The 72,089-nt window shown below is 32.4% G+C and overlaps 6 protein-coding genes and 1 pseudogene across 7 annotated transcripts in view; 1 reads left to right on the forward strand and 6 right to left on the reverse strand.

Annotated features, from left to right (window-relative positions):
- Window positions 1-2,607: 2,607 nt before the first annotated feature.
- LOC123913727 (beta-glucosidase 24-like) lies at window positions 2,608-11,624 on the reverse strand. 2 transcript variants are annotated; one of them, XM_045964564.1, is made up of 13 exons: window positions 11,380-11,624; window positions 7,270-7,325; window positions 7,094-7,163; window positions 6,922-6,980; window positions 5,664-5,739; window positions 5,406-5,571; window positions 5,054-5,309; window positions 4,832-4,947; window positions 4,705-4,727; window positions 4,364-4,395; window positions 4,171-4,273; window positions 3,254-3,362; window positions 2,608-3,161 (listed from the first exon to the last, which is right to left on the reverse strand). In XM_045964564.1, the coding sequence occupies exons 1-13, from the start codon at window positions 11,495-11,497 to the stop codon at window positions 2,939-2,941; spliced, it is 1,407 nt and encodes a 468-aa protein (XP_045820520.1). In that variant the 5' UTR covers window positions 11,498-11,624; the 3' UTR covers window positions 2,608-2,938. The 2 variants fall into 2 exon arrangements, with proteins under 2 accessions (XP_045820520.1, XP_045820519.1); XM_045964563.1 differs by having other exon boundaries at window positions 4,510-4,727.
- Window positions 11,625-14,379: 2,755 nt separating this feature from the next.
- Window positions 14,380-14,874, reverse strand: LOC123914739 (uncharacterized mitochondrial protein AtMg00810-like). Its single transcript, XM_045965917.1, has one exon. The coding sequence runs from the start codon at window positions 14,872-14,874 to the stop codon at window positions 14,380-14,382; it is 495 nt and encodes a 164-aa protein (XP_045821873.1).
- Window positions 14,875-19,915: 5,041 nt separating this feature from the next.
- LOC123913730 lies at window positions 19,916-25,862 on the reverse strand (annotated as a pseudogene).
- A 5,595-nt stretch (window positions 25,863-31,457) lies between these two features.
- On the reverse strand, window positions 31,458-34,637 carry LOC123913728 (beta-glucosidase 24-like). The gene is made up of 12 exons (XM_045964565.1): window positions 34,259-34,637; window positions 34,032-34,101; window positions 33,851-33,909; window positions 33,659-33,734; window positions 33,379-33,544; window positions 33,027-33,282; window positions 32,806-32,921; window positions 32,489-32,706; window positions 32,355-32,386; window positions 32,162-32,264; window positions 31,938-32,046; window positions 31,458-31,843 (listed from the first exon to the last, which is right to left on the reverse strand). Exons 1-12 carry the CDS (start codon window positions 34,433-34,435, stop codon window positions 31,627-31,629), a joined length of 1,599 nt encoding a protein of 532 aa, XP_045820521.1. The 5' UTR covers window positions 34,436-34,637; the 3' UTR covers window positions 31,458-31,626.
- Window positions 34,638-47,616: 12,979 nt separating this feature from the next.
- Window positions 47,617-50,540, reverse strand: LOC123916799 (beta-glucosidase 12-like). The gene is made up of 9 exons (XM_045968341.1): window positions 50,113-50,540; window positions 49,789-49,954; window positions 49,435-49,690; window positions 49,118-49,233; window positions 48,767-48,984; window positions 48,641-48,672; window positions 48,440-48,542; window positions 48,164-48,272; window positions 47,617-48,063 (listed from the first exon to the last, which is right to left on the reverse strand). Exons 1-9 carry the CDS (start codon window positions 50,489-50,491, stop codon window positions 47,868-47,870), a joined length of 1,575 nt encoding a protein of 524 aa, XP_045824297.1. The 5' UTR covers window positions 50,492-50,540; the 3' UTR covers window positions 47,617-47,867.
- Window positions 50,541-69,187: 18,647 nt separating this feature from the next.
- LOC123914740 (uncharacterized mitochondrial protein AtMg00810-like) lies at window positions 69,188-70,453 on the forward strand. Its single transcript, XM_045965918.1, has one exon. The coding sequence runs from the start codon at window positions 69,188-69,190 to the stop codon at window positions 70,451-70,453; it is 1,266 nt and encodes a 421-aa protein (XP_045821874.1).
- Window positions 70,454-71,357: 904 nt separating this feature from the next.
- LOC123917868 (beta-glucosidase 12-like) overlaps window positions 71,358-72,089 on the reverse strand; it is a 2,710-nt gene continuing 1,978 nt past the window's right edge. The window contains exons 8-9 of the mRNA XM_045969745.1: window positions 71,846-71,954; window positions 71,358-71,748 (exon numbers count right to left, since the gene is read on the reverse strand). Of these exons, the coding sequence (XP_045825701.1) occupies window positions 71,553-71,748; window positions 71,846-71,954 (305 nt within the window). The 3' untranslated portion in view covers window positions 71,358-71,552. The remainder of the gene's footprint in view (window positions 71,749-71,845; window positions 71,955-72,089) is intronic.

Consider the following 72,089-nt stretch of genomic DNA (forward strand, 5'->3'; position numbering starts at 1 on the left):
AAGTTCCATTTTTCAGTAGTGCCTCAAATTCTGCATTGATGGCTTTTCTCCAATGTTCATGCTTCATGGCTTCCTTGATAGTGGAAGGCTCAACATTTTCCACTAAAGGATATTTTGTGACTTGAAAAAGTCTCTTTGGTTTGAAAATGTTGTTTTGAGACCGAGTTACTGGTCTTATTTGTATTGCGGGAGCTGCAATTTGGTTAGTAGGCACAAGTAGGTTTGGGGTAGATTGTGGAGTAGTTAGAGCATTACCTGATGATGGTGCTGAAGCCGCAGGACCCTCTTCATCGATCACCGGCTGAGAAGTGGGAGGGTGTGTCATAGGTAATTGTTGAGTTGATGAATGGATTGGAATAACAGTATGCATGGGTTCATTTGTTATAATGTCTTGAGTTGGTGGTGGTGAGGGTATAGTGGTAAGGCTGGTATATGGGAAAATGTTGTCAAAGAATTTTACATGGCGTGATGTGTATATTTTGTGTGTGATGGGGTCAAGACAATGATATGCATATTGGGTGTCAGCATAGCCAATAAATATGCATGGTTGAGATCGAGGTTGTAGTTTGTTTGAGGTGTAGGGTCGTAGCCATGGGAAACATAGGCAGCCGAAGGAGTGAAGGTGAAAGAGGTTAGGTTTGGTGTGATGGAGGATCTGGATAGGAGATTTCATGTTAAGTAACGATGTTGGAAGTCGATTTATTAGGTACACAGCAGTCCGAAAAGCAAAGCTCCAAAAAGATGGAGGTAGTTTTGCGGTATGAAGAAGGGCTTTTCCCGTTTCTACTATATGTCTATGGCGTCTCTCAGCTGTAGCATTTAATTCGGGGGTGTGAGCCGGGGTGGTGTAATGAGAGATTCCATGAGTGGTAAGAAATTGTTTTAGCTTAATGAATTCACCTCCATTATCGGAGTAGAGAGTGATTATGGGCAAGTTAAAGAATTTTTCACAAGACTTTTAAATTTAGGAAAAATGCTAGAAACATCTGATTTAAATTTCAAGGGATAAAACCAAACATATTTTGTAAAGTGATCAACAATAATTAAGTAATAAGAATAACCATCTATTGATTTATTGGGGGATGGTCCCCATACATCTGTATACAATAGTTCAAGTGGTTGTTTACTACAAAGACTCGATGTAGAGAATGGTAGCTTATGACTCTTGACTATGTTACATGAAATGCACGGGTGTTGATCCTTTTGTTTTATTTGCTGAATGAAGGGAAATTGTCTCAAAATGCGAGCAGACGGATGACCGAGGATGTGATGCCATGGAGTAGTTTTGGAGGTAGTGAGGTGGGCTGCGGGAGTGGTTGATGGTTGATGGAGGAAGTAGAGGCCTTCTTTATGGTGACCTTTGATTAGAGGGGCCCTTGTCTTCAGATCCTTCACCAAAAAATGATCAGAAAAAAATTCCACAGAAATTTGATTAGTTTGACACAGGGATGAAACTGAAAGCAGATTTTTTGAAATTTTTGGGACATGTAAAACATGAGATAATTTAAGTGGTTGAGAAGAAGTTTTAAGAGAAGTATTACCAGTGTGCATGATTGGAAGTCCAGAGCCATCTCCAACTAAAAGTTCATCTGAACCATGATATTGATTGTTGAAATGAAGATTATCCAAGGCATTGGTGATATGGTGTGTTGCACCAGAATCCATGATCCAATCTTGTGGAGGCTGACGGGAAGTGGCTCGAGCATGATGTGCCATAGGATTATTTCGGCGTCTCGGGTATCCACGCAGTTTGTAGCAGATCTTAGCAGTGTGTCCCGGCTTGTCACAGTACTGGCAGACATCATGATGGGATGAAGTGAGTGAGGTTGGTCGAAGTGTTTTGTGGTTTGAAGGACCACGATTTTTGTTGTGTGGTTTTCCTTTGAATGCTGTATTTGCTGTTGCAATGGGTGGAAGTGAAGTGTTTTCATTCATGATTTCATCTCTCTTGAGATAATTTTCAAAGTCAGAGAGAAGATCATGAAGATCTTCAAAACTGATAGGGTTTTCGCGAGTGCGAAGAGCAGCGGTTATCTCTCGATATTCAGGACCGAGCCTATTCAGTGTGTGAATGACAAGATCTACATCATCCAGAGGTGTGTTGATGAGTGCCAACTCATCTGCAACAGCCTTGATACCTTGAAGGTATACAGGAATCGTACTGGTTCCTTTGTTAAAGCGGGAAAGTCGCTCCTTGAGGTGCATGATTCGAGCACGTGTTTTGCTAGCAAACATTTTCTTGAGTGTTTCGCAGGCTTGCTGTGAAGTTTTCACAGTGCCAAGAGCAGTAATAATGCTGGGATCAACAGAAGTGATGATAGCATGCAAGATTAATTGATCTTGCCTTCTCCAATAACTGAAGTTTGAATCAGTTGCAGCAGGACATGGTTTTGTGCCATCTATGAATCCACTGAGATCATATCCAATGAATAGAGCATTCATTTGAACATGCCATGCAGGGTAGTTGGTGTTTGTGAGTTTGAGGGAGTGTTGGGTGTTTAGGACAATCACAGTGTTGGTACCTACCACGAATGTGTTGCCATTGTTGGTGTTTGAAGGTGCAGTGGAAGACATGGTGGAAGGAAGAAAAAAAAAAGGCTATGGATCTTAAAAATTGTCGTGAGACTAATGGCTCTTGTTACCATATAAAAGAGAGGAAATTATATATATTGTCTTATTATCATTACATTACAATTGTGTTGTTTATATACAACCTGAGCACTAATGATACTACTAATGATACATACATAAAGAAATTGCTAGAAATAAGAGATTGCTATTGATTTTTAATAGACAACTCATGCTGACAGTAAGCTAATAATTATATACAATGATGTGCCATAATCACAATTATTCTCCTAATTAAACCATAGTTGACTTATCCTTAATAATTTCAACACTTGTGTTTATAATTCATCAAGTTTCCACTCAAATTTCCTTACACATTACACACTTGTTTCAACACCTTTTTCCTTAGAAGCATAAGTTTAGTTTCTTTTTTGAGAAAATTCTTGAACCACAATGCAGACAACTTCCGGTATCTTTTTAAGTCATTCTTAAAATCCACAAAGGTCATGCCAAATCTTACACTATAACCCGATGACCATTCAAAATTGTCAAACAAAGACCACACATAATAACCCTTTACATTTGCACCTTCCCTGTGACATATAGAGAAATAATTTAGAAAACTATTAAAATATTTTATGAAAAATAGAAAAATATTTTTGAAATAGAAAGTATTATTACTTACCTAATGGCAGATCGAAGATAAAAAAGATGACGATAATGGTAATCAATTCGAAAAGAATCTATGAGTGATTCCTCGACCGATAATATAGGATCCTCATATTCATTTATACCTACATGTTATTATGTAGAATAAATATTGTCATGCACAATTGGTTCGACAAATAAATAACCATATTATAATGCAGTGTATATATATATATATATATATATATATATATATATATATATATATATATATATATATATATATATATATATATATATATATATGAGGAAGGATCAAATTACACCGGTGTAACATTTGATTAATATTACACCGCTTAATAACGCTTTAACGAATACAAATTTTACAAAATCCACCGTTGGATTGAAAACTTATATCGTATAGATCATCCATGTTAAATTTTACAAAAATCTAAAATCGTTTGATATGTTATTGAGACCGATGAAGATTAATGGTTTATGCGTTTTGAATACCGTTAATCCTGATCTATCTCAAAAACATATCAAACGATTTTAGATTTTTATACAATTCAACCTAGATGATCTATACAATATGAGCTTTCAATCCAACGGTGGATTTTGTAAAATTTGTATTCGTTGAAGCGTTATTGAACGGTGTAACATTACTCAAATGTTACACCGGTGTAATTTGATCCCTCCCCATATATATATATATATATCAATCTTGATCGGTCTCAATAACATATCAAACGATTTTAGATTTTTGTAAAATTGAACATGGATGATCTATATGATATAAACTTTCAATCCAACGGTGAATTTTGTAAAATTTGTATTCGTTGAAGCGTTATTGAGCGGTGTAACATTACTCAAATGTTACACCGGTATAATTTGATCCCTCCTATATATATATTCATTCAAGGAAACTAAAAGGATATAGAGATGTATTATTACCATTTTCAGTGATGTAAATAGAAGGATTATTGTATTTTTTCTTGGTATATAATAAAATGTCACGAATTCCTCTTGGACAAACGTACAACCAATCTGAAGCAATCTGCACAATTTTTTAAGGTTGTAAGTTTTATATCTTACAAATGAACCAAACTTACAAAGTTATTATAAGTTTAGGTGATTATACCCATACCTTAATACCAATGGGTTTCCCGTTGCGCTCGACTACAATTAATCACGAATTAAAGACAATTTATTGTCAAAAATTATGGAATTTAAAATATTTCAATAAATTTAAAGTAATTAACTATAGAGTTGAAAAATGAATTGGAGCCTTACATGATTCAATGACCAAATAATCTGTTAAGTAGCTAGGTCTAACATTGTTTAACAAAGGTGCATCAGATGCATATGTTGAAGTGTAATAGTTTAGACCAATAAAATCAAATGAACCAATGAGTAGTCTAGCTTGTTTTACATTGAATTTAGGCAACCTAGAGCCAACAAGAGATCTCATGCTTTTAGGATAATCACCTGATGTTAGTGGATCCATAAACCTGTAATAATAAATCAATTTTAACTTCAAATTTTGGTCCACGAATTTAGCAATAGTTTACAACATAAATGAAAATACTACAATGAGTTAGAAATGAGCTCTTACCATCCATACATGAAATCAATTGCTCTTTCTGCTGCTTTTTGGTCAGATTTAGAATCTGAGAGTGGAAGATACCAATTAGCTACCATCGTTATGCCTATTACACCATTTTGAGATTCCTGCACACAAATTATTTTAGTTTGTTAATAAAATTTAATTGAAGTAATATAACAATTTTGAGACACGATTTTTGTTAAAAGGTTATAAATAAAATAAATAACACACCTGATACTTTTTCTTGTATACATCAACGGCTGCAGCATGTGCAAGAAGTTGGTTGTGTGTAACAATATAAGGTTCTGTTGCAGAATCACCACCAGTACAATTTAGATTTAACCAACTAGAGCAACGACCTGGTGCCATTCTCCCGTTTGCATAGCCATGTTGGCTGTAGCTCCATGGTTCATTTAATGTAACCCAATATTTGACTCTATCACCAAATTCTTTGAAACAAAGTTCTGCATAGTCTTCGAAATCTTTGCTGAAAAATAGATACAAATATGTAACAAATTAAAATCATATTTCAATATATATAATATTTCTTATAGGGATAATTAGATATGTTTTGAATACTCACACTATGAGAGGGCTTAAGAAACCACCATACTTCTCTTCCAAAGTTTGAGGGAGATCCCAATGGAAAAGAGTCAATAATGGTTGTATACCATTTGTTAGTAGCTCATTGATAAGGTTGTTGTAATAGTTGATTCCTTCTTGATTTACACCACCACTAACCTTTCCATCTATTTGGAAGAATTGATTTTTATAATATTTGAATTAAGTGAAACATTAACATTAAAATGAGTAAAAATATTCATTGATCAAGTTGACTTACTTGGTAATATTCTAGACCATGAAATGGAGAATCTATATGAATCCAAGTTCATATCTTTCATAATACGAACATCTTCCTATAAAATACATCAATAAATATATATATTATTATATTATTTTCTTTAGTTAAGAAGTCTGATGACTAAAGTACTTTTTAAGATGAATAAGTGGGTTTATCAGGATTCAAACTCTGGTCTATGCATATTACATGCAATATTTTTACTAATTTTTTTTCTGTTTTTTTATAAATAAAAGCACTAAAAAAATTACTATAAGATGATTATAGTAATTTTAACTAACTCAGTTTTGACGGCTATCCCGATATTCTACCTATCCTTCCTAAAGATGCCAACTGGTGTATGGAGAACCTTGGTAGCAATACAAAGACACTTTCTTTGGGAGGGACCTCGGCCAAAAACAAAATATGTTGGGTAAAATGGAAGGATGTGTGTAGACCAAAGAATAATGGAGGATTTGGAGTAAAAGACTTGAGAATTATGAATATATCCTTATTGACAAAATGGAGGTGGGATGGGCCTGTTTGGAGGTGGAATTTCAAATGGAGGCGGAATCTCTTTGTATGGGAAGATGATTTAGTCGGCAATTTGGAAACTTTGTTGAATCAAGTTCATCTATCATGCATCAATGCAAGATGAGTGGAAATGTCACCATTCGACCGGAGGAATGTTCAAGGTTAATTCAATTTATGGATTTCTATCCAACTCTATCTCCCTCCACCGGTAGAAATGAATGTTGAAAAGCTCTCACTCTTGGAACAACGTTGGAAAAGCCACACACCTTCAAAAGTGATAGTTTTTTCTTGGCAACTTCTATTTGGCAGTTTACCAACAAGAGGAAATCTCTTCAAATGAGGACTTTTATCCGAGACCCAACAACCGAATTGTATGTGGTGTCCACCGATTACGGAATTGGAGGATCACTTATTCGGAACATGCCCCTTTGCTTGTGGATTGTGATATAAAATATTCAAGTGGTTCGGTTTTAGCTCCTCGGTACACCCAGATCCTTTTGTGTCAATTAATGGAAAGGTTTTGCTCGGCGGCGGGGCGTGGAAAAGGTTTAAAGGGGTTGCTAACGGTGTGGCGTGCAATGGTGTAGAGTATTTGGAGAGCAAGAAACATTAATCCAATGGAGTACATTTTTAGATAGTCTCGACTGGGTTTCTAAGTTCATTATTCATCCAATAAATACTATTCTTTTGTTGTTCAAAAAAAAAAAAAAAACTTAAGGAGACTTACCTTGTATTTGTGATATGTATCAATGGCTATATCTCCATTGCTTCCATCCTTGATCTTTTCTGCAAGAAAATCCAAGTTGTAAAATTGTAAATTATATACTCTCACAAAAAATATAAAAATTGTGCTTCTTTTCTATGTAGAGAGAAAATTAGAAAATATAGTTCATATATACCAGGATAACTATGAGCAAATGTGTCCCATATACTTGGTGTTCTACCACCTTCTGCTGCTGCACCTTCAAACTAATCAACCATACAATACATACATAACTAGTGTTAGAAATATAATCAATTAAATAAAAATAATATATGTATGATATTTTAGAAGATTATTTATTTAATTAATTACCTGGTAGGATGAGGAACCTGCTCCAAAGATAAAGCCTTGTGGGAAACTATACCTATTTAAGGTGACAACTTGGTTACCCATTCTTATGAATTGGGTAGAGTAGCCCATCTGAGTTGGCAGCATCAAAACCATCCATTTATTTTTGATCATTTATCTTATAAAAAATTTATAATTTACAATACTAGTAACTCAAAATAGTTTAATTGCAAAAATACCCACCAAATTTTAACATGTTAAAATTTTCATTCCATCTTCTTCTTCATGTTTGCAGCAATCAACTTCTTCATTTTTTTCAACTAAACTAAACAATTCTTTCTTTCTTTTTTCCATAAATCCTGGTGATTTTCGTTTTTCTTGTTTATCAAAATTTCGAATCTTGATACGCGATAAACTGAAGTGAAAAATTATAGGGGTTTTGTAGAGCATGATTTTACGAATCTAATGACACAAATTTCGTGTTTTTTGGACAATCATGGAGGGAGAAATCTAAAAAAAACCTTTTCTTTCATGGGTTTCAAAGCTTTATGAATTTTCTGTAAATCTCACTTGTTTATGCTTAATACTTGATTATTTTGTGTTAATCTCGTTAGAAATGGTATTTCGATCGAAACCCACAAAAAATCATACGAAAGGGTGCTGAAAAACGGAATATAAATGTGTTGGAGCGCAACCCGCTTTTGACCCGTTTCTGGTTCGCGGGTCGACCCGCCAGAGGTTGAAGATGAACTGTTCATGCGCGAAAGAAGCCTACTTGCGGGTCAGAGAGAGTGCGAGAGAGTGTGATCGCTACGAACGTCCGTTGTTTATGCCGCTTTTTGCATTGCGCTCCATTTAAAAAGTTTTATTTTAGTAGTAATTTTTTAAAATTTTTTCTTGCGTTAATTTTTTTTATTAAAATGCAATACTTTATATTAGTTATTAAGTATTTTTAAAACTTTGTAAAAAAAAAGTATTTTTAAAACTAAATTTTTATGGACAAAAATATGTTACAAATATAAAACTCCGTCCGGCAACTATTATAAACAAGAAATCATTTTTTTGTGTTGATTAAATAAGTAAAATATCTTATCTAATATATAGATAAGATATATTAATTATTCAATTAATCGAAAATGTAAAGTTTTGTTTTTAATAGTGACTAAAGGGAATATAATATATATCATCAAATTCTCCCACGTAAAATTGTATATTCCATTCTTGTAAAAACAATTTATCTTTTTTTTGTATTTTCACAAATTTTATTGGTACTGCCTAAAAACAATTTTGTTGCAAGTTAAAATAAGTAAAAAAAAAAAAAATTAATACTAACAACTAATTATTAACTTTGACCGTTTCATAAAAAAAAAAAACTTTCATAATAAAGTTAAATTTATTTCACCATTAATTTTTTTATATTAAAAGCTATATTTACTCAAATTTTTTTTTTAAGCAGACACTAAAACTTGTTTGCTAAGTTTTCTTGTAAGGCTTTTTTAATTTTTTTATTGAAAGTCCAAATGAAAAGAAATACAATAAATAAATTAAATATTATACAAATAGAATAAAAAATCTTTAAAATCTATATTAATTTTTTTTAAAAGAATGTCTATATTAAAATTAAAATCACCAATTACCCAAGAGCACTTAGGTGAAATTGTGCGGATCTCTTATAGTTTAACCAAGGTCCTGAGTTCGATCCCTAACATATATATGCAATAGTGTTAAAAATCTTATAAATATATTTATTGGACTGGGCGAGTTTCGTTTGCCTAATGGGCCTGACAACATAGACCCTAGCTCTATATACCTACTATATTAAACCAGGCCCGGTTTTGAGGGTGGGCAATCAGGCCCACAGCGTAGGGCCTCAATTTTTTTGGGGCCTCAATTTTTTTTAGGCCCACAACACATATAATTGGTTAAGTATTTGTCTAGAAATAATTTTACATGAAACACTCCTTGGCATAGTGGCGCTCGCATAGGCTTAAAGTACCAACATATTGGGGTTGCGAGTTCAATCCTTGCATGTGTCATGTTTTAATTTTGGAAAACTAAATTTTGTTATTTCTTTAAATAAAAGATTTACTCGTTTTTAATAATTATCGGTTCATTTTTATTTATCAGTTCAATTTCAACACTGTGTAATGACTTTTTCTTTATGTTAGTTACACAGATAAATGACTATTTTTGATGTTGTTGATACTATTTACAATTTAAATAAATAATGTTCTTGTTAATTTTTTACTTTATTAAGGGTCCATTTTTATTATTTGTCCTGGACCTCCAAAATCTCGAAACCGGCCCTGTATTAAACCCTGGCTCAACATTTTTGTTGACTAAACATTCACATAAACTAGAACATCGACCCGTGCGGTGCACGGGTCTGATTAGCTGTAAGATATATAATGATTAAATAAGATATGATAATTCCAATAATGTAAGGTGTATGAAAAAAGTTGAGTAACATTACACGATAGTTCGACAATAATTTTGGATAAATATCATAAAAAGAAAATTATGTTATATTACGGAAGACTTCCTTATAGACCACATTCGAAGTCTTAGTCGTATCTTCACTGTCGTCATCGATGATCAATATTTTTAATCTTTTTCTAGAAGTAACTCTTGAAATTGCAACATATAACTGACCATGTGAAAACACTGGCGACGGAAGATATATTCCAACATGCTTTAAAGATTGTCCTGACTCTTATTAATAGTCATCGCAAAAGAAATCAATATAGGAAATTGTCTTCGTTGAAATTTAAAAGGAATTCTCACATCAGATGGTGTGAGAGAAAATCTAGGTATGAAAACCTGATCACCAATATTACTTCCTGAAATAATTTTTCCTTCAATAGCACGTTTTCCCAATCTCGTAATAATAATTCTTGTTCTATTGCATAATCCTAATTTTTTATTCAAATTCCTTAATAGCATAACTGGAACTCCGAACTCCAACTTTTAAGTCTCAACTTGTGATTTGGAAGTCCCGACGTATAAATCGTGTTCAAAAATTCGGGAGTATGAACATCATCCACTGTTTGACCGTCTACATTTTGTGTGAGTGAAGTATCATAACTCAAATATGTTTTTTCTTCACCAGGAATTAAATTCAACATATAATCATTTATTGTGTCGACTATTGAATTTTTAGGAGTTAGTATAAACACAAAAAAAATGATTTCTTGTTTATAATAGTTGCCGGACGGAGTTTTATATTTGTAACATATTTTTGTCCATAAAAATTTAGTTTTAAAAATACTTAATAACTAATATAAAGTATTGCATTTTAATAAAAAAATTAACGCAAGAAAAAATTTTAAAAAATTACTACTAAAATAAAACTTTTTAAATGGAGCGCAATGCAAAAAACGGCATAAAAAACGGACGTTCGTAGCGATCACACTCTCTCGCACTCTCTCTGACCCGCAAGTAGGCTTCTTTCGCGCATGAACAGTTCATCTTCAACCTCTGGCGGGTCGACCCGCAAACCAGAAACGGGTCAAAAGCGGGTTGCGCTCCAACACATTTATATTCCGTTTTTCAGCACCCTTTCGTATGATTTTTTGTGGGTTTCGATCGAAATACCATTTCTAACGAGATTAACACAAAATAATCAAGTATTAAGCATAAACAAGTGAGATTTACAGAAAATTCATAAAGCTTTGAAACCCATGAAAGAAAAGGTTTTTTTTAGATTTCTCCCTCCATGATTGTCCAAAAAACACGAAATTTGTGTCATTAGATTCGTAAAATCATGCTCTACAAAACCGCTATAATTTTTCACTTCAGTTTATCGCGTATCAAGATTCGAAATTTTGATAAACAAGAAAAACGAAAATCACCAGGATTTATGGAAAAAAGAAAGAAAGAATTGTTTAGTTTAGTTGAAAAAAATGAAGAAGTTGATTGCTGCAAACATGAAGAAGAAGATGGAATGAAAATTTTAACATGTTAAAATTTGGTGGGTATTTTTGCAATTAAACTATTTTGAGTTACTAGTATTGTAAATTATAAATTTTTTATAAGATAAATGATCAAAAATAAATGGATGGTTTTGATGCTGCCAACTCAGATGGGCTACTCTACCTAATTCATAAGAATGGGTAAATAAGAATTTGCCCCTATTTAATGAAGCAATGTCAAGAATGGGTTCAACTTCAACACTTTCTTTGCAATTCACAATATTTGATTCGCTAAGAAAAATAACAAAAGAAATTATGAAGAGATTGTAATTGAATGTCATTTTTTGAATTTGTTAATCTAATATGAATGAGTGGCAAAAACAACAGTATTTTTTTTTTGATAAACCAAAATCAATAGTATGTGATTATGTATGTTAATATAATTTGCTCTGTTTGAGTGAATTGATAATTAAGAATTTAATGTTTTGGTTGCAAATGGAGACATGTCAGGCCTTCTTATATATAGGAAACAAGTTTGAAGTTTTAACACCCTCTATTTTAATTAATTATAATCTATACATTAATTTAATTATTTTAAGTGGTCAGTTGAGCTTGGCTATTATAGAAATGTTAGTCTAAGGGAAATTAAGTAATCTATTATATAATATAACCTATTAATATTTAATATTTTTTTAAACTTTATGCAAAATTTTAAAATGACTAAAAATTTAAAATAACAGAAGTAGTTATTAAAAATTGAGTATAGTCAACTACTTCTAAAATTATAACCATTATTCCAAAAATTTAAATAGAAAAGTTTATTTTTTTAATATTCAACTACTTCTAAAATTATAACTATTATTCCAAAAGCATCAGCATCTTCCTTAAAAAAATTAAAAGTGGGTATAGTCAACTCTCAACCTAAAATAACTCACTTTAAAAATTAGGGTCTTGTTAACATGTGCCCTTAGGGCACATGTTAAGATATACCAAAATAAAAATTCATCATTTAATGATACAAGAAATTTAATGTTTCAAAAGTCAAAATGCACAAATTAGCATTTAATAATTTCTATTTTTGCTTCCTTAACATGTTCCTTAAGGGCACAAGTTAACGTTCTCCTAAAAATTAAAACCCATATTCTTTCCTACGCTTCCTAGAATCACGTGGCCATACTACTCTCAACTACTTTTAATTAATTTTTTTTAAAGAAAATGATTTTCCTAGAGTAATCATGAACTAGAAATACTTACTTAGACACAACCTCAAATTAGAGGTGTTAAACATACATACATAAACAAAATAAAATTAAAGAAAAAATGATTAAAATTATATTAATTGATGTGACTATTTTATTTTTCTTTAAATTTTTTTTATTGATGTGTGTGTGCCTAAGTTTTGTAGTATATCAAAGTGGGTAAAAATGTCTCATCATGAAGATTATTTCATGACATGTAACATTATTTGTCGTAACCACTATGAATGATGGGTGTTTATCTATTTTTATTTTTTTGTTACATTTTTGTCATTAGTGATACATTCAAGTAGAGGTGTTCACAGTCTGGATTGGTTCATTTTGAGTATAAAAATTATTCAAATCGCGAGATAAAAATGTATGAGATTCAGTTTAATTCAAACAATATAGTTTTGGATTGCGTGAAATTATATGTACCTACTGTTTTATTTAGACTAGGTAATAGATTGATTGAGTTAAGTTAAATATCGTGGCTTGGTTTGATTTTCTGAAATGAAAACCGAAACGAAACCACGCGATTTAGAAGTACGATTCAAATTAAATACAATTTTTTATAGTTTTTTACATTAATTAGTTTGATTTATAATTTTAATTTTAGATTAGTTCAGATATAAACACCTGTCATTCACAAGATATTTCCTCCCAAGAATAATGCTAGCAACACACTCTTTAACAAACACACTCCAACACATTCTCTTTTATTGGTTGAAATTCACATGGGTCCCATAAAAAAATGTGAACCCATATAACTTTCATGGGACCCATATAAATTTTAACCAATAGAAAAGAGTGTGTTATAGTGTGTTTGTTAAAGAGTGTGTTGCTAGCACTTCCTCCCAATACATATCACTGTCCTTTTTAAAATCATTCCAATCCTCATCAGATTAAATAATCACCCCATGATTTGACTATCCTCTCAACTATAAATATATAAATACCAACCAATTGAGCTCATGCCTGTAACACGTAAAAACATTTCACTTTCATAAACATTCTAATTCACAAAAGTTATTCTGCTTGTTCCATAATACAATTATGAATCTGTAGGAATAACTCAATCAAATTGTATTGTATGTGTAAAATTATAAAAACAAGTAGCAGTGTTAGATTTCCTTTCCGTTTACTTTTCAACACATGCTAATTTTATTTTTTTTATTTTTCTTTTAACGACAAACAATTATATAGATAAATAAAAATAGTACAAGAGATACTCTACCCACCATCGTTTTAACGTTTTAACTGGGAATGGTTGTAGACTTGTAGTAGATACATATAACAAGTCTGTACCTCCACATAGATTGCTTAATTAGTATTTAATTAATTGAAGAAATTGTAAAGAATCTCCTCTGTTCCATCGTAAACTTATGTATGTAGGTGGGTGAGGTGTGTTTATGTTGGGTCTTTCGGTAGTTCTTCACAAAATTTAATATAACTACTTTGACTTTGGTATCATAGGCAAATAATGTTAGGCCTAAGCAAGAAGCATCAAACACACACTGCACACTTTGCATAGACTCAAGACAAGCTTATGAGCATAAACTCTGTTTCGAGCAGAAGTGCTTCAAAATAGAGGAGTAAACTTCGAATGAGGAAGAAGAAGAATACTTGAGATTGCTAATGAAGGGAAAAGAAAATTTTATTCTCTCACAAAATGATACAATTGATCATTATTTATACAAACTAAAAGCACACTTGCTTTGGAAGCAAGTAACAAAACTTCCTAACTAACTAACTAACTTGATTGTAACTAACTCACTTAGTTAGTTGTAACCAACTTTATTCAATCTAACAAACTAAACTTCTAACTAACTAAGTATCAAAACAGTTGAGAATTATATCACATTCTAACACTCCCCCTTAATTCGAAACTGTGTGACACTAAGTTGCTTCCTCAAGTATTTAAATTTGTCAAGTTTCACAACTTTTGTAAAACCATCTGCTACCTGCACTTCAGTCGACTCCATTCATTACTTTCTCCCTAATGAAATGAAACCTGGTCTCCATTCATAATCCAAAGGACCTTTAAGATACCAAAAGATCCTCTTTGCAGCTGCCAACTGAGATTTTCTAGGATCATGCATAAATTTGCTAATCACACTCACTGAATAGCAAACTTCTGGCATGTTGTTGCACACATACCTCAACGTGTCAACTATCTGTCGAAACATTATTGAGTCAACCTTCTCTTCATTGTTGTACTCATCAAATTTTGTATTTGTCTCTGATGGATTCGAAATTGGATTGCAGCCATTCATTTCGAATTTATCTAGTAACTCACCAATGTACTTCTGTTGATTCACTACTATACCATCCTTCACTATTACAAATTCCATTCCTAGGAAATATGATAACTTTCCTAGATCAATCATTTCAAACTCTGATTTTAGCTTATATAGCTCTTTGATTTCACTGGCTTTGCTTCCAGTTATGAGCAAGTCATCAACATATAGGCAAATTATCATTGTATTTTTGTCATCAGAGTTCAGTTTCACTTTGAACTCCCACTTCACATATATTTTCTTTTTTTTGTTGTTATTATTTTTTACTATGATATTAATACGAAGTTTCCACCGTCGTTAACGATGATTAATCTCTGTCGAGGAATATGTGAAGCACACGAGGCCCAAATTCTCTCATTTCAACCGATTTTTCTCTATTAACATGAGACAAGAATCGAACCCCTGATCATATGCTTAAAGTGACTAGCTAAAACTCTTACTACTTGGATTAATTCATCGGAATTTTTTTTTCTACCCCAACAATTATACCTTTACCCCTACAAATAATTATTTTTTCCAATTTTACCCTTTTTATTATTTGACTTCACCCCTACAAATTTTTTCTAAAACATACTAATTTTTGGATAGTCAAATTTTAAAACCTGAATACTTAAAATGAATTTTGGAACATGACGTAAAAACACAGTTGCTCAATTTTGGAACATGAATAATCATCTATCAAAATAATCAACCATATAATTGTGCAGAGGTTTAGTTGAATTTTAGATTCAGATCCAACAACTTTCAAATATTCAGGTACTTTTACCACGTCGATCATAGAGCGTTAACCAACACACTTTTAACATACCAGCACACTTTAATTAATATACCAGCACACTTTTAACATAACAACACATTTTAATTAACATACCAACACACTTTTAATATACCAACACACTTTAATATAAGGGTAGAATGAAAATATTTTAAAATATGTTAGGATAAAAAGATAAATGTAAGGATAGGAAAAAAAATTCAATTCATCGTTGCTCACGTCAAATAAAGGGGCCCGGTCAAATAAAGGGGCCGGCCAAGCCCGGCCCGTTAACTTCATAGCTCGGCCCGCTTAAAGTGGCTAAAACTCTTCCTACTTGCACCAATTCATCAATTGCTCACTCGTTAGTTATGTTTATTCATATCTTTATCTTTAATAATATTTCAGTATCATCAAACCTATTCACATATTGATTCAAAACAAAAAGAACCTATTTACATTATCACATATTATTTCAGTACCATCAAACCAAAAATATCACTTTTTTCTTTTCTTCCTGTTTCTATCACTGTCATTGACCTTGTGTCTAGTGGCGACTCCATGATTGTTAGGGTGTCTGGGCAAAATTTTGGAGGGAATTTTACCAATCCAAATTTCAAATATAGAAATATTTAAATCCTGTTTTTCAATATTTAATTTTGGAAGGAATTTTTAAACAAGAAACAACAAGCAAGAGTATAGTCATATTTCCAATATAATTAAGGCTCAACTAAATAAGAGGCTACAATGAAAACTGAATCCACATCGACGTATATAATTATATTAAACTACTTATTTATACAATCAAAACAACTTATTTATATAATCACTTAACAATCAAAACAGCTTAACAAATTTTAAAATTCAAAACAACATCAAGTCATCAAACAAAGATTCTAGATTGAGAATGTTTTAAGTTGTTAAAAATTAGAATTAATTGCATATTTGGTCTCTTATATTTATTTTAGGTTTCAATTTGGTCCCTTATCTTTTAAAAGTTTCAAGTTGGCCCTTTTCCTCAAATTTTAGTTTAAATCGTCGATTTTTCTAATGAATTTGCGTACGTAGACCACTTAGGAGAGTACTATGTGAATGTTTTAGAAAAATTAACTCAAAATTTAACAAAAAGTTAGAAAAAATTAACTCAAAATTTAACGAATACGACCAACTTATGTTGAGATCAATAACATAAGGAATCAACTTGAAACTTTTAAAAGATAAGGAACCAAATTAAAATCTAAAATAAACATAAGAGACTAAATATGTCTCGTACGATACCTTTACGAAATGCATTTCTTTCTTTTATTTTATTTTTTCCTGTTTCTTATTATTAAAAAAAAAAAAAGGCAGCCCAGGCATGTGCCAAGCATGCCCGGCGGCATAATCGGCTATGCTTGTGTCATTTTGCGCCAATTAATATTTAATTACTTCAACTTTTTCTTTATTTCCATCAATTGTTTTTGGGTGGTGCCAAAAATAATTGTTTTTTATTCTTCTTTTCTTTATTTCCATCAGTTTAGGTGACTTGTAGCAGTCCCTTACTATATTCTATTATAAATAAATTCTATGTATGTGACTTCAAGATACAAATAAATAAGTTTATTTACCTTTTATATTTTTATTTTCTTATCATTATCATGATCCTCTATTTGCCTCAAGATACAAATAAAAAAATATTAAAATTATTCAAGTGAAAAAAGTTGAATCAGTTTTTGAAATATTGATAGGCACTAAAAATATATTTAATTCTTAATAATAAAATCATAGTTTTATAAAACTATTTTACCAAATATATTTAATTCTTTTGTTGTCACAATTTGAATGTGGGATCCACTGAAATTAAACTCACATAATTGTAAGATTTCAGGTTCGAATCCGGATCACGACGTCCAACCTAATAATTTCGGTATTTTAACTAGGATTTCCTTATTGCGCAGAGTCGGAGTCTGTTCAGATTTTCAAAATTGCCCCTAAAACTAACTACTGTCTCCCGAGAGTTAAAATCTATGGAGTGATACCGGGAGATAGAAATCGGTAAGCAGAAAAACGAAATTCATAATTTTAACCTACTAGAAGATATAAAGCAATGGGAAAGCACGTATAAACATAAAATACCTCTTTTTCTTTCTTTTTTAGACTCCAAGGCACGATAAAAATTCTTGAGACATGGTAATTTCCTATTAAAATCACTTCAGCAGATTACAGTAGGCAATATAAAATGTTGTCACTGTCATGCCTTCAATAGTTAACATCTTCTCTCATCGAGTATGGAGTTTTGAATAAATTCTAGTAACAAATTAAGCTAAGTAGAAGAAAAGAAAAACACTTCCATTCTCCAAACATTACTCGTGGGCTCATCCTTTGATCTTAAATAATATGTGAATGTCTACAAGGGGATAGAAGTAGGAGATATTCTTCTGCTATTCTACCTATTTCTCGCGCGTTCTACGTGTTTCATTTATACCCTTCCGCTACTTAAGTAGTAGATGTTATAAAAATGAGAAATTTTTGAAAAATGTCGTCCGCTACTTAAGTAGCAGATGTTATACAAAATCAAAGCTGGAAATGAGTAATTTTGTAAACTTGTTGTGGCAAGTGTGAGTGGTTAAGTCCCACATTGCTTAGAAAAGTGGAGGTTGAACACTTTATAAGTGAGATGACCCATAAACCTAACACCTTAAGGTTTTGGGTAAGAGTGTGGTGTTCAACTCACTTGTAGAGTTGTTCTTAAGCCCAATGTGGATGATCCCCGGCTGCCCCCTCGTGATGACCTAACAGTGGTATCAGAGCCGATGGTTCGACGAAGGGTTGAACTGGCTCCTTGTATCGAAAGTCTTCCTGACAATGGTGGTCAGGCGGCGAGTCCCGTGGAGCAGTGTGGCTTACGGCGGTACAAGTGTAGGATGAAGAAAGCTTCCGCTTGAGGGGGAGCATATCCAAGAGTGTGGTGTTCAACTCACTTGTAGAGTTGTTCTTAAGCCCAATGTGGATGATCCACGGCTGCCCCCTCGTGATGACTGAACAGTGGTATCAGAGCCGATGGTTCGACGAAGGGTTGAACTGGCTCCTTGTATCGAAAGTCTTCCTGACAAAGGTGGTCAGGCGGCGAGTCCCGTGGAGCAGTGTGGCTTACGGCGGTACAAGTGTAGGATGAAGAATGCGTCCGCTTGAGGGGGAGCATATCCAAGAGTGGATGGACTCACACTTGAGGGGGAGATTGTTGTGGCAAGTGTGAGTGGTTAAGTCCCACATTGCTTAGAAAAGTGGAGGTTGAACACTTTATAAGTGAGATGACCCATAAACCTACCTTAAGGTTTTGGGTAAGAGTGTGGTGTTCAACTCACTTGTAGAGTTGTTCTTAAGCCCAATGTGGATGATCCCCGGCTGCCCCCTCGTGATGACCCAACAGCGGTTGCGGTTGCAGTTGTTGCGAATGCGGTCATTGCGGTTGCTGCACGCGCAATGCGGTTGTTGCGGCGTGAAATTATTTTGAAATTTCACAAGCTATATAAACTGAAACTACTATGTAACTACACTATTTATCCACCATTGCATAGTCTTAGTTTATTCTATAAACAATAATTTGAATGTATTTAAAATACACGGTTGAGAGATTGTTAAAAGTAAGATTTTTCATTAATTTGACACAAATTAGGATTTGAAGTTCATAAATTTTACTTTTTGGTGTGAAAATTTGAAGGAACATCTCCGAAAACATCTGATGCGGTTTTGATGCGGTTACGATGCGGCCGTACACGTGAATTAAGATCACACCGCAATTGCGGTGCGATGCGGTTGCGGTGGCTACCGCATCAGCAATACTGCGGCCGCAATTGCGGATGCGGACCGCAATTTAAAACCTTGGATATAGGTGTAAACTACCAACAATGAATTGGTCCAAGTAGTAAGGGTTTTGGTCCCCTTAAGAATGTGGTTGGGAGTTCGATTTCTGGCACATGCGTATGGAGAAAATTCGGTTGTGAGGAGAGAACCCACCTTCTATGCCCCAGAGGTTTCCCGACGAAAATTAGTCATTACTAACAACAGTGGAGACTTTGTACCTATCATAGTAACAAAAAAAATATTGGTGTAAATTTGTTTATACTTACCATTTAATAGAACAAGATCACTGAGGCTCGAAAGATAGAGTACAACCTTTCAACCGCAATTAGAAATTAAATAAAGGGCATAGATGATTGATATATCACCCTATCAGACTCACTACATAACCCAATACCTAATTTAAAGGACCCCGATTTATAGTCATTTGGACCTGAACTTGTCTGTTTCATACAACTTCATTGAATATCATAATACTGTTATGAGCTTGTCGGTTTCAAGGACCCCAATTTATAGTCATTTGGACCTGAACTTTTTAAATTACTCACATTCCCATACAACCTATTTAACTTTTGCAAACAACATCAGTAATCAATAATATTTTCAAAGGTAAGCATTTTTCATTGTATATTTGTAAAAACTAATATTCAGTAAAAAATAGGATCAATAATATTCACAAATAAAATCAATACATCTATGCATCCATTTTCAATTCCTTTTTGGTCAAATAGGACCTCAATGGAACAAATAAATAAATAAAATAATGTTTACAAATATATATATAATTGTTTAATTAATGAAGAATCTCATAACCTTTATATTAGAAACATGAGTTTAGATTCTTTTCTGAGAAAATTCTTGAACCACAATGCAGACAACTTTTGATATCTTTTCAAGCTATTCTTGTAATCCACAAAGGTCATGCCAAACCTTATGCTATAACCTGATGACCATTCAAAACTGTCGAACAAAGACCATACATAATAACCCTTGACATTTGCACCTTCCCAGTGATATTAATTAAATGGAAATAAGTTAGAAAACTGTTAAAATATATAATGAAAAATAGAAATTTTTTTTGGGAATATAAAGTATTACTGATGTAATAGCATATTGAAGATAAAATAAATGATGATAATGATAATCAATTCGAAAAGTATCGATCAATGATTCCTTGACTGATAATGTAGAATCCTCGTATTCATTTATACCTACAAGTGAAATATGCAGAGTAAAACTTGTCATTCACAATTGGTTCAACAAAGTATATAAAATCACTTTTTTTTTTGAATGGCAAATATAATATATTTATAAATATAATAACGAGAAAAATACAAGAGAAAGTTCAGAAAATGAAGAGGTACCAGAAGTACACTCCACCCAAACCTAACCTTCTCAAAGGAAAACCAACGAAAAAAAGATACAAAAGAAGTTTATAAAATCACATATAATGTATTAAAGTATTATGCTAGCTGCATTCAAGGAAACAAAAATGATATAGAGAAACATGTTATTACCATTTTCGGTGATGTAAATAGAAGGATTATTGTACTTTTCTTTGGTGTATAACAACAGGTCACAAATTCCTTTTGGATAAACGTACAACCAGTCAGAAGCAATCTGCATTATATTATCGAAGGATGTTAGATTTACATTTTTTGAAATAAATTAAACTTACTATAAGGTGTTATTAGTTTAGGTGATTTTAGTATTTTACACATACCTTAATACCAATGGGTTTCCCGTTGCGCTCGAATGTAATTAATCACAAATAGAAAAGGAAATTCATTGTCAACAATAAGTGAATTTAAAGTAGGGTAAATGATCATTTACCCCCGTGCAAAATAAGCAAATTTTCGTTTACCCCCCTGTGCATATTTTTTTTCTGTTTACCCCCCTGCAAAAAATAAATTCTCTCATTTTGCCCCCTGGCTGTACAGCAGGACATGTGACTGTGCAAATCTGCTGACGTGGCTTGTACACATGGAAAAAATCATTTATATTTTTTTAAAAAATTCCACGTCAGATATTTTTTTTTATAAAAAATAATTTTTTTTTCCTACAAAATAAAAAAACCAATTTTCTTATTTTCTTTTCCCAAAATTAAAAAAAAATTCCTACAAATAATTTTTTTTCCTACAAAATTTTAAAAATTATATTTGTTTTCCTACAAACGAATTTAAAATAAAAAAATTCCTCCCAAAATAAAAAAACGAACTTTCTTATTTTACTCCCAAAATAAATATTTACTCCGAAATAAAGTTTATTTCCAAATTAAATATTTTAAAGATTTATTTTCAAATCTCTTTAAATTAAAAAAAACATAATCTTTAATTTTTAAAAACAAAACTTTATATTTTTTTTGTTAATCTCTTTGAATTAAAAAAAAAATAGAAGAAGAAGTTTTATTTGTGTTTTCCTCTTCTACCAAAATTATATGTGATATTAAATTATGCAGCAAAAAGAATTAAGCAAAATTATGCTTCAATTCTTATGTGATATTAAATTGTGCAGCAACCTTAGCTTGTACTATATCTGCAGCACTAAATTACGCAGACAAAAATAAAGATTCTATTTTTTTTAATTAAAAGATATTTGAAAATAAATCGTTAAATTCTTTATTTTGGGGACAAAATAAGAAAATTTAATTTTTTATTTATGCAAAAAAAGTTATTTTTGTACGAAATCTTTTATTTTTTTTTTATTTTGTAGGAAAAAAATTATTTGTAGGAAATTTTATTTTAAATTTTGGGAAAAAAAATTCATTTTTTTTTTGTAGGATTTTTTTAAAAAAAAAAAATTATGTGACATGGAATTTAAAAAATAAATATAAATGATTTTTTCCACGTGTACAAGCCACGTCAGCAGATTTGCACAGTCACATGTCCTGCTGTACACCTAGGGGGCAAAATGAGGGAATCTATTTTTTGCAGGGGGTAAACAGAAAAAAAATCTGCATAGGGGGGTAAACGAAAAATTGCTTATTTTGCAGGGGGATAAATGATCATTTACCCTTTAAAGTATTTCAACAAATTATAAGTTGTAAAATGGATTCCTTACATGCTGGACTGAACAAAGAATCTGTTAAGTAGCTAGGTCTACTAGTATTGCTTGACAAAGGTACATCAAAGGCATATATTGAAGAGTAATAGTTTAGACCAATGAAATCAAATGAACCAATGAGTTGTCTTGTCTAGCTTGCTTTGCATTGAATTTAGGCAACCTAGAGCCAACAAGAGATCTCAGGCTTTTGGGATAATCTTCTGATGTTAGTGGATCCATAAACCTGAAATAAATTAATTTTAACTTCAACTTATGGTCTATAAATTTAGCAACAAATTTTGAAGATAAGTGAAAATAGAGAGAAATTAGGTCTTACCATCCATACATGAAATCAATTGCTCTTTGTGCTGCTTTTTGGTCGGATTTGGAATCTGAGAGTGGAAGATACCAATTAGCTACCATTGTTATGCCTATTACACCATTTTCAGATTCCTGCAAACCAATTATTTTAGTATGTTAATAAAATTCAATTTAAGTAATATGAAAATTTTGAGACATGATTTTCATCGTGAGTTTATAAAAAAATATAACAAACCTGATATTTTTTCTTGTATACATCAACGGCCGCAACATGTGCAAGAAGTTGGTTGTGTGTAACAATATAAGGTTCTGTTGCAGAATCACCACCAGTACAATTTAGATTCAACCAACTAGAGCAACGAACTGGTGCCATTCTCCCATTTGCATATCCATTTTGGCTGTATCCCCATGGTTCATTCAATGTAACCCAATATTTGACTCTATCACCAAATTCTTTGAAACAAAGTTCTGCATAGTCTTGAAAATCTTTTCTAAAAATTTAAAACAAATATGTAATAAATTAAAATTATATATATAGTATTTCTTATTAAGATAATTAGACATGTTTTGGATACTCACACTATCAGAGGGCTTAAGAAACCACCATACTCATCTTCCAAAGTTTGAGGGAGATCCCAATGAAAAAGAGTTAATAATGGTTGTATACCATTAGCTAGTACGTAGCTCATCGATGAGGTTGTTGTAACTTGTAATAGTTGATTCCTTCTTGATATATGCCACCAATAAGTTTTCCATCTGTTTGGAAGAATTAATTGTTATAAAGAGATATTGATAAATATTAAAATTAAGTAAAACATCTATTAATATATTTTTTTTATAAATGGCCAATTAAATAAAAATTAGTTACAATCGTTTGTTCATCAACTTGACTTACTTGGCAATATTCTAGACCATGAAATGGAGAATCTGTATGAATCCAAGTTCATATCTTTAATAATCTGAACATCTTCCTATAAAACACATGAACAAAAATATATTATAGACTTTATTAAACTAAAACTCAAAATAAAAAAGAATCACTAAAAATATTACTCACATGATTAGTTGTTGGATATAAATTTGGTATTTATCAATTAAATATAATTGGTGGGTCAAGTATTTATTTGGAGGTGATATTGTCAAAATGAAACTTTCAAAGTTGGCGTCGAAAGCCAACTAGGTCGAAGCTAAAGAGCGCTTCGAGAGATACGGATAACGCTTCAGTTTTGGTTTTGCCAAAAGCTATCGAAAGCGCGAAATCGAACCGATGGAGAGTTGGGCCAAGCCCAAAGAAGGAACAACGAGCGGCCCAAGAGGCATTGGCGCGCGCTGAAGGAATGAAAGATGAAAGTGGAGAACGTGGTCGACGTGGCAGATGGAGGAGCGTCCAGATGATCAAGAAACAGTTACCACTTTGTAGTAGTATTTATAGTAGTTTTTCATTCAGAACAAGGGTCACAAAATTTTATACAAACACTCTCTCTAAAATTCTAACTACTCAGCGATCGAACGAACGGAATTCAGAGGAGAAATGTATGTTTTGTGAACCATCTTTATTTGTAATTGCTTTTCATTCAATGCAATTTGCTTTCCAGTAATTTTCTTTAAGTTTAATTTCAAATACTTGCTTGAGAACTGCTACTTCGAGGCGATTCGAACTAGTTTCTCTTGTATCTTTTAGAAACGTTGTAATTCCTAAGTGTTTGTTTCCTTGTTAAAACGAACATTCAAACAGTTTTCCTAAAACGAATAAACACAAAATTGTCCTGAGATTTACTAGTTGATCTCGCGAGTTTAAATACTTAAACTAGCGGTTGTTTACCAAATTTCCATGTAAACATTAGTACTAAATACAAATCTTAAGGAGACTTACCTTGTATTTGTGATATGTGTCAATGGCTACATCTCCATTGCTTCCATCCTTGATCTTTTCTGCATGTCAATCAAAGTTTTAAAAAAATGTAAATTATATATTCTCACAAAAATATCAAAATTGTTTTAAAATTGTGGTTTTCTAAATAAAGAGAAAAATAGAATAATATAGTTCATATACCAGGATATCTATGAGTAAATGTGTCCCATATACTTGGTGTTCTACCACCTTCTGCTGCTGCACCTTCAAACTAATCATACATACATAAAAAAATGTAAGAAACATAAAAATAATCAATAAAGAATAATCTTAGAATTTGATTATACACTTTTAGTCCTTTAACTTTACTTCAGGTAACAGATAATTAGTCCTTTATCTTTTTCTTTTATAACATTTTATAGTCCTTTTTAATTTCATGTTTGGATATAAATTTCAAGCTTCAAATTTATAGTTTTCTTTCTTTAATTTGTTTGCTTTCAATCATAAATATATCATATGTCGTAATGATTAACATAGATTTAAAGCGTAAAAAATCATATACAAACATCAATAAATAAGGACGGAGCTATTACGGCGCTGGGCAAGCCGGCAAGGCCATGGCCCGCCCCAAGTTTTAAATTTTTCATTATATTATAGACAAACTAATAGACATCTCGTTGCAATTATAGACAAACTAAATGAATTGGCCTGGTGGTAAAGTAGTTTATCTTTAATGTGAGGGATGTGAGTTTAATCCTTATGCATGACAATTTTGATTTTTAACACTATTTTTAACAAAAACATTATGCAAAATGTGAGATTTGAATCCTCATTTTATAAGTAAAATTAAAATGAATAAACTATTACACCATTAATAACAAATGATACATTATGGTGAAAAATTATATATTTATATTGCAAACATGACCTTCTATAATTTTTATTTTTTTTGCAACCAAAAGATCCAACCTAGCTTCACCACTGTGAATAAATGACCAAAAGAATAAAAATAGCGTAAAAAGAAGATAAATGACTAAACTGTTACATGAAATAAAGTTAAAGGATTAAAGTTGTAATTTTGTCATTAATTAATTACCTTGTAGGAAGAGGAACCTGCTCCAAAGATAAAGCCTTGAGGGAAACTATTCCTATTGAATGTAGCAATGTCATAAGTGGGTTCAACACTTTCTTTGCAATTCACAATATTTGATTTGCTAAGAACAACAATAAAAGAAATGAGGAAGAGAAGGTAATTGTGTGCCATTTGTGAAGATTATTATATAAATTTGTTAATTAATTTGAATGAGTGACAAAAATAATAGGGCAATGTGATTATATATGTTAATCTAAATTTGCTGTGTTTGTGTGTAAATTGATAATTAAATGGTTTTATGTTTTGGAAACTAGTCAGCTAGTACATTGACATTCTTATTTTTGTTTTTTTAATTGTATTATTCTAATGTTTTTGTCACTTTTGAGTGTTGACTAGTCAATTGTTGAATAAACAAATAAGGCGGCAGTATGTTATTTTCATCATGTTATTTTCATGAGAACATGGCTTGTCTTAAAGATGGCATACAAAGAATGAATAACAAACAAGAGAATTCATAGCATCCACAATGGAGCACTTAAACTTTGAGTACTTAAATGGGTTCCACATGGACACATCACTAATTTATTATTTTTGGGTAAATGATCATTTACCCCCCTGCAAAATAAGCAAATTTTCGTTTACCCCCCTATGCAGATTTTTTTTCTGTTTACCCCCCTGCAAAAAATAGATTCCCTCATTTTGCCCCCTAGGTGTACAGCAGGACATGTAACTGTGCAAATCTGCTGACGTGGCTTGTACACGTGGAAAAAATCATTTATATTTATTTTTTAAATTCCATGTCACATAATTATTTTTTTAAAAAAAAAATCCTACAAAAAAAAAAAACGAATTTTTTTTTTCCCAAAATTTAAAATAAAATTTCCTACAAATAATTTTTTTCCTACAAAATAAAAAAAAAAAAAAAGATTTCGTACAAAAATAACTTTTTTTGCATAAATAAAAAATTAAATTTTCTTATTTTGTCCCCAAAATAAAGAATTTAACGATTTATTTTCAAATATCATTTAATTAAAAAAAATAGAATCTTTATTTTTGTCTGCGTAATTTAGTGCTGCAGATATAGTACAAGCTAAGGTTGCTGCACAATTTAATATCACATAAGAATTGAAGCATAATTTTGCTTAATTTTTTTTGCTGCATAATTTAATATCACATATAATTTTGGTAGAAGAGGAAAACACAAATAAAACTTCTTCTTCTATTTTTTTTTAATTCAAAGAGATTAACAAAAAAAATAAAGTTTTGTTTTTAAAAATTAAAGATTATGTTTTTTTTTAATTTAAAGAGATTTGAAAATAAATCTTTAAAATATTTAATTTGGAAATAAACTTTATTTCGGAGTAAATCTTTATTTTGGGAGTAAAATAAGAAAATTCGTTTTTTTATTTTGGGAGGAAATTTTTTTTTTAAATTCGTTTGTAGGAAAACAAATATAATTTTTAAAATTTTGTAGGAAAAAAAATTATTTGTAGGAATTTTTTTTTAATTTTGGGAAAAGAAAATAAGAAAATTGGTTTTTTTTATTTTGTAGGAAAAAAATTTTATTTTTTATAAAAAAAAATATCTGACGTGGAATTTTTTAAAAAAATATAAATGATTTTTTCCATGTGTACAAGCCACGTCAGCAGATTTGCACAGTCACATGTCCTGCTGTACAGCCAGGGGGCAAAATGAGAGAATTTATTTTTTGCAGGGGGGTAAACAGAAAAAAAATATGCACAGGGGGGTAAACGAAAATTTGCTTATTTTGCAGGGGGGTAAATGATCATTTACCCATTATTTTTTAATAATAGTACCTAATAGGTACTCAACCCCTCCAATGGAGCACTTCCTAAAAAGTTTTAAAATGGGTCTCATCAATAATTTCACATCATTATAATAACATATTATTTAATTATATATTTTATAATATAAATTGATTGAATGAAAAAATTACAAAATTAGTATGTATTATTTTTTTTATAATTCGAAAAGTAATTAAAATTCAAAATTTAATTAAAAAAATATTGCCAAATTTTAAGAATTACATAATTAAAAAATAATTTAAAATAGCATTACATAATTTTAAAAACAATTAATTTTGTTGATCATCATGCCCAAAACGTTGCCAAATATGCTCGACAAGATCATGTTGAAGTTGAAGATGAGCTCGCCTATCTTGAATTTGTGCTCTTCTTTTAAGGTATGGTGCGAGATTTTGATGAGGACCATTATGTGTGTCACTTGTTGAAATATCATTGTCGGGGGCTGATCATAAGAATAATTAAAATGACCAGCATACGTATGTTGTTCGTCTTCCACAATCATGCTATGCAATATAATGCATGCATATAATATATGTTTAATTGTATCCATATGCCAATTACGCACCGGGTCACATACAATTGCGAATCGAGATTGAAGCACTCCAAATGCACGCTTCACGTCCTTTCTTGCTGCTTCTTGATGTTGGACAAACAATTTTTTTTTTTATCTCCTTGTGACATTGGAATTGTCTTGACAAGTGTAGCCCATTGTGGATAAATATCATCGGCTAAATAATACCCCGTATTATATTTTTTTTTTGAACAAACCAAAATGAGATATATATATATATATATATATATATATATATATATATATATATATATATATATATATATATATTTAAAATGGACCAATCGTCCTCCCAGCACAAGATGTGCTAGAAAAGACTAAGTAAGGTTACAAAGAGTCAAGATACATGACCAAAAGAAACTAAACAAGGCCCAAAAAAAGCATAGGACTAGACCACCAGCTATGGCAGTTCAAAGCTAAAGTACTACTCGTCGCTTTCAACCACCTAAATGAAAAAATCTTGATCTTGTCCAACATGTGATGCACTGAGTTTGATGAACCTCTAAACAATCTGTAGTTTCTTTCGGTCCACACAACCCACACAACCGCAAGCCATATGAGCTGCATGAAAGAACGTCGTGCTCGAGAACCGCCTGCTGAATCCGTGAACTGAACAAAATGATCGGAAGGAGTCTGAGCAATCACCAAAGAAGAGCCAATCCAGGAGCTAACAAGAGACCAAAGAGCGCCAAAAGTGCTGCAAGAGAGGAACAAGTGTTGAGCCGACTCAACCTCTCCGCAACCAGAGACACACTGATGATCCTCCGCAGATAAAATCCCTCTAATAACCAGGTTTGCTTTGGTAGGTAACCTGTCCCGCAAGAGACGCCAAGCACAAATGGAAACCTTCAAAGGAACCTGTCGGTGCCAAATGAGACCTGACGCAGCATCCAAAGTAACCGCATCCTGTGTCGTCAAAAGCTGATATGCACCACGAACAGTATAAACATCGTCCAAATCTGACTGCTACTGCCACCTATCTAAAACATGATCCTGCAAGGAGACGTTAAGAATACCCCGTATTATATTGAGTTCTATTTACCGAATATTGCACCAACGTATATATGGTTGACAATAAATTTTTTTAGAGGCATGCCAATTCAAAAATTATGATTTTGTGATGTACAAAAAAATTTGTGTTTTTGTACCATTAATTCAAATTGAATATATATATAAAATAAAGTGGGTCCATGAAAAGAATATTTTAATGAAAAATAAGGTGGGTCCAAGAGGAGAGAGAGTGTTCTTATTTTAGAAGTAGTACCTAATAAGTACTCAAATGGATGGTACTCCAATGATAGTACCTAATAAGTACCATAAGTACCTAATAAGTACCGTACCATTGAGATGGTTTGTTGAATAAACAAATAAGGCGGCAGTATGTTATTTTCATCATGTTATTTTCATGAGAACATGGCTTGTCTTAAAGATGGCAGACAAAGAATGAATAACAAACAAGAGAATTCAAAAGGAAAAATTATGATAAGTTTCTTTCATTGATAATGAGAAAATGAGATACAACTGTTTTTTTTAATAAGCAAATTTATTAAAAAGAGAATTAAGCACAAGGTGTGCTAAATTCACTACTCAAAACCAAAGCCTATTACAAAGTAGACACTAGTACAGGAACTCTAGGCCTCAGATTCATTGCTAAGCTACCAAGCAACAAACACCAAGATTAAACCAAAGAGATACAACTAACTTATATACTCATTATTTATATATTTTATTTTGATCATATTTTTCTACTAATAAATTAATATAAATATAAATATATACTCATTAATTAAAGATATTAATCGTCAAAAATTTGCATAGACATGTGTGAAATAGTTAACTGAATCATTTATTATGGAAGGAGTGAGTACAATGTTCAACTAATTAATAACCAACTCATCTTAATTAACTAACTCTACATGAGAATTAAATAGTACATTAATCACCTACATCGTACTTAGCAAAGCCACCTGGATGCAGATTTCCTGCAATAGTTTTTCATAAAGTTTTCACACAGTTTTAAATTTGGACCGTTAATCATAGATCGGACGATCCAGATCAACGCAGTTAAAAAATCACATGAAACAATCTCTACCACAGGTTTTTGATCGGATGGCTGTAATACAAAACTGCGTGGAAACTGTGTCAAAATAAACTGCAGGATATCTGTTTCCAAGCCACCTCACTCCCATCACACTCTCTAATTATGTCACTACAAAATCTCTTCTAATGTCCTAAAAAATCTCTCCACACATATCTCATCTAATGTCTTTCAAAGATTTTTACTAGGATTTTCTGTAACTTTATTTGGGTTTTCCTAGCATTCCTTGTGCTTGAATAACCTTATTTCAATAAATCTTTGCTGATTTCAAAAAAAATAAAAAAATCGTTTGGACCAGGACTTTTAAATTTCTCTCATTTAACTTTCACTTCAATAATATTTTTCAATTTGTACATTTGTAAAAACAAAAATTATAGGTATTAATTATATGTAAAAAAATTCCAAAGAAAAATAATTGTTAATTTGTTTAGTCTATTCTTAAAAGATTTTTTTTCTTTTCTTTTTCTTGAATATATGGTTTATTTATAGTGCTTGTAGTGTAAGAAATTTTATTTCTATGTTTTGTTCTTCCATTGATTCATTAAATACTAATTAGTTCAATATGATTAATAACTTGAAGGGTTCTGATATATCGATATATGACATCACATGATGGCTCTCTCTCTCTCTCTCTCTCTCTCTCTCTCTCTCTCTCTCTCTCTCTATATATATATATATATATATATATATATATATATATATATATATATATATATGAACATTTTACTTGAATAAAATTTGAATGATTCTAATAACATTGTAACTCTAAACTCTTGTGAAATATGTATACAAATCCATTAAGGTTTGAGAAAGATGATGCCTTCAAGAGATAAATTTCTAACCTGTTCCTCTTATCGTTTATTATGGTCTCCTAAATTCATGCATCTAGATGCAATGTTATTCATTATGACATAATATACTATGTTTATGATTTCCGCTATTGTCATGATATACTATATATTCTAATATATGACATTAGGATAGTTTCATTTATTTCTTACATGTAGTTTTTCTGTCGTTTAATTATATTTTGGTCAAATAGTTTAGTGGTAAAAAATTTCATCTTAAAGATAAATAAGTAGAGTGTCTGATGTTCGAACCTTGACTCCTACATATAAAATGTGACATCCCTATCAATTGAGCTAAGCTCACAAGAACACAAGAACATGTTTAATTTTTAGTCGTTAACTTTTACTTGAGAGAGAATAATAAGACATTAAGTTTTTTTGAACGGTAAATATATTATTATTAAAATCAGTCTCTGTAGAAGACGAACAGAGGCCGAAAAAAAATACGTAATATTAAATAAATGATTAATGTATCAACTAAAGTAAAATATGCTATGGCTAATTTTTTTAACCATAACAAGTTAGACCTATATAATATTCTTTCATTCAACAATAGAATCAATAATATATTCACAAGTAAAATCAATACATCTATGCATCCATTTTCAATTCCTTATTGGTCAAATTGGACCTCATCGGAATAAATAAATAAAATAATGTTTAATTACAAATATATATATCACTCTTTAATTAATGAATGAATGTCATAACCTTTCTCAATAGAAACATAAGTCTAGTTTCTTTTTTTAGAAAATTCTTGAACCACAATGCAGACAACTTTTGGTATCTTTTTAAGCCATTCTTGTAATCTATAAAGGTCATGCCAAATCTTACGCTATGACCTGATGACCATTCAAAATTGTCGAACAAAGACCATACATAATAACCCTTGACATTTGCACCTTCCCTGTGATATATAATTAAAGGAAGTAATTTAGAAAACTATTAAAATATATGATGAAAAATAGAAAAATATTTTGGGAATATAAAATACTACTTACCTAATAGCTGATCGAATATAAAATAAATGACGATAATGGTAATCAATTCGAAAAGTATCCATCAGCGATTCCTCTACAGATAACGTAGAATCCGTGTATTCATTTATACCTACAAGTTGTCATTCACAATTGGTTCAATAAGTTTAAAAATCCAATACAATATGAATTGAAGTACAATATTGCATTCAAGAAAACTAAAATGATATAGAGATATGTGTTATTACCATTTTCAGTTATGTAAATAGAAGGGTTATTGTACTTTTCTTTGGTGTATAATAGAAGGTCACGAATTCCTCTTGGATACACATACAACCAATCTGAAGCAATCTGCATATTTATGGAAGGATGTAAGTTTTACGGTTTAGAAATGAATTAAACTTGCTAGAGTGTTATAAGTTTAGGTGATTATACACCTACCTTAATACCAATGGATTTTCCGTTGCGCTCGACTGCAATTAATCAAAAATAGAAAAGGAAATACATTGTCAACAATCATTGAATTTAAAGTATTTCAATGAATTCTATAGTTGTAAAATGGCTTAGTTCCTTACATGCTGGAGTGACCAAAGAATCTGTTAAGTAGCTAGGTCTAGCATTGCTTGACAAAAGTGCATCAGAGGCATATGTTGAAGAGTAATAGTTCAAACCAATAAAATCAAATGAACCAATGAGCTGTCTAGCTTGCTTTGCAGTAAATTTAGGCAACCTATAGCCAACAAGAGATCTCATGCTTTTGGGGTAATCTCCTGATGTTAATGGATCCATAAACCTGAAAAAAATCAATTTTAACTTCAACTTATGGTCTATAAATTTAGCAACAGTTTTTGAAGAGAAATGGAAACATAAAGAATTAGAAATGAGCTCTTACCATCCATACATGAAATCAATTGCTCTTTGTGCTGCTTTTTGGTCGGATTTGGAATCTGAAAGTGGAAGATACCAATTAGCTACCATTGTTATGCCTATTTCACCATTTTGAGATTCCTGCAAACAAATTATTTTAGTATGTTAATAAAATTCAATTTAAGAAATATGAAAATTTTGAGACATGATTTTCGTCGTGAGTTTATAAAAAAATAAATAACAAACCTGATATTTTTTCTTGTATACATCAACGGCTGCAGCATGTGCAAGAAGTTGGTTGTGTGTAACAATATAAGGTTCTGTTGCAGAATCACCACCAGTACAATTTAGATTCAACCAACTAGAGCAACGACCTGGTGCCATTCTCCCGTTTGCATAGCCATTTTGGCTGTAGCTCCATGGTTCATTCAATGTAACCCAATATTTGACTCTATCACCAAATTCTTTGAAACAAAGTTCTGCATAATCTTGAAAATCTTTTCTGAAAAATTGAAATAAATATGTAACAAATTAAAATAATATTTCGAAATGTATAATATTTCTTATATAGATAATTAGACATGTTTTGAATACTTACATTATGAGAGGGCTTAAGAAACCACCATACTCATCTTCCAAAGTTTGAGGGAGATCCCAATGGAAAAGAGTCAATAATGGTTGTATACCATTAGCTAGTAGTTCATTGATGAGGTTGTTGTAATAGTTGATTCCTTCTTGATTTACACCACCACTAAGCTTTCCATCTGTTTGGAAGAATTAATTGTTATAAAATGATATTGGTAGATATTTAAATTAAAGTAAAACATCTACTAAGATAAATTTTTTTAAGAATATATTCATTGATCAAGTTGACTTACTTGGCAACATTCTAGACCATGAAATGGAAAATCTGTATGAATCCAAGTTCATATCTTTTATTATCTGAACATCTTCCTATAAGATAAAAAATACATTAATTACTTTGTTAAACTAAAACTCAAAATAAAAAAGAAGCACTAAAAAATTTACTCACATGATTACTACTAAATACAAATCTTAAGGAGACTTACCTTGTATTTGTGATATGTGTCAATGGCTACATCTCCATTGCTTCCATCCTTGATCTTTTCTGCATGTCAATCAAAGTTTAAGAAAAAATGTAAGTTATATCTTCTCACAAAAATGTTAAAATTGTTTTAAAATTGTGCTTCTCTAAGTAAAGTGAAAAACATATAGTTATATAGTTCATACCAGGATATCTATGAGTAAATGTGTCCCATATACTTGGTGTTCTACCACCTTCGGCTACTGCACCTTCAAACTAATCATACATACATAAATAATGTTAGAAACATAAACATAATTAATTCAATATATTAGGTGGTCTAGAACAGGCCCTCGAACCAGATTAGGTGGTCAAGTTGGCAGGATATATACCGATGGTGAAGATAAAATAAAAATTAAACATGACTAATTACCTGGTAGGAAGAGGAACCTGCTCCAAAGATAAAGTCTTGAGGGAAACTATTCCTATTGAATGAAGCAATATCAATTATGGGTTCAACTTCAATATTTTCTATGCAATTCACCATATTTGAATTACCAAGAAAAAGAACAAAAGAAATTATGAAGAGGAGAAGGTAATTGAATGTCATTTTTTTATGATTATTATTTGATGAATTTGTTAATCTAATTTGAATGAATGACAAAAATAATAATATATATATGTGATTATATATTATATGGTTAATGTAAATTTGCTCTGTTTGTGTGTATTGATAATGAAATGGTTTTGAGTTTTGTTGTTGGCAAATGCAGGCATGTCCGGCCTTCTTATATAGGTAATTAATTGTGACTTTATTATTTTTTGTATTTTAATTGAAGCAAGTTGGTTTAGTGGTCAAAATAATGTTGTCACTTATAGAGTGTTGACTAGTCAATTGTTGAAAAACAAATAAGCCGGCAGTTTTATTATTAGTTATTTCGTCGTGAGTTCTTATGGATAGGTCTTCTAAAAAATAAGTACTTATCCCATATAATTCAGTGTCAATTGTCAAATAAGTTGAAGGATGCTTTGTTTGTTTCCACAAGTAGCAAACTATGGACCCGTTTGAATTAAGACTTTTTGTTTTTCTAAATTATAGTACTGAATTATAAGTTACTTTGGGAAAAAAAAATTGTACAAAATTAAGTCATTTTATATTATAAATAAAATATTTAATACTATTTTTTCTATTATACTCTTAATTATTTATTACTCTTTCTTATTTCAATTTTTTTTATAGCCTCTTATTTCAATTATTCAATTTATCTTTCTTATACCATTAATAAAATACAATTTTGTAAACTAACTCATAATTTCTCTTTTCCATGTAACGTTAATTATATTTTTTAATATGTGTAATTTGGGCAAAGTGACTTATATATATTATGGTACGGAGGGTGTATGAATTAATTTATTTTTTAATTTATAAAAAATAGTTTATGTAAATAAATAAAATTTTATGTTAATTTATAAATTTTAATTAATAAAGAATTGTAAATTTATAAGTTCTTTTCATAAATCATTTTAAAAAATTATAATAATATATAAACTTATTTATTTGTATGTTTAATATAAGTTTAAAAATAAATCAATCTTTGGTACTCTATTTTTAGATGGTTAGGAGTTCGATTTGAGTTGCTTAGGGAGATTAATGTAGGTTTGTTTGATTTTTTCATAGGCATGGTCATTTTGAAAAAATTATAATAATATGTAAATTTATTTATTTGTATGTTTAATATAAATTTAAAAATAAATCAATGTTTGGTACTCTATTTTTAGATGGTTAGGAGTTCGATTTGAGTTGTCTAGGGAGATGGTAGGTTTGTTTGATTTTTTCATAGGCAAAGGAATTGGTAGGAGGGCACATCTAGGATGAATGTTAATTTGACATGCATTGGTCCATCTGCATTGTAACCAAATTCAAACCAAATTTGTTTTCGAACCAAATTTCTTTTTTTATAACTTTGAAGATTAACATCAGCATTCTAAAATTCTAAGTTCATCGATCAAAAGGAGTTGATAAACGTACACTGGAGAATCATTAATGATACTTCTAAAAGTAAATTAAGAAAGGACATGCATGAATTATTAATAATAGATAGGCACTAAAACCCCTACAAACTGGAAAGCACTAAAAGAATTTTGGGTAGTCCAATTAGAGGGGTTTGAAACCCTGGAAACTGATAACTAGAAAACTACACATACTATCTAGCGGCGGTTTAAAACCGACGCTAAATAGTATTATAACCTCCACTAAACAGTATACCTATGAAAATTAAAAATTTTGGGGCGGGCCGTGGCCCTGCCCAGTCCATGAGTGGCTCCGCCCCTGCTTCTTTCTATGCATTCTTTTAAGTATATATGTCTTGTTGGGGTGGGATGGGTAGCTTGAGCTAATAGTTACGGAGTTGGAGGTCCAAGGTTCAAGTACCTTGCCCACCCGTCCTTATTAAGATCATTACATTATCATCCCCTTTAAAGCCAACCGATGACATGCGTCATTACATGAAATAAAAACCAATTGCAAGTGTTTTTAGAAGAATTTTGACCTATTTCATGGAGGAATATAATGTACTAGTTTAAGAATATTTGTAAAGGAAGAAAGTAGCTGAAGATTGATAAAAAAGGAAGAAAGTAGCTGAAGATTGATAAAAAAAGAGCCAAAGTTCTTGTTTTTTCGCCTGGGGCGAAATCCTTTGTGCCTGGGGCGAAAATTGTATCAAAAATCTGGCCAAGTTGTTGTTTTTCGCCCTGGGGCGAAATTTTGCAGCCTGGGGCGAAAATGCTTGTGCTTGGGGCGAAAATCTCATTTATTGGCCTCAGGTATAAAAGGAAGTGGTAGATCTGAGATTAGGGATTGAAAATTGACATTGGAAACATTTGGAGGCAAGGATTGAAGAACATTTGGAGATCTAGGAGCTTGGTGTAAGAGTTATTTCCAAAATATATAAACTTGTTATAATACTGTTTATAACTATTAATAATCAAAATTATATCAGTGTTATTGAATGTGTTCTAGTGGTTGAGCAATGAATGGGGTGACCTGCATGTGCATGGTTTGATTCCCACATATTGCTGTTTTTGCTTTTTATTTGTTGAATTGATTTGAATTATTAAAATTCGAATTTTTAGCAAAACTGTAACTGCAGCAAGAGATATACATGCCAACACACTAGGAGAGCAGTTATGGATTTATTTCAAACTGAATACATCAATAACTGTTATGAAGGGAAGTTTGTTTTCCTCAAGTAATAGTCATTTTCTCTATAAATAGAGAAACATGGATACGTAAAACAGATAACTTGTCAATTCCTCTCCCATTTACAATACTCTAAATCATCTTTCTTTTCATTAATGCATGAATGGATTGAAGGAATAATATTTCTGTAAACTATTATCAGAGATATGCTTGTTGTGTTAGTGCAAATCACTACAAGGTGATCAAAGTATCCTGCAGGGTATTCGCCGTATATCCCAATTGCATCCAATACACATTATTGGTGGGGGCGAATAGAACCTAAAGGTTAGTGTGAAAACACGCTTTGATTCTTTACGTGCATCCGCATCTTCTTTGTTCAAGTGTTGCAGTATCTTCCCCAACAAATCTCCAACACTTGGAGCCAAGGATTGAAGTGTGGAAACACATCAAAATCATCTTGTAATCGTGCTTTCTTTCATTCTTTTGATTGTAATGTCTCTTTTTACTATGTGTAACTAAATTCTCATGATTGGTCCTTAGGGGATTCTGATTATTATTTCTCTTGAACCATGTGATTATCATATATATGTTATGATCAATGAATTACGAAGTTAGTTTCTTTGATTATTCCTTATGCTTAAAGCTTTATATGAATTAACTACTTATATGATGATTTCAATGATTTGTTTTACTATGACGATAGGAATGAATTATCGATAAATCACAAGACTCAGCAATATAAGCAGAAAACATGTTTTCTGCTTATATTGCTGAGTCTTGTGATTTATGGCATATGCGACTAGGACATGTAAATTTTAGAAAATGGAATGATATGATGAAATCAAATTTAATTCCAAATTTTGACAAAACAGCAAATTCAAATTCATGTACTACTTGTATGTTAACAAAAATCACAAGACAACCTTTTAAACGAATTGAAAGAAGTTCTAAAGTGCTAGATGTAATTCATTCTGATGTATGTGATTTACATGGTTGGCCCACAATTGGTGGTAAAAAATACTTTGTCACTTTTATTGATGATTGCACTAGATTTTGTTATGTTTATCTAATGCACTCAAAAGATGAAGTTTTGGACAAATTTAAAATATTTAAAGCACAAGTAGAACTTCAACATGAAACTTTCATTAAATGTTTTAGAAGTGATAGGGGAGGAGAGTTTTATCACCCTAATTATTTTGAGTCCACTGGTATTGTGCATCAAACAACTGCACCATATTCTCCACAACAAAATGGAATAGCAGAAAGAAAAAATAGGGTATTGGAAGAAATGGTAAATGCCATGTTATCCTATTCTGGTTTATCTAAAGGATATTGGGGGGAAGCCATGCTAACTGCATGTTATATATTAAACCGAGTTCCTAATAAAAGGAATAAGATGACCCCATATGAACTTTGGAAGAAAAGAAAACCCAATCTTAACTATTTAAGAGTTTGGGGCTGTAGAGCAATTGTAAAGGTTCCTGAACCAAAAAGAAAGAAATTGGGAGAAAGAGGAATTGAATGTGTATTTCTTGGCTATGCTGAAAATAGCAAAGCATATAGATTCATGGTTATTGAATCAAATGACTCATATCCTATTAATATGGTGATTGAGTCAAGAGATGCAATTTTTCAAGAAAATAGATTTACCTCAATTCAAAATTCCAAAGACATTGTTCATTCTAATGTACAAAGTCTAGAAAACAATGTATCTAATGAAGATACCTTGACATGTTCAGAACCTAGAAGAAGTAAAAGGATTCGTAAAGTGAAAAATTACGGATCAGACTTCTTTATGTTCCTTGTTGAAGGAACTAATGATTCCATAAATAGTTATGGACCAATTTGCTATAATTTAGAAAGTGATCCAGAAACATTTGAAGAGGCTATAAAGTCTCAAGATTCTTCTTTTTGGAAAGAAGCTATCCAAGAGGAAATGGACTCAATTATGGGTAATAAAACTTGGAAACTAGTTGATCTCCCACCAGGGTCCAAACCAATAGGTTGTAAATGGATCTTTAAAAGAAAAATGAAAGTTGATGGTACCATTGATAAATTCAAGGCTAGACTTGTTGCTAAAGGATTTACACAAAAGGAAGGTATTGATTATTTTGATACCTATGCACCTGTTGCAAGAATTGCATCAATTAGAGTGTTGTTGGCACTAGCATCCATCTATAAGTTTATAATCCATCAAATGGATGTTAAAACTGCTTTCCTAAATGGTGAGTTGGATGAAGAGGTGTATATGAAACAACCTGAAGGGTTTGTTATCAAAGGACAAGAACATAAAGTGTGTAAATTGACTAAGTCGTTATATGGGTTAAAACAAGCACCCAAACAATGGCACCAAAAGTTTGATCAAGTTGTGCTTGCCAATGGATATAAAATTAATGAATCTGACAAATGCATTTATAGTAAATTTCACAATGGACAAGGTGTCATGATTTGCTTATATGTGGATGATATGTTAATCTTTGGTACTGATTTAAATGAGGTAGAAAAAACTAAATCTTTCTTATCCAAAAGTTTTGATATGAAAGATTTAGGTGAGGCTGATGTGATTTTAGGAATTAAAATCATAAGAGATGGTGAGAATGTTGGTTTATCCCAATCTCATTATATCGAAAAAGTGCTTAAGAAATTTGATCATTTTGATTGCAAATCAGTTTCTACACCATTTGATCAAAATACAAATTTACAACCACATAAAGGATGTCCTGTAGCACAACTTGAATATTCAAAAGTAATTGGATGCTTAATGTATGTCATGACCTGTACTAGACCTGATATAGCATATGCTGTTGGTAGGTTAAGTCGGTATACATGTAATCCAAGTAAAGACCATTGGCATGCTGTTAATAGAGTATTGAAATACTTGAAAGGGACAATTAATTATAGTTTGACCTATAATAATTATCCTTCAGTTTTGGAAGGATATACAGATGCCAGTTGGGTAACTTACGTAGAAGATCATGCTTCCACTAGTGGATGGATCTTCAATCTAGGTGGAGGTGCAGTGTCTTGGGGTTCAAAGAAACAAACTTGCATTGCTGACTCCACCATGGCTGCAGAATTTATTGCTCTGGCAGCAGGTAGTAAAGAGGCTGAGTGGCTAAGAAATTTATTGTATGAGATACCAATTTGGCCAAAGCCAATGGCGCCAGTATCCATACATTGTGATAGTCAGTCCACACTATCTAAAGCATATAGCCAAGTATATAATGGAAAATCCAGACATATTGGTTTAAGACATAGCTATGTGAAGGATTTAATTTCAAATGGAGTAATTTCCATAGTGTTCGTAAGAACTGAAAAGAATCTTGCAGATCCTTTGACGAAAGGTCTGACAAAGGACATGGTTTTGAAAACATCATTGGGGATGGGTCTCAAGCCCATATCTAATTGATCACCAATAGTGGAAACTCAACTCACACTTGAGTAAAATCAAGTCTTGAGTTCAATGAAGAAAGTACACTATAAGAGTGATTGTAAGTACTTAAACATTAATACATCCCAAAGAGTATAAGTACTTGGACCATAAGAATAAAGTGGTAGGATGAGATTTTCCTCTTAATAGACATATAGCATATATTTGCTTGAATGCATAATTATGGGTGCATTTATGATATAGTCTACCTATATGAGAATGAAGTGAGGCCGCTTCATAGAGTTAAAGGGCTTGACTCTTAAATTCTCATGAAAAGGATATGTGACACAAGGCCTTATTGAATGTGTCAAAGTTATTAATTCTTTTGATAATACCGAGATTTCATGTGTAAGTTATGCACACTTGTTCTAATGAATAGTTGGTTCAAAGCTTGTCTACCAATGCCTATTCGGAATAAGTGGAACACATTATCTTACTAAGTAATGGTTCAAATCGTGAGATACCATTATCTGAAACCATGATATTTCCAGAAATATGGATTTAGTCATATTTTGTAAATGGTGGGGGATTGTAAGAGTTATTTCCAAAATATATAAACTTGTTGTAATACTGTTTATAACTATTAATAATCAAAATTATATCAGTGTTATTGTATGTGTTCTAGTGGTTGAGCAATGAATGGGGTGACCTGCATGTGCATGGTTTGATTCCCACATATTGCTGTTTTTGCTTTTTATTTGTTGAATTGATTTGAATTATTAAAATTCGAATTTTTAGCAAAACTGTAACTGCAGCAAGAGATATACATGCCAACACACTAGGAGAGCAGTTATGGATTTATTTCAAACTGAATACATCAATAACTGTTATGAAGGGAAGTTTGTTTTCCTCAAGTAATAGTCATTTTCTCTATAAATAGAGAAACATGGATACGTAAAACAGATAACTTGTCAATTCCTCTCCCATTTACAATACTCTAAATCATCTTTCTTTTCATTAATGCATGAATGGATTGAAGGAATAATATTTCTGTAAACTATTATCAGAGATATGCTTGTTGTGTTAGTGCAAATCACTACAAGGTGATCAAAGTATCCTGCAGGGTATTCGCCGTATATCCCAATTGCATCCAATACACATTATTGGTGGGGGCGAATAGAACCTAAAGGTTAGTGTGAAAACACGCTTTGATTCTTTACGTGCATCCGCATCTTCTTTGTTCAAGTGTTGCAGTATCTTCCCCAACAAATCTCCAACACTTGGAGCCAAGGATTGAAGTGTGGAAACACATCAAAATCATCTTGTAATCATGCTTTCTTTCATTCTTTTGATTGTAATGTCTCTTTTTACTATGTGTAACTAAATTCTCATGATTGGTCCTTAGGGGATTCTGATTATTATTTCTCTTGAACCATGTGATTATCATATATATGTTATGATCAATGAATTACGAAGTTAGTTTCTTTGATTATTCCTTATGCTTAAAGCTTTATATGAATTAACTACTTATATGATGATTTCAATGATTTGTTTTACTATGACGATAGGAATGAATTATCGATCTAGAAATAATTGATCAATTAACTTTCACTTAAGACATTTCGGATTGTTAATTGAGATTTAATAGATTAAACTTTGTAATCCTCAATTGATCATAGATTACCTAAGACATTAGGAATCAATGATCAAGGGAGAGGATTATGTTACCAAGACATTGGGCATAATCACTTGAGATTTAATCTAATCATGAAACTAAATTGAGTAATTTGTAATCATACATGAAATTACCAAGAGAAGTAGTAATTAGATGAACCAAAAGGATCAATCGCTTTTCTTCCGTTGATTTTAATCCTAAGTCAATTTTAAAGTTTATGATCAACTTTGAACCAAACAAAATTCCCCCCCTTTTTTTACATTTAAATTTATGTATTTAAGTATGTATTCAATTTGTGTTTGAATTATAACAATCCCTAAGAATCGATAATTTTTACTACTTGCGATAATTTTGTGCACTTGCAAAATTGCCATCACCAACCTTATCCTCAAAGTTGAAGTTAAGATTGTTGAATGAGACAAATAACTCCTAAAGTAAGCTCCAAGTTAAGCATGCCTTCCTTATCGACTAGAGGACATCCACCCAGATCCCATTTCTTAGATTGCCTAGTAAGAAAAATAAGATTATCACCTAGCAGCTATAACCAAAATCCAAACATTACACTCATGACATCTTCTGTAACAAGGATAAAGGTTAGATGATTAAGACGTTGCTTATGACTATATTGTCAATCACTTTTTTTAAGGCTAAAACAAACGCTTCCAAAATGGTATAGCGATCAACTATTTTTTTTTTTTGAAGAAGTTAAATTAGCCCATCCAAATTGGCGCCAGAGAGAATCGAACCTCAGACCTCAAGAGGAGCACACTCCCAGATCCCAAGCCAATACCAATGCACCAACTCAAGTGGGTTTATAGCGATCAACTTTTAAAATTAGGATATGATAGCGTGCTCTAAAACCAACTCGAGATGTTGTAGTGTCACTCTTAAAAAAAAGATTCACATCTATATATATAATTCCTAGATAGTTCTCCTACTATCCATCTTAACCCTAATCCACATCACCCACTTACATCCAATTAAATCACACAATAATGCCACATCACTTCCTTATATTATATCATTTTCATCTCTATTTTTTTTTTATATTATATCAATCTCGTAATAAATAATAAAGAATTATGTTTCTCCAATTATCCAAAAATTGATGTCACAAGATGTTACAATTTTCTACATTATTATTGAATTATACCTCTCCAATTATCCAAAAATTGATGTCACAATATGTTACACTTTTCTATATTATTATAACATTTCTTAGTGACAATGAAGATGAACATAGTTGGATTCTCTTTCAACATTTATCCCATTTAAATGTCAACCGTTTTCATAGAAACAACAAAGAGTTTATAATTTAGTCACACAAAAAAATACGAAGAGTGTATACATTATTGACTTAATTACATTATAATTTTAGAGAAGAGCGAAGGTTATGCAAAAAGTTAGGTTATGAGATTGAAATATATAATAACCATTATCATTATCATATTTCATTCCATTTTAGTGTGTCGCCTATGCGTTGCACTATTGCATTGGCTGACGCACCCCACAAAAAAAAATTCATTCAATTTTGATGGTCCGTACTCATTCTCTATACATATAGGTATATATATTGGTTGGAGGAAGTGATAAGTACATCATTTTTATATTATTATTATTATTATTATTTTCATTTTATAATACTTATTGTTACAATTTATACGAATAATTTTTCAACATTATAATATAAAATACGACATAACACCTGTGCATCGCACGGGTGTGGGACACAACATTATAATATAAAAGGCCCAATCAACTCCATCTATATATATAATTCCTAGATAGTTCTCCTACTATCCATCTTAACCCTAATCCACATCACCCACTTACATCCAATTAAATCACACAATAATGCCACATCACTTCCTTATATTATATCATTCTCATCTCTATTTTTTTTGTTTTTATATTATATCAATCTCATAATAAATAATAAAGAATTATGTTTATCCAATTATCCAAAAATTGATATCACAAGATGTTACAATTTTCTACATTATTATTGAATTATACCTCTCCAATTATCCAAAAATTGATGTCACAAGATGTTACACTTTTCTACATTATTATAACATTCCTTAGTGACAATGAAGATGAGCATAGCCGGATTCTCTTTCAACATTTATCCCATTTAAATGTCAACCGTTTTCATAGAAACAACAAAGAGTTTATAATTTAGTCACATAAAAAATACGAAGAGTGTATACATTATTGACTTAATTACATTATAATTGTAGAGAAGAGCGAAGGTTATGCAAAAAGTTAGGTTATGAGATTGAAATATATAACCATTATCATTATTATATTTCATTCAATTTTGATGGTCCGTTCTCATTCTCTATACATATAGGTATATATATATTGGTTGGAGGAAGTGATAAGTACGTACACTTTTATATTATTATTATTATTATTATTATTATTATTATTATTATTATTATTATTATTATTATTTTCATTTTATAATACTTATTATTATAATTTATACGAATAATTTTTCAACATTATAATATAAAATACTCCCTCCGTCCCGAATTATAAGAGAAAATAAAAAAATCACACTTATTAAGAAAAAGTACAACATGATAATTTGAAATATGTTTTTGTGGGTTTTCCTTGGAATAAGTTGCATAGAAAAATGTAAAAACAATTTTTATTGGTTGTTGTTTATTGAGAAAAGGGTAGAGAGAGAAAATTAAATGCAATTTGCATTTAATTTTATGAGAATAAGGGAAAAACATTCTTGAAAATGACTTTCTCCCTTATAATTTGGGACAAAAAAAATGGGCTTTTTTCCCTTATAATTTGGGACGGAGGGAGTACAACATAACACCTGTGCATCGCACGGGTGTGGGACTAGTTTTAAAAAATATGGTTGTAAACCATGACAAATTCAATTAACCTGAAACAGACAAGGTTCAATTACCTCAACCTCAAGCACATCAAGGACTACTAGAAACACATAGTTCTGTTTTGAATGCTCCACAACATAAGTCATGTTCCAACAGAGAAGAGAACATTAATCATAATAACTGAAAAAGCAAAAATCATATTCCTTCAACTCTTACTTTCTAACATTAAGCTTAGATAATAGTCAGCTAGCAAAAGAGGGAAGATTTACTAATACTGACCTTCCAATAACCCCTACACAAAAAACAAAGAAAGAATCATGGTTGCTATTTTAGACTGTCGCTTTTCGAGCAGCTCTAGTAGCCATTTGTAACACTGTCGCTTTTCGAGCAGCTGCTCTTTCAGCCTAGAAAAATCAAGAAACACATTTTCAATACGAATAAATAAGTTGAAGAATCACATAAGATCTTATATGATTACCGCTTAATTAAGCTGCTTATCCAAACAAGCTCTAATTCAATGCCTACCTCACTACATTCCAACCTCAATACTTTCCATCCACTCATTTTCTTTGGAACCAAACAATGTGTTAGTCATTGACTATATCCCAAGGATACCATAGCCTACATAAATCTTTAATTGGATTTGGAATATCAATATAGTCTTCCTACTTGAATTAACCATGAATGCAAAACATGCATGTTTATTCAAACTGCTGCAATTCACAACCAAAATAGGCACCAAGAGAGAACTTAGAAAAGCACGGACACATATACCGACACCAAATATGACATCGACACTAGTATTAATTTGAGAAAATAAAATAATTAGGTGTAACCGTATATATGTGTCGGTCCATACTTGTCAAACACACGGACAACCTTCAGTGTGTGAAGTGAAGTATTGGTGCTATATATAGATTAAATTAAATTCAAGAGCGAGAAATATGTGACGTTAGAACAAGAATATGAACATTTGATACTCTACATATGAAAATCAAAAGCATAAATGATATGTAAAAGCAAACAACGATGAATAAATTGAGTATCTAGATCGATTATATCAAATTCAAGAGCATGCAATATGTGAAATTAGAGCGAAAATATGAACATTTCCTCTATATATGAATTTCAAAATCATAAACAATATCTAAAGTTCTAAAGCAAACACCGATGAATAAATTGAGTACCTAGATCGATTAGAGTGGAGCTTCCACAGAGATCAATAAAAGCATTAGATCCAAGAACAAACAAACCTTACATATTGTCAAGATGAAGCGAACGAAACGATCGGGTTTGATGAATGAAACGATTGGGTTTGACGAATGAAACGATCGAGATTGGAAAGAATCGATTGCGAAGAAGGGATGGTTCCTATTATGGAAAAATTTTTGTTTTTTATTAAAAAAAGTAATAATTCATGTAATTGTGTGTCTTTGTATATAAAAGAATACTGACAAACAAAAAAGGCAACAATTCATAGTGTGCATTTAATTACTACGTTCGTGAAAATATCGTGATGAAAATATTCGCTGTATATAGCTATAGCACTACTGTATTATTATATTAATTCTATTAAATAAGAGTATTCTTCCTCATCTTCAGATAATTAAACAATCTTGTTGCTTATGAATTTCTTTTAGAAATTTCCAATTAAAGAAATTGTTTTACAACATGTTTTCCATGTAATTAAGGGAATTTATATTAAAGAAAATTTTTGTTGCTTATGTTTTAAAACATATTTTACCTAATTGAGGATCGTTGGACATAAACCTATCGGGGTGTTAAAAGTTCAAGATCATTTATAATAATTCATAATAGACTACCAACATATTTAGTTCAATACTTAAATCCTAATATTTTATTATCTAGCAGAACCAATAAAATTGGCTTTATGAAAACATTATTATCTTTATGTTTAGAAGGTTAGTGTTTCCATCTGATTAGTATTTTTTTTTTTTTTTTTGAATTTCAAATATATTATTATAGATAGGCATAAAAAATGTACAAGGAGTATATATCGGCCGAAAATTACAACAGGAGAGCAAAGCCCAAACAAGACCTAAAAAGCACACAAACTACAAAAAAAGAACAAAAGAGGCTAAGAAGAAACACATTACAGAACACAAACAAACCTAAGGAGGCACACCAAAATAACGCAGAACAGAGGAAGCCACACAATCAGCCACAAAACAGCACAACCAGAACGCATGAAGAAAAAAATTAGTAGGTTACTGTTTTCATTGTGATATTAGTATTAGTTTGTTTTAAGAATGATCATATAGTACTATATATATAGTTCTTTGAATTTAAGAGTGGTTTCAGTAGTCTCGATACATATTAATATGGTCCAAGTGCTATATTAAAATGATTTTAGTGTCATATGAGAATGGTCAAAGTATAATATATATATTTGAGGGTGTATCTCTAAAATAGATATACCATGCAATTGGATTCCAATATAGTTTTAGTTGAACTATTTTATCCTGGAACGACGTGGTTGATAAATTGTTTACACAATTTCCGATAGTGCCACAAAATATCTTAAAAAGAACGACCTAATTAGTCCGCAACTCATTTCAACAATCTTTTTGATAACTGATTTATTTTTTTAAATGTTTTTAACTCCACTAACAACATAGTGCCTTATGTTAAAAAAAAAAATAGTTTCTAATTTGTATTATCAAAAAGCATGTTGAGAATAGAATATTAGTTACTAATTTCCTTTCATGTTTAGAGAAATGCAAAATGAAATAGCATATTTACATACAATTACAGGATACATACAAAATCAACAAATAATATCAATAATTTATTTATTTTACAAACAAATAGTATATTTACATACAATTACAAATGGTATATTTGTTATATTCAAACCATGAAATAATCAAATGAATAATTATGTTGACAACTACGGTGAGGAATTTTGTATATATAACACTGTTAAATGGAATCCACGTAAAGTTTGTTGTTTGATCTGAGAAAATTCTTAAACCATAGTCCCGAGAGTTTTTGATATCTTTTCAAACCATTTTTATAATCTATAAAGGTCATTCCAAATCTGACGGTATAACCTTTGTGCCATTCAAAATTGTCCAACAAAGACCATGCAAAATATCCTTTTACATTTACACCAGCCCTGTATTTCATAGGAAGAATGAAAATCATATTAATTTAAAATTCCATACAAAGAAAATGAAATTGACTGGTCTTTAAAAATATATCAATATATTACTTACTTGATTGCTTCTCTGAGATAAAAGAGATGACGGTAATGATAATCAACTCTATAAGTATCTAAAAGAGATTCCTCAACAGATAATGAAGGATCATCATATTCATTTATACCTACAAGTTATGTAAAAATTGAATTATTATTCATAGTTTCAATAGGTAACAACAATAAAGGAATTTGTATATGCATAATTCTTCGGTGATATATTTAACTTTATCTCGAAGAAACTTTCAATAGTACTTAAAAGAGAAAAAACATGATACACAGATGCTTTGCATACCATTTTCTGTAATATAAATTAAAGGATTGTTGTATTTTTCTTTAGCGTAAATCAAAAAGTCTCGAATTCCTCTTGGATAAACATATAACCAATCTGAAGCAACCTGTAAGTAAATACACATAAAATGTTTATTAGTTACTTATTAAGACAATGCCAAAAAAACATGTAAGATGTTCCAAAAACTTTAAGATCAAAACTTACATTTATACCAATTGATTTTCCATCACGTACATCTGCAATCACAACAATAAAAATTATGCCATTATTTAAATTGATAAAATTACTAAAACAATCAATAAATAAAGGATAGTAATTAGGCATGCTTACAAGAAGGAAGAGACAGAGAATCTGTTAGGTAGCTAGAATTTGCATTACGTAATTGAGGTGCATCAGAAGCATAACTAGAAGTGTAGTAGTTGACACCAATAAAATCAAATGAACCACTAATTAATCTAGATTGCTCTTTAGTAAATTTTGGTAACCTTGTTCCGACCAAGGCTCGCATGGTTTTTGGATAATCTCCGTTGGTTAGGGGATCCATAAACCTAGAATAAGACAAAGAAATAGTTTAATATCATATATATAAACTTGTGTTAATTTGAATGGTAATTATATATACACCATCTTTGTCACTTAAAATACATACTTTCATTAAAAAATGAAAAATAAAAGTATTACCATCCAAACATAAATTCTATAGCTCGTTCAGCTGCCTTTTGATTAAGTTTGTTATTCGAGAGCGGTACAAACCAATTAATGATCAATGTTATACCTATCAAACCATTTTGAGAAACCTGCACCAACATTTTTTGTTTTGTTAATTACTAACTATTCCAATGTAAGAAATTGAATACTACTGCAATTTATTAGTAATTCCTCATTTATGCCATGTGGTATAATTATCCCAAAATAATTAGGTGACTACCCTCACATAAATTGAGGGCATATGCCCTATTAATATATATTATATCTTCTAATTTTGTCGAGTAATAAACCTGGTATTTGGTCTTGTACACATTAACAGCCGCTGCATGAGCTAGAAGTTGATAATGTGAAACTAAATAAGGTTCTGTTCCAGAATCACCGCCAGTGCAATTTGGATTAAACCAAGAAGAGCACCGACCTGGTGCCATTGCGCCAGTTGTATACCCATTTTGACTGTAACTCCATGGCTCATTCAAGGTTATCCAATGTTTTACTCTATCTCCAAATGTTTTAAAGCAAAGTTCTGCATAGTCCTGAAAGTCTTTTCTGTGGTTGAAGATATGTAAAAATGAATGAGAAATATATTCATAAGCATATAATAAACTAAGTTATTAAATGAAAGTTTTTTAAATTGTATCACTCACATGATGAGAGGGCTCAAGAAGCCGCCATATTCATCTTCTAGAGCTTGAGGAAGATCCCAATGAAAAAGAGTTACAAATGGTTGTAAACCATTTGCCACCAATTCATTGATGAGGTTGTTGTAATAGTTGATTCCTTCCTGATTAATTCCTCCACTTAGTTTTCCATCTGTATTAGGTAATGAAATGAAAAGTGAGAAATATTTAATTGGGTCGAATTTTAATTTAAAATTGTAGTCGCATTGCACTACTAGAAATCTGCTTATTTTCATTTGGAAAATAATCTGCATGTATTCTTATAAGGTTTTCTGTTTCAATTAGACTTACTTGGAAGTATTCTAGACCAAGAAATGGAAAATCGATATGCGTCTAAGTTCATATCCTTCATGATCCCAACATCTTCCTTATAACGATGATATGAATCAACCGCAACATCTCCATTGCTTCCATCTGTGATTTTTTGTGGATATCTATGAGTGAAAGTATCCCAAATACTTGGTCCTCTTCCACCTTCACTTGCTGCACCTTCATATTGATATGCAGATGATGCTGTTCCAAAGATGAAGCCTTTGGGGAAATCATTCCTATTCAATGATGCTATCTGCAATGTATTAATTATTTGTTCACCTTGGGTGAAAGTAATGATGAATATTATTGAAACTAAAGGTATGAGAGAAAATAGGAGATATCTATTGCTTAATGCCATAAGTGCTTATTTTGCTTAATCAATCGCTTTCTGTGGGTTATATAAACAATGCAAGCGTGCGTGCCTTTATATAGAAGAAAAGAATACTTGGGCTGGCAGGCTTGTATCGTACATTTACTATGTCAAATAATAAATTCAATACGCGGCTGTTTGGATAATTTATTTGATAGAATCTGTGACTCATAAGTTGATTGGCCTCCCTAAGATTAAAATGATTAATTAATTCAATAGACGAATAGACTTTTTTTTTTTTTTTTTACATATTTGAATTTGTTATCGTTAGATTTTAAGTTGATTAGCCTTCCTAAGTTTTTTTTTTTTTTTTTGACAATAGATTTTAAGTTTCTTAAATAAGCAATCATTATATTTTAATTATTTGTTATTATACATACATATGGCGAGACGTGAATGTGAAGTAAACAAAAAACAGAGGAAAGACTTGGAGAGCACATATGGATCACGTTATATATATATTGCCGATGGCAAATGTTGGTTTTCGATTCTGATCATGGATTGCAAGGCAGAGGAGTGCTAGCAACACACTCTTTAACAAACACACTCTTAACACACTCTCTTCTATTGGCTAAAATTTATATGGGTCCTATAAAAGTTATATGGGTCCATATTTTTTTATGGGACCCATGTGAATTTCAACCAATAAAAGAGAGTGTGTTGGAGTGTGTTTGTTAAAGAGTGTGTTGCTAGCATTATTCTTGCAAGGTATATGTCCTATTGGGGTTGATTGCAACATAAGTCACACGTCGTTAATGAAGGATGATGGAAAAAAGGTTAACGAAATTGTATTGGAGAAGTTCCACATTGTTTAGAGAAGTGAAGCAAGGGAGAACTCAATGTTATATATATATATAAATACCTCATGTTTCTTGTTTCAATGCACCAGTCGGAAACAGTAACTTTAAATCTTCTTTGTTTCTCTTATATACCTTTGTATTAGAAAGGTTGTGAGATGTAGTTAGGTATTTGCTTTGGATAGTGTGGGTGTACTAGGAGTCATAGAATGGTTGAGGATAGTCTATGGTTGTCGGTTTAGATAACGATCGTGGTTTTTTCTCCGGTTTTGAAGTTTACACGTTACATTATTGTGTTGTGATTGTAATCTTTTATTTTCTCTATGTATGTTTTTCCCAATATGTCCCCAGTCTTTATACGAACCGTCTGATGGAATTTTAGCTACAACAAAAAAAGCCCTTTTTGTTTTTTAAATTGATCTTTTTTTTAGACTAAATGGCACTCAATGCTGTCCTGTATACGGCCACAAAATATTTGACCGTTTGATTAAGAATGAATAGCTTAGATTTAAAACATTTTTTCTCTTTTATTTAACTTGTTTTAAATTTGAACCATTCAATTTTAATCAAACGACCAGATTTTTTGTACATAACTGCATGCAATATAAATATCCTCAACAATGCCTCATTTCACTTCTATCATTCGGGTTCAGAAGTTCTAAGAGCAACCCATTTCTATATTATAAATTTATAATTGATCATATACTTGAAAGATTGAATAAGTAAATTTTTCCTAATGTGATTTGCTCTTAACACAAACAATTGTACAGAAAATAGTATATGATTATACAAATGATCAATATGACTAATTCTAAATAATGCTTTGTATATATCTCGAATATAAAATAATTAAGTAATTAATTGCATTTATTTTACTCATATATATATATATATATATATATATAAGCTTTATAAAGAATCAGTTAAAAGAAAAATATAACTACCACGTGTGAATTTTATGAGATAAATACAAAGTTTTTGATTTTGACCCACAAGATAAAACAGGTTGAATGGTTATGATACTGATTTGACAATTTATTGTTTCAACGGTTGAATTCACAATTGAATAAAAGAAAAAGGAAAATACTATTACCATGTGTGAATATGTACGTAGATTTGTGAATGTATATGTATATGGGTCAAAGACTCAAATTAAGCTCTGTTGTCTGAATTTTATGATTCTGAACATAAATTGGTCAAACATTTGATCAAGTACTTTGTCAAAAAATGTAGGTATATATAGTACCAAGAAATTAACAATATGAGCACGTGTAGTATCAAACGTAATTTTTAGTCTCTATTAAAAAAAGAAAAAAAAAACAAAGGAGCATAAAGGCTAATATGATACATGGAAAACATAAATTAGATATACAAAAGCTTTAGATATATTATTTCTTAGAAAGCAGTTCCTGGATAGTAAATTATGTAACCAAAGATAGAAGAGGCAATCATAAGAAGTAGATTTAGGAAATAACTTTTTTAAAATTTGAACCTTAATACCACCCAGGGCCGGAGCAGAGATTTTGGAGGTCTGGGACAAATAATAAAAATAGATACTTGATAAAAATACAATATTTTTTTTTTAAAAAAATAACATAATCTATTTAGAATTTTTTTTATAGAGTAGAAATTAATTATATATTTTCAAAGAAATAATAAAATCTAATTTATTTTAAAAAAATAAATAAAGTAGTCAAGTTAGTTATAAGTTTTAAAGTTGTTTTTTATTTCTTTTTATGCAAAGAGTATTTAATTTATACTTTTATAAAATATAAACAATAGTTGTGTAAATTCATTATAAAAGTCTTAAATAAAAGAAAACAAAATAAAATTGTCCTAGGGGGAATCAAACTCAAAACCCCAAGGATCTATAATTTCTGGACTGGAATTCGCGCCACCAAACCAATCACTCTATTGTTTTTATTTGTCTCCTAAATAATATATGAAGAATAGCTTTACGTTGGGCCTCAAAAAAAAAAAAAAGAGAGACCCTTTAAAGTTTGAGGCCCTGGGCCGGAGGCCTGGTTGCCTTGGCCCAAAATCGGGCCTGATACCACCATCCACAAATGCATATTGATAGAAGATTAATTAGGTATTAGTTAATTAAATAATTAATAGTTACTAAGTTAATTTTTCGGCCTAATTGTCTCTTATAGGTGAGGTCCAGGGAGAGAGGGTTCGACCTGTAGCGCATATTAGAGTTCTTGCTAGCCTTTTTGGAAGTCCTGGATGCCTCTTAAGTTGGTCATGTTTTCCTGGCTGCTTCTATAGGATAGGATTCCGTCACGTCAAAATCTCCTAAGGCGTAGGGTGTTACCCAATCCCAAAAATGTTATATGTGCGCTCTGTGGTTTATTTGGGGTTCGTCTGTCCACCTTTTTATTTCATGTCTTTGGTTTGGTATAATGTGTTTTACTTGCTAGGTTGGGAGTGTGAGTCTCAGAGGGACCTTTTGGGTCATTTCAAGGATCTTTGTGGGGTTAGAATGGATAGGAGAGCTAGGACTATTATATCTTTGGATTGACATCTGTTTTGTGGGCTATTTGGAAGTTTCGCAATAAGGTGATTTTCTTTGGGAGGTCCTTCTCGGTGGAGAATCTAGTGGTGGATAGGGCTAAACGCTCCTCTTGGATTTGTTTCTTTGGAAAGACCTTGAGTCACCCTTTCTCCTTATATGAGTGAGGGGTTGAACCCACTAGCGCTGGATTCGATAGAGGGGATGGATTGAGTTCCCTGTCAGGCTCTGCTCTAGTTGGTTCGACTCCTTCTCGTTGTCTTTCTATTAGAGTTGAGGCCTTTTTCCTGGTCAGGTGGAGAGCGGTGTGGTGGATTCTAGTGGTGTGCGGATGTTTTTAGTGTGCTTGGCCTAGTTTTCTGGGTTTGCATTGTTATTCGTTTCTCCTTCTTTTTCTATTTTATCTGTTTTATTTTAGGAGTATTTCTCATACTCTTTGCTTTTTCTGTATTGAACTGGATTCCTGTTTCTATTTTTTTTAATTTATAAATATATTTGTCATTCAAAAAAAGCTAGTAGTTAATTTTAATAATTTAGAAGTAGAATTTATATTAGATTAGATTGTTTAGTTGACCTTTATGGTCTTTAGGTCTATTTAGATTATTATCCATTTAGAATACCATTTATATATAGTCTTAGAGACATTTGGATAATTTTATTGTTCTTTGTTTAGTATAAATTTTTTGTACAAAAAAAAAATCTATAAATTCTTAGCTTAATAGAATTAACATCACATGGCACTTCCCAATTGAATAAGATACATTTGCACGCATAAGCCACTTTTTTTCTTCAATTGGACCAACTAATATTGTTATGCATAGTTCAAAATGCATAACACCTACACTTTTGATGAAAGGGAAAGTGTATACGCCATTGAAGTCAACCTTTTTATTATAATTTGTAATTTCCCAATATAGTAATAAAATTACGTAAAAGCCCACCACCAATCAAATCTTATTGAATAATTAAGCGGCCAATATTGTCAAGTTTATATGCTATTTTTTGTTCGATAAGTTTAATCAACGATCCAATATTGTCAAGTTTCTATCCCATAAAATAAAATTTACTCTAAACTATGTAAAAGTAGGTGATGTTTGTCAAATGAATATGACTGTGGCACGGATGTAGAATAAATATCATATCATATTCATGCACGAGAAAAACTTAAGCTGTTTTAATCTAAAAAAAATTGGGCGCATCAGCAAATATTGGCAACGTAAGCGCATAGTCAGTAATATATATCTTTTTTTTTTTTTTTTTGAGGAAAAAGTCTGTATATCTATCGATATCATATATCATATTCAGAGTTGGTACAATACATATATCATATCTGAGTTGGTAGGTACAACACATATCTATTGATAATAGGCTTTGTCAAAGATCAAGGATGTACGGAATCAAATTATTCAAAAACGGAGAAGGAAGTAGCTAGGGAATTAACTTCGGTTGTCACTTGTCAATCACAGTGTTAATTTTCATTTGACTAACATTTTTCACATGGATAAAAAACATGGAAAAAATGGAATTGACTTTGGGCTTAGTCATCTTAGGTACCGAACTGGATATTAGTGAAACGTGTTAAATAATAGTTATATTATTATTGTAGGGGTAGTTTAGTCTTTTATAATCCCTAGTTTATATACTCTATTGTAACTCTTGTTCTTTATGTTTTTGGTTTATTGTAATGGAAAACCCTAGCCTCCTTTTTTCTTTGAATAATCTCAATAGTTAACATGGTATCAAAGAGCTTGGTTAATCCATCGACAAATTGTTGAAGATAAATAAAAGTGATGCTGCTCAAGACTAAAGCTGCGACCCGTAGCTACAGATTTGAGCTATAAACTGCATTTCTCGACACAGTGTTGCTTTCTTCTCTGAATTTGCAAGCAAATGATGACGCGTAATAGAGTTGGTTATGCTAATTAATAACTAGAAGTGGGAGTTTTTAAAGCGATTGTAACCATGAATTTCTTGATGTGCTAGGATTGCACAGTGAGAGAACATGAAATATTGTGCCAGTTGTAATTGGTATTTATTGTTGGCTATTTCTATTTGGTTTCTTGAATTGAAGTCGATGCCAATTTCAAAGGAGATTAACATCATCAGGTTGTGATTTTACATGATTATTGCAATTTGTGATTTAATTGGTTATTCTTTAGAAGGCCGGTTACTGTACGTTAGCTTTTATTTGAATTCTTTTGCAATATTTCTATTGAGGAGCAATTTGAAGTCTAATTGGTTGGTTGGCATATTGCTTATTGAATTTGTTATTGGTTAGCTCTGTTAAGTTTTGACATTGTGGGTGATTTGTTGGACTTCTACATTTGAAGCAATTGTTTGTTGGTTTATTTGATTGTTTGATAATATGGTTGTGTCTCGTTTGACTGCTCCTTCTCCCGTTGGCATTGGTATTGATCATGTATATTCATATGAAACTACTTCAAGAGTGTTTGATCTTGCTGAACAATTCCAAAAATTTCTCGCCACCCAGCCACATGCAACGTCTGTCTCCTCTATTAAAGGTTTGACCCCTTCTAATTGTTCAAGTATTTCTTCTATATGGATCCTTGACTCCGGAGCATCACATCATATGTCATATGATCGTAAGTCTTTTTTATCTTTAAATCATACTTCATCCATATTAGTTATGACTGCTGATGGAACTCATATGCCATTAGCAGGAATTGGGTCGGTGTCCACATCTAATTTGTCTCTTCCTGATGTTTATTATATTCCTAATCTCACTTTGAGTCTTGCTTCTGTTAGTCAGTTGTGTGATTCTGGATACTCTGTTATGTTTTCTTCTACTCATTGTCATGTGCAGGATCCACATTCAGGGAGGTTGATTGGGAAAGGTCGTAGACATGGGGGACTTTATGTTCTGGATGAGCTGAGAATTCCAAATATTGCAGCCTCAAGTTCTACTTCCACTGATTTATCATCTTTTCAATTGAATTTATCATCCTCTAACTTTTATTTATGGCATTCTCGTCTTGCTCATGTTTCTGCATCTAGATTAAAATACTTGGCCTCTACTGGAGCTTTAGGAAAATTGCAAATTAGTGATATCTCTGATTGTTGCGGTTGCAAACTTGCTAAATTTTCTGCTTTGCCGTTTAATAAAAGTGCTTCTGTGTCCAAAAAACCTTTTGACTTAGTTCATTTTGATGTATGGGGTCCATCACCGGCCCTTGAAGGTGTGAAAACACAAGAAGGGGGGGTTGAATTGTGTTTTAGCCAAGTTAAAACTTTTTCAAGTTCTTAACTCAACTACGTTAGCAGCGGATAAATAACACAAATAAAAGCAAGATAGAGAGAGAGAAATCACACAAGCAATTTATACTGGTTCCTCTCACAAAACGAGAGTAGTCCAGTCCCCTTGCACTTCCAAGGGAGTTCACTATAATCACACAAGATTACACCTGCTCAAGCACACAAGCAAGAGACTTCTCAACAATGCTCAAGCACACAAGCTTAAGACTTCACACTTAAGCACACAAGCTTAAGTTTCCTCAAGTAATAGTAAAGTATATAAAAATATACAAATGCTCTTAGATGAACCTAAAGAGAGCAAATACAAATAGTACAGAGTATTTGACTAAAGTGCAAAAACACTTGATGAAAGGTTCAGAGCTTGTATATAACGAGTTCAGAGTTTGTTCAGCGCACGTTCAATCCTTGATAATTGTATGTGTCGCAGCTGATCCTTCTAGTATATATAGTACCAGAAAAGAGTCGTTGCAAAAAGAACCGTTGGAGTTGATAATCTTTTGTCTTCAAGCAGTCTGTCTTGATGCAGTTTGTTTGTATCCAAAACTAAGAAGGAGTTTCAGGTACTTTGACTACAGCAGAGAAGACTTTCCTTATTCAGCTAACAAAACTGAAGACCCACGTTCTCAAGTTAGGACAGACAAAGCGAGAGTAGCTGAACTGATCAGGCTTGAAAGGTCCTTTTCTTCATTGGTAGAAGAGTTGACTTGCAAAGGGAATCTTCACATATATCAAAAAGATCTTCAGACTTTGATGAAGCTTGTAGTCAGTCAAGAAGTTCTGAAGACTTCATCATCTGAAGGTTGTATCTTCTGAAATCCAACATCTTCTGAGCGCTTGTGAACTTCTGAATTCACATCCTCTGAACTTCACTCAGAGCTTATATGATGCTTATATCTGCGCACTTAAAATAAATTTTTAGTCCTTCCAATTGTTAATTAATACTTTGTTATCATCAAAACCTTTATAGATTTAGGGGCAAACATTTTTAAATCAATTTTGTTCCAACAATCTCCCCCTTTTTGATGATGACAAACATCAGTATTAATTGACAATTGTTGTTAAATTAACTTATCATGTTTTCTCTTAGGTTTATGAGGTTTGCAAGCTCCCCCTAAGATTGATACTCCATAAAGTCTGAACTTTATGTTTTATCCATGATATTTTAATTTAGTATAAGATTAAGATGGTTTGAAATAGAACAAATTTCATATCTTTCTTCAGAGTGAGAGGTTTGCAAGCTCTCCCCCTAAGTCTCATAAGGCTAAGTTAAAATTGCACTCTTAACTTATCCTTACTTATGAAATTTATTTCAGTTTCAACTAACTTAGTCTCCACATTGAAATACGTAACACAACTTAAAAGTAACAACTTTTAACATAACGGATAAAAGCGAGATAAAAGTGTGGTTTCAGTTTTGAACTTATCACTTATCAATTAATGCGTAACTACTCCCCCTTTTGTCATTATCAAAAAGTAAAAAAAATTTATATAACCAAGACAGTCAAAGAAGAAGAGTGGTTGTTACAAAGGTGAATTAATTTCAAAAACGAAAACCAACGCGCTCAAAGGTTTATAAAAAGGTGAACGAGTTAACATGCCTTCTTCACATAAAAACAAGAATAAACAAGTGAAACAAGAGAGATTAGGAATAATGAAAAGATTTAGTTTACGCATCGCAGAGTTTAAGAGAAGGAAAGATGACGAACAACGCGAAAAAGAAGAGAAGGATAAAGAAGACAACAAGAAACCACAAGATGCTGAGATAATAATCATCTCATCAGATTCTGAAGCTGACGAGAATGAAGATGATGCTGACTATGTTGAGTTCTTGGCTGGCTATGTTCCAGAAGAAGAACAGGAAGAAGAAGAAGAGCAAAACCCAGATCCCATAGAAATTTCATCAGATGATGCTGAGGAGAAATCAGAGATTTCTTCTGAGTTTTATCCATCTGATTAGGATTAGGTTGTCTTTTTCTTTTTCTTTTTACCAATGTACTCAACATTGTTAGAGCATTAATAAAAAAATTTCGTTTTAAAAGGCATCTTGTGTTCTTATGTTCTTATTTATCAAGAAAATATAAATATCAAGTGAACATGAAAGAAGTAATCAAGCAAAACATAAACAAAACAACTTGAAATAGATAAACCAGAAAAAGTGTTCAGAAGATAAACAAGAAAATAAAAAGAAAGCTTAAAACAAGTGCATAGAATCCTAGGGTTTCTTAAGAAAGGCTAAGAGCTGGTCGAATTTGTCATTCAGAGATCCCACGTTGGAAACAAGACCATCCACTTTGGATTCCAAGTTGAGGTGAGCTGTCCTTTGCCTTTCCAAACCTTCTTGCTGCTCCCTCAGAGCTTCTTGAAAGATCTGCAACTGATCACCAACAACAGGAGCTTGATCTTGAACCAAAGGCGCTTGTTCTTCAACCAAAGGTGCCTTGCCTTTATCAGAGGGTTCACCTTCCTCTGGGTAATCAATCATCAGGACATCATCCTGGTTCAGCACATTCAGTACATCCTCTTCTGTGGCATCCTCATTATGTAGCTCATTTGCCAACTCGGCAACTCTAGCAGCAGCTTCTTCCAGACGTTCATTCTCAATCCGTTGATTCTCAAGACTTTGCAAAATAGTAGAATCAACCCAGCAATCCTTGAATGCAGACAGACGCCTCACAGCAGCAGATATAGCGGCAAGCTTAGCACGCTCATGTTCTTCATGATTGAACGGCGTTAACCTCTTTAACTCAGCCCTAGCCAAACTGTCCCTCATGAAGCTTATCACATCCAGATCCCTCTTACCAACAACAGCCTTAATCTCTTCAGCAGCATCATCCAAAGCATTGCAAATCCTTGCCTTAATGCTTGACACTTCTAGGTCCACATCAGAAGGACAAACTAAGAACCTGTCCTTTATCTTAGATAATCTACGTAAGTCATCATGAAACTGAGTGGATAGATTACAAAAAGGGTTGGATGATGAGGGTGAAGGATTGGGAATGGTAGAGAGATTAGGTGTTTCAGTAGCAGGGTTGTCAATAATCACAACTTCTGCCTCTGAAGGCTTGGGAGCACAAGTGTGAATACGCTCAGGAGAAGCATGTTCAGCACTTGGGTTAGGATGGGGTTCAGGGGTTGGTTCAGATGATGAGATGTCAGAAGTTGATTCAGGGTAAATATGTTCAGGAGATGGTTCAGGAGATTTATGTTCAGGGGTTGGTTCAGGAGCAAGTTGTTCAGGGGTTGGTTCAGCATTTGGAATATCTGGTTGAGGTTCAGATGGTGGAATGTCAGGTGATAGTTGTTGTGGTTGAGGTAGAGGTGATTTTGGTTTAGGAGATGAGCTAGATTTGTGGGTTTCATGAGAAAGAGGTTGATTATTGAGAGGGTCAGGGCTCAGATGTTTTTCTAGTTCAGAAAGAGGGTTATCAGAGGTTGGAATAATTGTGGGTTCAGGAAGTATAGTCCTAAGTGGTTTAGTATAACCTATTCCAATTTCAGCTTCATTAAAGATGTACTTAGGAGACTTACCTTTAGGATCAGGAACATGTTTCTGACGCAGCCTAGTGTTGAGAGTTTCTTCATCAGACTCAGTTTCTGATTCAGAGGATTCACTTTCTTCACTTTCCTCTTCATCATCAACAATGATAGGCTCCTTTGATGATGGTGCAACAGCTTTTCCAGTCAAAGCTTCATGTTTCCTCTTTGTTCTTTGCTCAGCAGTAGCTTCTTCTACCTTAACCTTCTTCTGAGCCAGAAGATCTGGTTTTACTTGTTCAGCTTTCCTCTTTGGTTTCCTCTTAGGATTATACATGTTTACAGGAGCTGGAGGAACCATACTTCTATCAACAACAAATCCTTCTTGTCTGAGCACTTCCAAATAGTCCTGAATGATGTGCTCAGCATCAGCTTCTGAGATAACTGGATATCCATCCACATACAGACGATCTTCAAGACTGGCTGTAAACTCTTGTGGAGGTGGAACCACTTTGGATGAGATGAGACGCATCTTGGTGAGGAAGCTGGCATTCAGAATCTCAGGAGTGAATTTCTTTTCAACAAGTTCCGGATGGAACTTCTTCAGATTCTCAACAACATGACCTTGATAAAGAAGGTCTGAGAGTAATCTTGGATAGGCTATAACTGTCTTCCTCTGAGATTTGCTTAAGAAGATTGCCTCACAGATCCTCTCAAAGAAATATTCTCCCAGATTCACCTTCATTTCTTTCAGAAGAAAGTAGATCAGATGACGATGAGTCCAGGAAATGGTATCAGTACCACCAACTCTTGGACTGATAGCAGCTAGTATGATCTTGAATAGTACTCTGCAGACGTCAGTCAAACCCTTGACTTTACCCTTCAGTTTCAAATCTGTACACATCAGAGCCAGAAGATCATCTCTGTACCTTGTGTCCTTCTCAAAAACATCCAACTCTATCCCAGAGTTATCCAAACCAAGTAACGCATTAAAATGAATAGGTGAGAAAGCTAGGTTCATACCACAGATGTTAGATCTAATTTGTTTTCCAGTGAATTCCAATAAACCCATTTCTTTCCTAGATTTACCTTTTAAACTAGGATTTCTCTCAATAGCAGCACGTTCTTCTTCCTTAGCTTCATGCTTGTCAAAGACCTTAGCTTTCATCCAGAATTTCTTCAAGAGATCTGGGTAAATAGGACCATTTAACATGCTGAAGTACTTATCCCAACCTTGAGCGGGGAAGTAATGTTTCACATCAAACCCATTTGCCTTTATACTGTCGAAGTCGATCATCTTTTCAGAAAGAAATATGAGCTCAGATTCTGGAAACTCCATCTCGTTCCCAACGATTTGAAGATTTTTGAACATAAAAGGTGGAATCTTTGTTGACGACGAAGACGAAGGTCCAGCCATTGTTGGAGATAGGGTAGGGTTTGGAAACTAACGAGAGAGAAAGAAGGTTTGTTGGAGGTTTAGAGAGAATATGAAAGTGTAGGTTGTGAAAGTGAGAAGTGTGCAAGTGTATTGTGTAAGTTTTATTTAAATGCACACAGTTAACACGAAAATAGCAAATTTGGGAAGTTACGCTAATTGACAGAAAGTTGAATACCAAAAATCATCATTAACCACCCACTACCTGACACACGTAGACCACGTGCAGAAATTTACTCGGTAACTGCTATTTTAATGGACAACTGTTCAGCAGTGAATACTAAACGTTTCTCACTTAAATAGTTCAGAGCCTCTGAATTATTTAAAATTCTCTATCAGAGTCAAGTACTTCAGAGCTTGTGTTTCAGATGTTCTGAATCATAAGTTCTGATATACATAACCTCTTACACTTTAAATGCCAAAAAAAAAATTTCATTCAGAGATTGAAAACATGTTCAGATGTTTCTTAATAAAATCAAATCTTTCAATAGGTAAGGCTTTAGTAAATATGTCAGCCCATTGATTTTCAGTATCAACAAACTTAATATCTATAATGCCTCTCTGAACATAATCTCTGATAAAATGGTGTTTAATTTCAATATGTTTGGCTCTAGAGTGTAGGATAGGATTTTTAGATAAATGAATGGCTGCAGTATTGTCACAATATAAAGGAATATTGTTACTGCTTACCTGATAATCTTCTAACTGATATTTTAACCAGAGTAGTTGTGTACAACACTTAGCTGCTGAAATGTATTCTGCTTCTGCTGTAGACAAAGCTATAGTAGTTTGTCTCTTACTAGCCCAAGAGATAAGGTTTTCACCAACAAATTGACAATTGCCACTTGTGGATTTTCTTTCAATTTTATCTCCAGCATAGTCAGCATCACAGAATCCATTTAGCACATAATCATTGGATTTCTTATAGAGAAGTCCAAGATTAGTTGTTCCTTTCAGATACCTAAAGATTCTCTTTACAGCAGTAAGATGAGACTCTCTAGGATCTGACTGGAATCTTGCACATAAGCATACACTGAATAAAATATCTGGTCTAGAGGCTGTCAGATAGAGTAAGGAACCAATCATACCTCTGTAGACCTTTTGATCTACTTTTCCTTCATCATCTGACTTGCTCATGTTGGTAGTTGAATGCATAGGAGTGTTCATTATCTTGCAGTCATCTAGATTGAATTTCTTCAGAAGTTCCTTGGTGTACTTTGATTGATGAACATAAGTTCCTTCCTTCTTCTGATTGATTTGAATCCCAAGAAAGAATTTCAATTCTCCCATCATGCTCATTTCAAATTCATCCTGCATTATCTTAGAAAAATTCTTGCACAAGGAAGCATTAGTTGAACCAAAAATAATATCATCAACATAAATTTGAATGATTAAAATGTCTTCTTTGGTTGTTTTTCTAAAGAGTGTGCAGTCAACCTTTCCTTTTTCAAAACCCTTTTCAAGAAGGAAATTACTGAGTCTATCATACCAAGCTCTTGGAGCTTGTTTCAGACCATACAGTGATTTCTTCAATTTAAAAACATGTTCTGGGTTTGAGACATCTTCAAAACCAGGAGGTTGCTTAACATACACTTCTTCAGAAATAAAACCATTTAAGAAGGCACTTTTAACATCCATCTGATACAATGTTATTCCATGATTAACAGCATAGGATAGAAGTAACCTGATTGCTTCAAGCCTAGCAACTGGTGCAAAGGTTTCAGTATAGTCAATCCCCTCTTGTTGACTATAACCTTGTGCAACCAATCTAGCCTTGTTTCTTACCACTTCACCTTGTTCATTCAGCTTGTTTCTGAATACCCATTTTGTTCCAATAATGTTCTTGTGTGAAGGTTTGGGCACTAGAGTCCATACATCATTCCTTTGAAATTGATTCAGCTCTTCTTGCATTGCTACAATCCAAGCATCATCCTTCAGAGCTTCATCAATCTTTGAAGGTTCCATCATTGAGATAAGACCAACTAAAGATTCCTCATTTCTCAGTTGAGATCTTGTCTTTCTTGGACTATCCTTGTTGCCTAAGATCAGTTCCTCTGGATGTGATGATTTGTATTTGAAGGTGTTTCTTGGGGGCTCATCATCTTCAGACTCATTAACTTCAGGTTCAGCAGTTGCTTCTGCTCTTTGTTGTTCAGAGTCTGTAGGAACTGTTGTGTTCAGAGGTTCTTCAGAGAATGGATGTTCTATTATCTTTCCTTTTTGATTACCTCCAAAGCCAACAGATCCTCCTTCTTTCATAGTCAACTTAGAAAATAGTTGTTTGTCACCAGTCATATGCCTTGAACATCCACTATCCAGATACCATGAATGATTCATGATACTTCTTTGAGTGGCAGGCTGTATGAGAAACAACTTTAATCATTGCGATAGAACTCTTCATCAAGGTTAATGATAAAGTCATCCCAGTATTCTTCCTCTTCATTTATCAAGTTCTGATTGTTAACTTGAGAACTTGTTAGCCATTGGTCTAGGACATAAGCCCTTCTTCCTTTGCATAAGACTTGTTTCCATACTCTAGGTAGGACATATCCTTTCCTAGTTGGTAAATCTGAATGGTACATAATTTCAGCTTTTGGTACCCATCTTCTGGGTCCACGCTTGTTAGTCCACAAATGCTTATTATGTTGTCTAGTGTTGGAGAAAGATCTTGGTTTGGAATAATAATCTTTTTGAAACCTTTTCTTTTGAAATCTGTTATTTTTCCAGGATTTGGATTGTTTATGATTCCAAGGTTTGTATCTATTACCAATCCCATGTTCTGATTGATTATATCTACTGACTCTAGAATCATAAATAATCTGAGTCCTGTACTTCATCTGAGATTTGGAGTTAGAATTTTTTCTTTTAAAAACTTCTGATGTTTTAGAATGACTAGCTTCAGGTACTGAAGTTCCTTTGAATCCAGAATTTGAAGTCTCAGATTTTGAAGCTTTCAGAACTTCTGAACTAATGTTCTCAGGTTCTGAACAACTTCTATCTTCTGAACTTTTCTTTCCAGATCCTGAGGAACTAGGTTCCTCTGAGCTGTCAGCTTCTAAATCACTCAGATCATCATTGTCATTTTCAACAATACCAGGATTCTTTCCTTCTTCACTTGGTGGAGCAACATAATAAACCCAAGATTTTCCAACCTTTTTGGCAAAGGTCTTTAGCTTTGAATATGTTCTACCATATTCATAGCCAAGTCCTTCTCCTCTATGTCTTAAAACATTATAAATTCTATTAGCAGCTTTGCTCTTCCCAAGGTTGAGATGCACAAACTGTTGAAGAGCTATTTCCTGCTCATCAATAGGTTTGTGACAAACAGCACAACCCTTTTCAAAGTCATTTACTCTATTCAGAGTTTCTTGATAAAGACCTTGAAAATGTTCTGCTTGTTCAGTCAGAGTGTTAAGCTTTTCTTGTAAAACTTTTTGTTTACTTAACACTCTGAGATGTTTCTCAATGACCTTGTTAAGTGCAGTTATAAGTTGAGATTTAGAGCAGTCAGAAAATACCTCATCAGTTACTTCAGAATCTGATTCTGATTCTGATTCATCGTCTGAGTCTGCATCTGAGTCAGCTGAAGCCATCAGGGCTAGATTTGCCTCTTCTTCTTCCTCAACTTCTTCCTCAGATGATAGCTCTTCAAAGGTAGCCATCAGACTCTTCCTCAATTTACTCTTGAATTGTTGCTTCTTTGAGCTGTATCTTTTGCTTTTGTCTTTAGCAGACATTTCTGGACAATCAGCAATAAAGTGTCCTGGCTTCTTACAGTTGAAGCAGTTCTTCTGATCATCCTTTTTGCTGACAAAATTTCTGGAGCTGTTACCTCTGAAATTTCTTTTGTTAAATCTGTTCCATTGCTGAAACTTGGTGAATAAAGCAAACTCATCCTCATTCATCTCATCCTCTTGACCATCAGCAGAAGATTCTTCTTCAATATCAAGAAGCTGAGTCTTAAGAGCCTTAGAAGTAGTCTTAGTTGACTGTAAAGCCACTGACTTGGACTTCTTCTTAGTTTCTGAGTCAGCATCCAGAACCATCTCATGGCTTCTGAGATTGCTTATCAGAGCTTCAAGACTCAGAGTCTTGAGATTTTGAGCTTCCTCTATTGCAGTGACCTTGGGTCTCCAAGCAATAGGAAGACTTCTCAGAATCTTCTGAACATGGTCATAGGTGGAATAGCTTCTCTTAAGAGCTTTAAGACCAGATACAAGGATTTGAAACCTTGTAAACATAGTTTCAATGTTTTCATCTTGTTGCATAGTGAATAGTTCATATTGCCTTATCAAAAGACTAGCTTTAGCCTCTTGAACCTTTTCATTACCATCATAGGTAGCACACATAGAATCAAAGATAGATTTGGCAGTAGACTTGTTCTCTATTCTGACATAGTCTTCATGTCTAATAGCACCAACAACAATGTCCTTTACTCTATGATGCTTAGTGTAGGTTTTTAAGTTAGCTGGTGTGAGTAACTTTCTATGCTCAATGGACAACCTTCCATGTTCATTTAAGTTTTCAAAAGTTACTCCCAGCTCAACCAAATCCCACAACTCATGATCAATAGCAGTAATATTGCTATACAATCTTTCTTTCCACCACTCAAATAATGAGGCATCACCATTGAATATAGGGGCTTTTCTATTGCCACTATGTTCATGTGATTCATTACTTAAGTAGTCATAACCAAAAGCATTTCTAGGACCACCACCAGCACCACTGGCCTCACCGGCTTCACCGGTTGTTCTAGTGCTACTATCGTCTCCTCCAGACATAGTGTTCTCACAAGATCTTTACTGTCTCACTATTAAGTGAAAGTAACAGACCGAGCTCTAGATACCAATTGAAGGTGTGAAAACACAAGAAGGGGGGGTTGAATTGTGTTTTAGCCAAGTTAAAACTTTTTCAAGTTCTTAACTCAACTACGTTAGCAGCGGATAAATAACACAAATAAAAGCAAGATAGAGAGAGAGAAATCACACAAGCAATTTATACTGGTTCCTCTCACAAAACGAGAGTAGTCCAGTCCCCTTGCACTTCCAAGGGAGTTCACTATAATCACACAAGATTACACCTGCTCAAGCACACAAGCAAGAGACTTCTCAACAATGCTCAAGCACACAAGCTTAAGACTTCACACTTAAGCACACAAGCTTAAGTTTCCTCAAGTAATAGTAAAGTATATAAAAATATACAAATGCTCTTAGATGAACCTAAAGAGAGCAAATACAAATAGTACAGAGTATTTGACTAAAGTGCAAAAACACTTGATGAAAGGTTCAGAGCTTGTATATAACGAGTTCAGAGTTTGTTCAGCGCACGTTCAATCCTTGATAATTGTATGTGTCGCAGCTGATCCTTCTAGTATATATAGTACCAGAAAAGAGTCGTTGCAAAAAGAACCGTTGGAGTTGATAATCTTTTGTCTTCAAGCAGTCTGTCTTGATGCAGTTTGTTTGTATCCAAAACTAAGAAGGAGTTTCAGGTACTTTGACTACAGCAGAGAAGACTTTCCTTATTCAGCTAACAAAACTGAAGACCCACGTTCTCAAGTTAGGACAGACAAAGCGAGAGTAGCTGAACTGATCAGGCTTGAAAGGTCCTTTTCTTCATTGGTAGAAGAGTTGACTTGCAAAGGGAATCTTCACATATATCAAAAAGATCTTCAGACTTTGATGAAGCTTGTAGTCAGTCAAGAAGTTCTGAAGACTTCATCATCTGAAGGTTGTATCTTCTGAAATCCAACATCTTCTGAGCGCTTGTGAACTTCTGAATTCACATCCTCTGAACTTCACTCAGAGCTTATATGATGCTTATATCTGCGCACTTAAAATAAATTTTTAGTCCTTCCAATTGTTAATTAATACTTTGTTATCATCAAAACCTTTATAGATTTAGGGGCAAACATTTTTAAATCAATTTTGTTCCAACAGCCCTTACCAAAGGTGGATCTCGATATTATGTCTCATTTATTGATGATTATACTCGTTATTGTTGGGTTTATCTAATGAAAAATCGTTCTGAGTTTTTTGACATTTATCATATGTTTCGTGCTATGGTTAAGACTCAACATAATGCTGTTATAAAGTGTTTTCGTTGTGATCAATGTGGTGAATATACTTCTAATAAATTCTCTGAGTTGCTTGCTTATGATGGTACAATTCACCAGACCTCTTGTACTGATACTCCTCAACAAAATGGAGTTGCTGAAAGAAAACATCGTCATATTGTTGAAACTGCTCGTTCTCTTTTGTTGTCTGCTTCTGTTCCAACTGAGTTTTGGGGTGAAGCAATTCGCACTGCTGTCCATGCTATTAATAGGATTCCGTCGTCGGTCACCTCAGGTTTGTCTCCCTTTGAAAAATTGTATGGTTATAGTCCTGATTATTCTTCTTTGAAGGTATTTGGTTCTACTTGTTTTGTTCTTCTCCCACAAGTAGAACGAAATAAATTGTCTCCTCGTTCTACCATATGTGTTTTTCTTGGTTATGGGGATGGTCAAAAGGGTTATCGTTGTTATGACCCTACAAATAAAAAATTGTATGTTTCTCGTCATGTTGTGTTCCTCGAGCACATACCATTTTTCTCTCTTTCGTCTGATACACATACTCCTAGAAAGTCCGAACTAACTAATATTGATCCTTTCGGTGTCGATAATGATATGTCTAGTGACTGTAATTTTGAGAACTGCAGAGATGGTACTAGTGCTACTTCAGATACATATGCCCCTTTGGTTCCATCGACTACTCAACAACCTCCTACGACTGTTGTTCCTACTTCACTTCCTCTACCACCTCCACCACCAACACCACCACCTCGTCGTTATCCTTCTCGTGATTGTAAGTCTACTCAATTGCCTGATTTTGTTTATTCAATTTATTCTGATTCTTTTGCTTCTTTTCTTACATCTGTTCATAGTTTGTCTGAGCCCTCATCCTATAAAGAATTCTTGATCCTCTTTGGCAAAAGGCTATGGATGAGGAACTTGCAGCTTTGCACAAGACAAATACTTGGGACATAGTACCTCTTCCGCCAGGAAAACGTGCTATTGGGTCTCGTTGGGTATACAAGATTAAAACCAAGTCTGATGGGTCAGTTGAGCGTTACAAAGCCCGTCTTGTGGCTAAGGGATTCTCTCAACAATATGGTATGGATTATGAAGAAACATTGCTCCTGTGGCCAAAATGACCACTATTCGCACTCTTATTGCTGTTGCATCCGTTCGTCAATGGGATATTTCACAAATGGATGTTAAAAATGCTTTTTTAAATGGTGATCTTCAGGAGGAAGTTTATATGGTACCTTCATCAGGTGTTTCTCATAATCAGGGTGAAGTATGTAAGTTGAAGAAAGCTTTATATGGTTTGAAACAAGCTCCAAGAGCTTGGTATGAGAAGTTCTCTACTGTGATTAGATCTCTTGGATTCCACTCTAGTGATCATGACTCTGCTTTATTTGTTAGGACAACTTCTCATGGTCGTATTATACTCTCTTTATATGTTGATGATATGATTATTACAGGTGATGATATTGATGGGATTTGTGAGTTGAAATTACAGTTAGCTAAAAGATTTGAAATGAAGGATTTAGGTCCCCTTCGCTACTTCTTAGGGATTGAAGTTGCCTATTCTCATAAGGGTTATCTTTTATCGCAATCCAAGTACATTGCAAACATTCTTGAGCAAGCTGGTCTCTCTGATACTCGAGCAGTAGACAGTCCTTTAGAGATGAATGTGAAATATGTTCCCTCTGATGGGGTTCCTCTATCCGATCCTACTTTGTATCGTACTTTGGTTGGAAGCTTGGTCTACCTTACTATTACTAGACCTGATATTGCTTATGCAGTGCATGTTGTTAGTCAGTTTGTTGTTTCTCCCACTACATTACATTGGGCAGCCGTGCTTTGTATTCTCCGTTATCTTCAGGGAACTCAATTTCAGAGCCTTTTGTTTCCGTCATCCTCTTCCTTAGAGTTACGAGCTTACTCTGATGCTGATTGGGCTGGTAATCCTACTGACCGTAAGTCTACCACAGGTTTTTGTATTTTTCTTGGAGATTCTCTTATCTCTTGGAAGAGTAAGAAACAAGATATTGTTTCCCGCTCTTCTACAGAAGCTGAGTATCGTGCTATGGCATCTACCACTACTGAAATAGTTTGGTTGCGTTGGTTACTTTTTGATATGGGTGTGACTCTTTCTGAACCAACTCCTATGTATTGTGATAACAAGAGTGCCATTCAAATTGCCCATAATTCTGTATTTCATGAACGTACCAAACACATTGAGATAGACTGTCACTTCACACGTCATCATCTTCAGCATGGTACCATTACTTTGCCGTTTATTACTTCCTCCTTGCAGATTGCTGATTTGTTCACGAAGACGCATTCTATTAAATGTTTTCGTTTCTTAATTGACAAACTCTCGATGCTCCATGTTAACACATCGTGAGTTTGAGGGGAGATGTTAAATAATAGTTATATTATTATTGTAGGTGTAGTTTAGTCTTTTATAATCCCTAGTTTATATACTCTATTGTAACTCTTGTTCCTTATGTTTTTGGTTTATTGTAATGGAAAACCCTAGCCTCCTTTTCTCTTTGAATAATCTCAATAGTTAATAAAACGGATGACTACTTTCTCTCTAGACGTATGTCATCTGTAGACGGAACTTGATAAACAACTTTGTGTGTATTTTTTCTCTCATTCTCTTTCTCCCTTGCTTGTTTAGTTTGTTTGGATTATTGTTATTGCTATTCCTCTTATTTTTAGTTGTCATTTTATTCCTCTACGCGTCAAGTATTATTGGTGTGATTACAAATTCACAACATATACGATGTGTATATAGCATTTCAATTAAGTAATATATATATATATATATATATATATATATATATATATATATATATATATATATATATATATATATATATATATATATATATATATATATATATATATATATATATTATAGCTTTGGTATTCCTTGATCTGATGTGTAGCTGGAAGTTTGTGATCAGTACTTTCCAATAGTTGGAATGTTTGCATAGTATAGGAATAGGAGTATTGTCCATCTGTTTTGGCTTGTATCATTCGGCATACCTTGTGCCTTTTTAATGAAATTTCTTTGCCTTTTTCAAAAAAATAAAAATATATATATGTATTGTAAAAAAAAAAGGGCGCTAGCTATATATATATGACCTTTTTGGTACACTGGTTTTAGTTTCAAAACTATATAGTTTCTAATTTCCATTATCCAACAGCATTTTTAGAATATTACAGTTACTAATTTTCTTCCATGTTTAGAGAGATGCAAAATGAAATAACAAGAAAGATACATATAGAATCAACAAATAAGATCAATAATTTATTTATTTTTTCACAATAAATAAGATCAATTATAAATAGTATATTTACATATAATTACATTTCGTATATTTAATTTGTTATACTCAAACAATGAAATAATATTATGTTTACATCTATGGTGTTTATATTTCGTCAAAAAAATAAATAAAACTGGTGTTTATAAGGATTTTTGTATAATATTGTTAAATGGAGCTTATGTAATGTTTGGTATCTGGCGTGAGAAACGTTTTGAACCACAATCCTGAGAGCTTTTGGTATCTTTTCAAACCATTTCTGTAATCTATAAATGTCATTCCAAATCTCACAGTATAACCTCTTTGCCATTCAAAATTGTCCAACAATGACCATGCAAAGTATCCCTTTATATTTACACCAGCGCTGTATTTCATTGGAAAAAAGAAAATCATATAGTTAAATTCCGTAGTACAAGAAAATGAAATTAACCGATCTTTAGATATATCAATATATTACTTACTTGATTGCCTCTCTCAGATAAAAAAGATGACGATAATGGTAATCAATTCTATAAGTATCAAGAAGAGATTCCTCAAGTGATAATGAAGGATCATCGTACTCATTTATACCTACACATTATGAAAAAATTGAAATATAGTTTCGAAGCTAACAAAAATAGATTTTCAAATAGGAATTTGTATATACATAATAAATAGTTTTTTTTTTTTTTTGCATATTATATTTAACTTTATCTTGAACAAACT

The sequence above is a fragment of the Trifolium pratense genome, linkage group LG3 (assembly GCF_020283565.1).
Source record: "Trifolium pratense cultivar HEN17-A07 linkage group LG3, ARS_RC_1.1, whole genome shotgun sequence".
Lineage (NCBI taxonomy): Eukaryota > Viridiplantae > Streptophyta > Magnoliopsida > Fabales > Fabaceae > Trifolium > Trifolium pratense.

What these genes read in the sequence shown, in the direction of transcription:
- LOC123913727 (XM_045964563.1), bottom strand. Translation starts at nt 11,497, where the DNA reads ATGACATTCAATTACAATCTCTTCATAATTTCTTTTGTTATTTTTCTT. An exon ending in ATTGATTTCATGTATGGATG is followed by an intron (nt 4,728 to 4,831) that starts GTAAGAGCTCAT and finishes TTATTATTACAG; the next exon opens with GTTTATGGATCCACTAACAT. An exon ending in TATCTTCGATCTGCCATTAG is followed by an intron (nt 3,162 to 3,253) that starts GTAAGTAATAAT and finishes TATATGTCACAG; the next exon opens with GGAAGGTGCAAATGTAAAGG.
- LOC123914739 (XM_045965917.1), bottom strand. Translation starts at nt 14,874, where the DNA reads ATGATAATTTGCCTATATGTTGATGACTTGCTCATAACTGGAAGCAAA.
- LOC123913728 (XM_045964565.1), bottom strand. Translation starts at nt 34,435, where the DNA reads ATGACATTCAATTACCTTCTCCTCTTCATAATTTCTTTTGTTCTTTTT. An exon ending in ATTTACTCATAGATATCCTG is followed by an intron (nt 33,910 to 34,031) that starts GTATGAACTATA and finishes ATTGACATGCAG; the next exon opens with AAAAGATCAAGGATGGAAGC. An exon ending in TTCTTAAGCCCTCTCATAAT is followed by an intron (nt 33,283 to 33,378) that starts GTAAGTATTCAA and finishes TCAATTTTTCAG; the next exon opens with AAAAGATTTTCAAGATTATG.
- LOC123916799 (XM_045968341.1), bottom strand. Translation starts at nt 50,491, where the DNA reads ATGGCATTAAGCAATAGATATCTCCTATTTTCTCTCATACCTTTAGTT. An exon ending in ATAGAATTTATGTTTGGATG is followed by an intron (nt 48,985 to 49,117) that starts GTAATACTTTTA and finishes GTCTTATTCTAG; the next exon opens with GTTTATGGATCCCCTAACCA. An exon ending in TATCTCAGAGAAGCAATCAA is followed by an intron (nt 48,064 to 48,163) that starts GTAAGTAATATA and finishes TATGAAATACAG; the next exon opens with GGCTGGTGTAAATGTAAAAG.
- LOC123914740 (XM_045965918.1), top strand. Translation starts at nt 69,188, where the DNA reads ATGACCACTATTCGCACTCTTATTGCTGTTGCATCCGTTCGTCAATGG.